At 40.1% G+C, this 69115-nt stretch overlaps 8 protein-coding genes and 1 long non-coding RNA gene across 14 annotated transcripts in view; 6 read left to right on the top strand and 3 right to left on the bottom strand.

The window, feature by feature from the left end:
- The window catches only part of adirf (adipogenesis regulatory factor), a 1575-nt gene extending 1515 nt beyond the window's left edge, over positions 1-60 (top strand). Inside the window, exon 3 of the mRNA XM_087177403.1 lies at positions 1-60. This exon is cut by the window's left edge and continues 296 nt beyond it. The gene's annotated coding sequence lies outside the window, so the exon portion shown is untranslated.
- Positions 61-1275: 1215 nt separating this feature from the next.
- Positions 1276-5014, top strand: gprin1 (G protein regulated inducer of neurite outgrowth 1). Its single transcript, XM_087177402.1, has 2 exons — positions 1276-1433; positions 1935-5014. Exon 2 carries the CDS (start codon positions 1965-1967, stop codon positions 4134-4136), a length of 2172 nt encoding a protein of 723 aa, XP_087033528.1. The 5' UTR covers positions 1276-1433; positions 1935-1964; the 3' UTR covers positions 4137-5014.
- A 91-nt stretch (positions 5015-5105) lies between these two features.
- Positions 5106-18191, bottom strand: cdhr2 (cadherin related family member 2). Of its 2 annotated transcripts, none has more exons than XM_023419317.2 (31): positions 18135-18191; positions 16868-16925; positions 16711-16770; positions 16476-16615; positions 16324-16374; positions 16146-16235; positions 15832-15921; positions 15620-15742; positions 14810-14956; positions 14381-14456; positions 14172-14281; positions 13518-13730; positions 13248-13397; positions 12959-13120; positions 12793-12854; positions 12443-12686; positions 11604-11843; positions 11437-11506; positions 10769-11353; positions 10573-10644; positions 9834-9883; positions 9591-9742; positions 9155-9251; positions 8957-9045; positions 8749-8820; positions 8331-8466; positions 7362-7483; positions 7101-7214; positions 6909-6992; positions 6491-6554; positions 5106-6394 (listed from the first exon to the last, which is right to left on the bottom strand). In XM_023419317.2, exons 2-31 carry the CDS (start codon positions 16920-16922, stop codon positions 6248-6250), a joined length of 3867 nt encoding a protein of 1288 aa, XP_023275085.1. In that variant the 5' UTR covers positions 16923-16925; positions 18135-18191; the 3' UTR covers positions 5106-6247. The 2 variants fall into 2 exon arrangements, with proteins under 2 accessions (XP_023275085.1, XP_087033527.1); XM_087177401.1 differs by having other exon boundaries at positions 5106-6391.
- A 2884-nt stretch (positions 18192-21075) lies between these two features.
- Positions 21076-33692, top strand: rnf44 (ring finger protein 44). 5 transcript variants are annotated; one of them, XR_015438015.1, is made up of 12 exons: positions 23046-23481; positions 25069-25261; positions 25736-25958; positions 26195-26362; positions 26820-26993; positions 27122-27283; positions 28455-28570; positions 28851-28938; positions 29306-29427; positions 29510-29609; positions 29732-30638; positions 30860-33692. XR_015438015.1 is itself a non-coding variant. In XM_023419320.2 (11 exons), the coding sequence occupies exons 2-11, from the start codon at positions 25155-25157 to the stop codon at positions 29792-29794; spliced, it is 1323 nt and encodes a 440-aa protein (XP_023275088.1). In that variant the 5' UTR covers positions 21076-21374; positions 25069-25154; the 3' UTR covers positions 29795-33692. The 5 variants fall into 5 exon arrangements, 3 of the variants coding, with proteins under 3 accessions (XP_023275088.1, XP_023275087.1, XP_023275089.1); XR_002761445.2 differs by having other exon boundaries at positions 29732-30642; XM_023419320.2 differs by lacking the exon at positions 23046-23481 and adding an exon at positions 21076-21374 and having other exon boundaries at positions 29732-33692.
- Positions 33693-33918: 226 nt separating this feature from the next.
- Positions 33919-39384, bottom strand: faf2 (Fas associated factor family member 2). Its single transcript, XM_023419348.2, has 11 exons — positions 39292-39384; positions 38299-38367; positions 37985-38119; positions 37551-37627; positions 37331-37469; positions 37114-37199; positions 36752-36843; positions 36291-36468; positions 35832-36003; positions 35560-35703; positions 33919-35202 (listed from the first exon to the last, which is right to left on the bottom strand). Exons 1-11 carry the CDS (start codon positions 39352-39354, stop codon positions 35020-35022), a joined length of 1338 nt encoding a protein of 445 aa, XP_023275116.1. The 5' UTR covers positions 39355-39384; the 3' UTR covers positions 33919-35019.
- A 1388-nt stretch (positions 39385-40772) lies between these two features.
- pin4 (protein (peptidylprolyl cis/trans isomerase) NIMA-interacting, 4 (parvulin)) lies at positions 40773-43139 on the bottom strand. The gene is made up of 4 exons (XM_023419305.2): positions 42982-43139; positions 42706-42773; positions 41552-41671; positions 40773-41208 (listed from the first exon to the last, which is right to left on the bottom strand). The coding sequence occupies exons 1-4, from the start codon at positions 43016-43018 to the stop codon at positions 41050-41052; spliced, it is 384 nt and encodes a 127-aa protein (XP_023275073.1). The 5' UTR covers positions 43019-43139; the 3' UTR covers positions 40773-41049.
- Positions 43140-44325: 1186 nt separating this feature from the next.
- On the top strand, positions 44326-46652 carry nek12 (NIMA-related kinase 12). Its single transcript, XM_023419294.2, has 2 exons — positions 44326-45550; positions 46337-46652. The coding sequence occupies exons 1-2, from the start codon at positions 44416-44418 to the stop codon at positions 46549-46551; spliced, it is 1350 nt and encodes a 449-aa protein (XP_023275062.1). The 5' UTR covers positions 44326-44415; the 3' UTR covers positions 46552-46652.
- Positions 46653-55122: 8470 nt separating this feature from the next.
- On the top strand, positions 55123-56293 carry LOC147818381 (uncharacterized). Its single transcript, XR_015438016.1, has 4 exons — positions 55123-55298; positions 55417-55461; positions 55598-55723; positions 55856-56293. It is a non-coding gene; the product is annotated as an uncharacterized LOC147818381 (long non-coding RNA).
- Positions 56294-58970: 2677 nt separating this feature from the next.
- drd1a (dopamine receptor D1a) lies at positions 58971-63901 on the top strand. The gene is made up of 2 exons (XM_023419311.2): positions 58971-59446; positions 59751-63901. Exon 2 carries the CDS (start codon positions 60120-60122, stop codon positions 61236-61238), a length of 1119 nt encoding a protein of 372 aa, XP_023275079.1. The 5' UTR covers positions 58971-59446; positions 59751-60119; the 3' UTR covers positions 61239-63901.
- Positions 63902-69115: the final 5214 nt, after the last annotated feature.

Here is a 69115-nt window from a genome sequence, read left to right as displayed (position 1 = left end):
TTTTCCATTTGTGTTTCTTGCTTATTATACATTTCATTATATGTGACTGTTTTGGGCAATAAAAACAGATACCAAAATGTTTCTCAGGTTCATAAAATGTGATACCCTGCCACATACAGTAGGAATAACACTGTTAGTAGGAGTGGAAGCACTGTGTCTGTGATGCATCCTGTTGTGGAGAGCGCTCATCAATGAATCACCACCGTCATTATTACCAACACATTGCTGAGAAGATGGCCTTTGGCAGGCTGATAGTTCCTGATGAGAATATGATCAGAGCTGTCTACCTTGGCCCTCAGCATCACACCTCCCTCCATCAGGCTACATGGTTGCTAGGCAACAGAACTCTGTGGCAGCCAGGGATTGGTGGAGGCCTCTGAATTAATGGTGAGAATATTTCTGTCAGTACACGGTGTTCTGGCCAAGCTGCAGCCCACCGCTACAGTAGAACCAAGACGGGGAAGATTCTGAAAAATAAAAGAAATAAACGAAACATCCTCGGTCCCACACAATTACTCGAGGCGAGCAGAATTACTGAAGCTCTAGAGAAATGCGTGAAAAATGCGTGTCGCAAAGCGGAGAGGTTGGAGGGAGGACTGAGTATGAAAGACATGATGGTTTACAAGTGTTTATTTGTGTGGGAGGTGCAGCTCTGCTTCCTCCAGGCTTCTTCAGCTCTTAACCCCTGTTGTCTTTCATGTTCTTTCACTGTTGCAGCAGTCCTAAATATTACACAAATTTCCTCCACAAGACCTGAGTTTGCATTACCTATCTGGTCCTGTAATGAGCCTGTGATGATCTGCCTCCACAAAACTAAATGTGGATTAGAGGAAGTGTTTTGTTTTTTGTTTTTTTATCTAGACAGCTTTTTACTACAGTTTGATCACTGATTTCTTTACACCAAGAGTGGTCACACAAATGTGGCCTTCATAGACACACACATTGCTGTCTTATATAAAACCATTTTTAAGAAGAGAAATCCCTCTTCAGCACACTTCACCCTCCCTTCAGAAGCCCTCACAAGTGATCACCTGTACTCACTTGAGAGCTTTTATCACCTATTAATGCATCTTCTAAAAATCTCTCCAGCAAAGCCAATTCACAGGTTTATCTCTGTACACAGTTGCCTTTATGTTGCTATGAGAACCTGGAGTTAATTACTATGATTTACTGATGATTAGAGAGCTGAACAGAGATTTTGTCATTACATTATACCACTCACTGCCAGAACCCGACCGTGGTTTCCAGGGAAACTGTGAATGTGAAGCTTTTCAACAGACACAGCCACAGCTTAAAGAGCGAGGATTGCCTAAGATAGATTCTTCTAGAGACAAACCTGTAGCCTCTGCAATCACTATCAATAAACAGAGGAGATGTGCGGACAGATGTGGGTCTCCATAAACGCTGAGATTTGCGATGTTTGACCTGCTGAGGTATGTCTTTCACTCGTGATTTCCTGCAGCTTGTTTGATCCTGTTTGTTTTCATAGTCAAAAATTGAACAACTACTCTGGATTCCTGTGCATGCTTCTGGATTTGATTTGTGGTTGATGACTAAAAAGGGATTTAAATGTGTGCTATGTGAATGTATTTTTAGGATAGAAAGATCTGAGTCATAATCAAGTAGTAAAATATTCCAAAAAATGTAAAATATAATGTGCAGTTTAATGAAGTGTTTAATAATGGTAGATATCCCAGATTACAGTGGGATAGGCTGCTAAAATACATGTGAATAATTTCCATCCAGTATTAGCAGTGATGTAACTTGTGTAACATGGCAGCATCTGGATACTTGACATCAGTATCGTATGACAGAATATTTTTATCACAAAAGCAAACCATCGTTTTACGCTCGGCTCGTGCTGCGGCTCGTCGTTGTAGTTACTGATTACAAATTGCACAAACAGTGTGTCATCGCTGTGTTATGCCCTGCAGGTACTTGTACCACTTTAATATAGAGGCAGAATGGGAAGTATTAAGGACGAGATGAGAGGTCTCAGAGAGGACCACCAGCCTCGTGAGAAGACAGATGATGGAGAGCATCCAGGCGGCTCAAATGGCAGCTCTGTGCCTGAGGGACCTCAGATAAACACGAGTCAAGAGTCAACAACTCAAGGGGACTATCAGCCAAAACTACACACGAATGCCAGCCACACTGAGGAGGGAGGCAATAATCCAGTATCCAAAGATCCAGTGCTCTCAGGAGGGGATAGAGACAACACTGACTCTATAGGTGTTAAAGACCATACGCAGACTGATGCCATCCCTCTGACACAACAACCTGAAGCTGATAGTACAACGACAGCTGTACACAACAACATGACAATCTGTAATAAGCTCCTGAATGATGGTGAAGGAGATGCTGAAATTCAGAGGGAAGAGTCTCAGGATAAAAGCGTGGGTCAGGACAGAGAGAAAGAGGCAGAGATTGAGAGTATCTTGGTGCCTGTGCCATCAACTCCAAACCCTTCCGACCCACGTTCCCCAGCTCCTTTGGGACAGCAGCACATGCGCACGCAGGTGAGCCTGGAGGTGGTCCAGTGTTGCTCTGCAGCCACCAGCCCCATGACTCCTCCCGAGGGCGGCCATTCCTACTTCTTCCCAAGCTCTTTTGGTAGATCCGAAGGTGTGGGCTCTGACACTCAAGATGCTGAGCTACAGGTGGGTCGGCAGGTGGAGTTCTGCTCTGTTGCCACCTCACCCATGACCCCAAAAACGCCTTCAACCACTGCTTTCCCAGAGCTTATCGGGAGGGAGGCGGTGCAGAAGGAGGAGAAAGTGAAAAAGAGTGAGGATCAGAGAGAGAGTGGCCAGCACGAGAGTTTCCCTGTGACAAAGAGTCTGGCAGAAGCTGAGTCAGAGATAACTGGAGCTATGAAATTCACCACTTCAAAGGAGCTGACCGAAGGCTTCAGCTCAAATGCATCTCCAGAGAGCTCTGCCAGCTGCCCAGCTGCTGGGTTAATGGAGTCACAAGTAACTCGGGAGGATAGTAATCAGCAGTGTAAGCAGCAGAGGATGGGAAGTATGGATCAGGACATTACAATCCTGGTGACCCACTATAGCAATGGTGAGGAGGAAGGGGAAGAGAAGGCTGAGTTATCTTTTTATTCCATTGAGCCAGAGATGGTCAAGATAGACGAATATGAGGAGCTCAGTGAAAACAAGAGTGATGGGAAGGAAACTGCTGCTTCTGATCAGGCACAGGACACCTCAAATACAAACCCCCCACAAACCAAAATTGAAGAATCATCTGTTCCTGCTAGCGACCAACCAAAAGCTGAGATCAAAGACACACGTGAAGAGGTAAAAGATGTTTCTGTGACAAAACCTCCTGTCCCCGAATCTCCAGCTCCCTTCGGCTGCCACAACATCCGCACACAGGTGAGCCTGGAGGTGGTGCAGTGTCAGTCTGTGGCTACCAGCCCTATGACTCCTCCTGAGGGGGACCAAGCCTTCTACTTCCCAAGCTCCTTTGGGAGATGTGGAGCTGTGGGTGCGGAGACTAAAGACGCTGAGCTGCAGGTGGGTCAACAGGTGGAGTTTCGCTCTGTCGCCACAGCGCCCATGACGCCAAGGACGCCCACCACCACAACTTTTCCTGAGATCAGGAAGGAGGCTAGTATAGAGGAGAAGATAGTGGAGGAGGAAGAAGATAAAAAGGAGGAGGACGAGGAGGAAGCACTTAAAGAGGAGGAGAGAGTAACCAAAGAGAAAAAAGTGGAGGCAGCTGAAGAGGACAAAGAGGAGGCAATACATTGTAATGAGAAAGGTGAGGAGAAATGTGAGGAGCCGGTGCAGGAGGTGAGCTGGGACGAGAAAGGAATGACGTGGGAGGTGTACGGGGCGGTGGTGGAAGTGGCCGTGCTGGGCTCAGCCATCCAGAAACACCTGGAGAAACAGGTGAAGAAGCAGAAGAGGCAGCCCTCCATGCCTCCCCCTCCTCCGCTCAACCCCTCGGCCATACCCCTCACCTCAGAGTCCGCCCAGGGGGGGTCAGGGTCGGGTAAAGGCCGGGCCGGGAAGAGAGGGGAGGAGGATGGGAAGGTGAGCCGACGCAGAAGAAACCCGTTCCGCCTGCTGATGGAGAACATGCAGCAGCCACATTGTTGCTCCAGAGCTCATACCACCGAGTGACACAAGAATAAAGCAACAGCTGGCCGCAGGTAAAAACCATCTGTCAAAGTCACACGAGATCTGATGTATGTGGCTGTGATGCTCACTGATTCACTTCAATGTGACAGTGTCTTGACAGTGAGAGAAGCAAATCACCTCCTAACACGAGACAAAAAAGCACAAAAGCATTTATTGTACGGTTTCTATGGTGGAGCGTTCGTGACTGAGAATCAGCCATATAAGATTTTTTTTTGTTTCTTTTTTCTTGGATTCCTGTTTTTCACAAATCTCCTGGGACTTCTCGCTGTACAGGCCGACAGATTAATGGACTCTCTGTTTGGAAAAATGAGGGTGATATATCAATGTCATTTTTAGCTCTTCTCCTTTAATGTTTTTCACCCAGGCCATTCAACTGTCCAATGAATCATTCTAGCTGTTGATGCTTTTTTTATTTTTTATTTTATGCACCTCAGACAAGATGAAGCCATGGCAACCAACTATCCTTCTTGTTTCAAACAAGCTTAACAATGAACAGCTTTGACCGGGAGAGATGACAGCAGAGTGACAGTTTTTGGTTATGATTTATGACCTCATGGTTTGTCAGTACAATCTGAGGGTCAATTTGTTTCGGATGTATGGAAATTTGAATTGATCTAAATGTTGCCTTGATCAGTGAGTGAGAGGAGTCCCTACCATTAGTGCAGGCTTTTTGTATGTCTTATATTCTGCTTTTAGATTTGGCACAATGACTTGTTTGTATTGTGAAAAACTATAAAAAATGTACTGATGACAAGCACAATCATGATTATTTTAGAAAAGTAATGACTCCTGTCATTGCTGTTTTTATGTATTTGTATTTTAATGCCATGATAAGTAATTCAGTTGTAAGTTATGTGATGAAACTTACTTTAAATGTTTTAATTCAGAGGTTGTTACAGTGTCGGTGATGTTGGTGTTCACACATTAACTTCATAAAAGTGGGCTAAAATCCACATTTGAAGACAATTATTTTATTCACAGATTGCACTTGTAATACATTCATTTAGATGTCAGTAAACAGTGAAATAGTTTTTTGCATCTGCTGCTTGTAGGACGTCACAACGTCACACTGCATGAGGTTTTATTTCAGCAGCAAGTATCTCAAACCCCAAGCAAACACTGACAAATGAAACATGCATTAGGTTAAACCTTCAGGCTGACATGCAGTTATAAATAATGATTTCATTCATACACCAACATTATGCAATATTCTCCTCTTTTTTGATTTTCTTTCTAGTAGCATCAGCTGCAACAAAAAATAGCATTGTGTGTTGGCATAACTTATAATACAGTTTATTTCAAAGCAAACCAAACACTTTTTAAACCATTGCTTAATATATGAACAAAATAAAGTGATTCACATGTGCAACAAACAGTTGTTTTGTTTGCTTTTCCATAGATTTCATTGTCTAGATATTTTTGTAAAGACAGTTTTAAAGGACGAGCCATTGGCATTTTGGGAAGTTTGCTCTTTGCTTCCTTGAGGGAGTTAGATGAGAGGATCAATATCACTCATCTCTGTACAGCAAAGGTGAAGCTATGATTATCTGAGCTTAGTTTAGCGCTTAGCCTAGCTTACCATAAAGACTGGAAACAGAGGGAAACAGCCAACTGGACTCTCTCCAAAGTTTAGAAAATCTGTTCTTGTGTGGATATAGCATGTTTTTATGTGTTTTTTTAGTGAGTTCTCGAGGTGCTGGAAGGCTGATTTTTGGACAGAACCAGGCTACATGTAATAGTTGTAGTGTCATATTTAATGAACTGATATGAAGTGGCATCAACGTACTTATCTAACTCTCTGCAAGCGAGCAATTAATAGAAAGAAAGAAATGTTTAGAAAAAGAAAGCAACCAAAGTAATAGTATAATGATATCATTATAAGGTTTTCATCGCTTTAGATGCGATAGGCCTCGTGCAAAACTCATAGTAGAATTTCAATAATATTTTACTATTGGTCAGAACAGAAGATTATTTGAAGACAAGGCCTTCATGCATAATTATGTTTGATTTGTGATTTGGTCAGCCTGATTACAGAGGAGCAACATATGTCCATCTGAGGCCTGAGCTCGGTCACTGTCTCTTCATTATTTCCATCACAGGTCTGTAGTGCTGAATGCAGGGTTACTAAAACCCATAAGAGGGTTTTCTTTCTTCTGTCCCCGCTGGGCCAGCGCTGCACCAAGAGGCTCAATGTACTCTGGTGGCCTGCTATCGTCCTCCTCCTCCTCCTGGATCATCTGCTAATGAGGAGCAGGCAAGTTTTGAAATTAGACCATATTCTAATAAAAAAAGTTTTTTTTTTTAGAAAGTGGATGGATTTTAAAATGGAAACTCACCATGTTAAGATTTGTGCCCTTTCCACTCATGATCATTTCATCACTGTAGTCCAGCGAGTTGAGGCTTCAGTGAAAAATAAAAAGAAGGATCAAAATAATCCTAATATGCAGAGTTTTATCATTAAAAACACAGTCTTGTTTCTTAAATCAGAGTTTAGGCTTTCGATTGAAATAAAGGTGACACGGCACCGATGGGAGCTGAAAGCCAGCTCCCTGTCACAACATGCTGTAGTGAGCACACTGTGACAAAATGTCCACCTGGACACCATCCCCGTTTATTAACCAGCACTGCTACAGAGTGGAGCATGAGGTCGCACGTCACTGTGAGCCACCGCCTCGTTAAACACGGTGACGGGGCATATAGCTGCTGTCAGCAGATGGTGGAGAGAGTCATGCTAGTCAGAGAGGTTGTCTTTACCTGACTTTGTCCACATCTGAATCCTCCTCGTCCAAGTCCAGGACCATGGCTGTGTCGATGTTGAGGTTGAGAACAGGATTAGCCCTGTCAGAGAATAATGACATACACCCAGTCAGAAAATAAGCCATATTTCCTATTGTTCATTCATTACTTTGGATTCCTTTGTTAAAGCAGATGCTGCTGTCTCCTCACCCCTCCATTGTGTACTTGTTGGTTCCAGGTACCACAGGACCACTTTTCTGGTTGTCAGAAGTCACCATGGATGCAGAGTTCATGGCTTTAGCTGCCTTCAGCTTCCTCCTGTACCTGTAGTATGAAGTGAGTTGATGAGTACAAAGACACATTACCTCTCAGACGTTTTGAGATCAATGGTACTTTTGAACCTGGGGCGTGTGTCTTTACTGGGATAGACAATATGTTTTGTCAACTTTATTCCAAATCCCCTTTTCTTACTTTCTGCGAGTGCACAACAGAGAGGTGGTGAGGACAGCCAGCACGATGATGAGGCCTCCCACCATCCCCAGCAGGATGTAATTTAGAGGATCTACATTTGGTTCGACCACAGCAGCCTTCCCCTGAAACAGAAGAAATATTTCTTTAGTGTAATGTTATCTGTAGACCTAAAAAGATTCGTTTACACATTTACACTTTTGCAAGTATCATTCATAAAGTACCCTAAAATATAAGTACAATAAAAATACTATAATTATTATTAGTTTCATCTTCACTTGTAAATGATCGACTCTTATTAATATTATTCAAAACATAAAGAGTTTTCTGACGTCTTGCACTTCTTCAATAAACTCCACCATCACTAAATTCTGATTATGTTTGTAATATTTAATGAAACAGAGTGAATTATGATAATCAATTGTTCAGTTGTAGTAATCCTATACAATGAATTATGGTTTCATGAGGCAAATAAGTGGGGAAATGATGAACAGTCCATCAACAGTTTTGTGGCTGTTGCTGAATCATAGCAGCAGTTGAGTTGTCCCTCGAGATAAACAATGTGTTAATCTGTCAAAGAAACAGATTTGAATCATTTGTGTCCCACAACAAATATTTCTACTGGGTCATTGCTTTTTTCACAGTTTTTCTAATGCGCTTGGCTCAGTGAACAAAGACAAAAACAACAGGAAACTGCTGCAGTGAACGGTACTGTACTGTTACTGATGTGCTTCTTGCTCCGATTTAGTTTGACTCATCTCTTTTTCCAGGACTCACTGTCCCAGAGAGAAAGAAATGTCTCCCAGTACGGTGGAAGATTCTGCATTAACAGCAGTGGGGGAAGACGTGATGGAAAACTACTCCAAAAATTCACATGAGGAACATAAAGTTGCTGTAATTGTAAGTTGATAATGTAAAGTAAAGGAAGTATAACATGACAGAGGATTCAGTTTTAAATCTGCTCGTACTTACAATGTACATGAGGCCAAGGTCTGCCAGCACAGGATAATGCTCAGGATCAGAGACCATCTTCTCCACGTCATTAGAGGTGAGAGCTGTCCCGTTGGAGTAGACAAAATATGCCACCATGATAGTGATGTCTGACGCCCTGAGAGAAGAATACAAAGCACTCAAACACTTAATGTAATGAAACCAAATCAACAATCTTAGCTTATAAATCTAAAATCATCTTATGTTGCTGCAATTATCAGCAACTATTATCATCAAATAAGTTATCCTCAACAGCATGATAGTTCACAGGTACGCTGCGCCACCTAGTGGACAGAAACAGTTAGTGTGGTAAGTGAAAAGCTAAAGATTATTTTGGAGTTTCTGTCAACACCAGTCAGTGTAATATATTTTGATGTAAGCTGATTTCAGAGGAGCTTACCTTGATGTTTCAGCAGTGTCAGCCTTGATAGCAACAACTTCAACAGCAGCCTTGGTGGCAGCAGTAAGTGACCTGGAAATGTCAAGATCAGAGAAAAAACACTCAATGAGACCTCAATGAGAAAAGAGCTCCGTAGAAAAACGCTTCAGTTCTCTATCGACAGATTCAGACTTTACTAAAACACAGTGTAGCCTGGAGAAATGTATACCTGATGATTGTATCACGACTCTGCTCAACGTCAGCAACGCTTTTTGTAAACTGAAGTTCAACCTTATACGTTTCATCCACTGTGAAAATCTGCAATGTACAAAGAACAGTGTTAACAAAGGCCGGAGTCTTTACTGTCCCTCTGGTGTTTACAAAGACACTTGAATGTAAATTCAGCTGCATGACTTCAGTCACTCACCTCCAGTACGGTGCTGCTGGAGAGGCCGCCGGTATCAGTTGCAGTCACTGTTACCAAATATTTCCCCTTCAGTGACATTTCAAGCCCTTCGGTAGTTCTGTGGAAAGTTGAAGAAATCATGAGAGCAGCCGTGGGCGTGTCCTGAGACAACAGGTACAGATAACCAGCGCAGGTCTTTGTGGTCATTTTGTGCCTCTTTGTGAGGGTGTGGCATGTCTTCATCGTTGTTTTCAGTCTGTTTGTAGTCACGTTTGTGATTTTTTGTCTCTTTGTGGTCATTTAGTGTCACTTCCTAGTGGTTTAGTGTCTTTTTCAGCAACAAGTTTTTTTCTGTGTCTCTTGGTTGCTTTGTTTCTCTGTAGTTGACCTGTGTCTGTTTCCGTTTAGAGCTGAAGGATGCATACTCAATGATGCTGACAGACGACTTTGTACTCACTGTATAATCCCAACATAAATGTCCTTTTGCTGTGTGGTGACGGCCTCAAACAACATCCTCATCTCATTTGTGTGATTGCTGGTGTCTTGAAATTTCACTCCGGTTACTTTAAAGTCAATCTGCCTGTTTACTCCAGAGTCAGCATCAGTAGCCTGAGAGCAGCATGAGATACAAGCACGAACGTCTGTCACATATCTTGTTAACAAGATGAAATCATGTCATTTTTTTTTCTTTCATACTCACTGTGACTCCTGCAACTGATGTCCCTTTACTTGCACCCTCTGACACCACAACTGAAGTACACAGACAGAAAATCAGTATTAAACTCACAGAATGATAAGCAATCTTTGATTAATGTCGCTTACAAAACAGATGAATTTAGCCTCAAAGTTATGTATTAACAAGTTTTATACTAAGTACTAAAGTTTATTGGTATAAATGACTGAGCTTGGAGCAGGACGATGTCCCGTTAAATCAGTGTTTCCTAAACTGGCCATCAGGGCACATGATCAAATAATAGATGTAAGGGGTCGACAGAAAAATAAAAATCTAAAGAAAATGATCTATATGTATTCATACTATGAATAATGATAATAATAATATATTGTCTCAGATGTTTCTCAAAATAAGAGACAAAATCATAACAGCTACTGAACTTCTACTGACAACAGAGCAAACTCTGTCCACTAATGAAGACTGTGATATAGTTTAAGTAGTTTAAAGTTCTGGGGAAAACAAAAACTTGTAAGTTAACCATGAGTTGAGATTTTTCTGTCACAATGATGTCATTTTTTGTTTCTTGTAAATTACTGCACATTTTTACTGACATTATTCAAATGACTTGTGAAAATAAAAAAGTGGTCTTTTTTTTTTTACTTCACACGCTTTCAAGCCGTGACAATGGATCTTGAGTAGACAGCTTTACGTTTAAGGTGTCACATGAAAAAAAAAAAAAAAAAAAGACATTCGGACATTCACTCACCAAACACAGAATCTGAGGGAATGAACTCTGGAGTGTTGTCGTTCATGTCTTCAATGTTGATCACCAATTGTGCTGAAAGAGATTGAAGAAAAACACAGTGAACCGACTTGTGTGCATTTGATGGTGCTTTTATTTGTTTATTTGATTTATTTGATTTATTTATAATTTTGTTATCTGTAAACAACCCAGTTCTGACCTGTTGTAATGCTGCTGTTCTCTCCCTTCTCTGTGTACTCGTCCACCACCCGAGCCTCCATCAGCGCCTGATCACATTGTTCGTAGTCCACCGTGTCCTCCGGGTTCACTCTGACTTCCCCTGATGGATCGAGGATAAACCAGCTGCAGGATGTCAGGGAACCGTTGCATCTGCACTTGAGGGATTCCAGCTCGTACACCAGCGAGTGGTTTCCGTCTTTGTCCACCCCGGTGAATCTCCCAATAGCCTCACTGTTGTTGGTGTTCTCCTTCACTGTCACGGGCCCTGTCGGCTTGAACTCGGGCCTCTCGTCGTTCCTGTCCACCACGTCCACCACCACTGTCACTTCAGCTTTTTTCTGCTCCAGATCTGTCGCCTCTACCCGCAGGTTGAACTGCTTGCGAGTGCTCTCGTAGTCCAACTCAATGTCAGGGTCCACAGTGATGTTTCCCCTGTAACCCTTCTTGTCTGCAAATGTGCGAATGATGAAGCTGCCGAAGCTTCCATCGATGATGCTGAAGGAGATGCGGTTAAAGTCTGTCGTTTGGTCCAAATCCTCCGCGAAAACACAACCCACATATGCACCTGATTTCGATGGAAAAATAAGATTAAAATCCAGCCACACAGTTCTGAACACTTGACAGCCATTTGCGAGGATAAACACTGACCTTTTTCTCCTTCTTTAACACTGAATTTGTAAGACGAGGCTTCAAAGTGTGGCATGTTGTCATTGATATCCTGCATCAAAAAGGAAACGTTGACAGTTATCGTCCCCACCAGGAATGGCAGCATCAGTCGCAACACAGCGCTGATGACTTTATCACTAAAGTCTTACCTCGACAGTGATAAAAACTGGAACCACAGTGGACAATGGAGTATCTCCCTTGTCAGTAGCAGTTATGTTGAGTTCGATCCTTCCATTCAGCAGCGGGTCCAGGGCCTCACGATCCAGGATCCCGTTGTTCCTCAACACACCGGTGTTTGGGTCGATGGTGAAGTTCCCGCTGTACATGCTTGGCATGATTCCATACACGATTTGGCTGTTTGCTGTATCAGGGTCATCTGCATCAGTAGCCTGTCCAAATGAGAAACAGTAAAAGAAACATAAATATTACAAGAACACTACAGTGTCATATGCATGTGGACATCCCAAAATAACTCCTATATGTGATTGGTAAACATTTAATTTCAAAACTATGGGCATTAATATGCCCGTATGCTAAAAAAGCTTTCCACAAGATTTTGGAAACTCTGAGGCTGCAGGCATTTGCTCCCATTTAGCCACAAGAGGGCAATAAGGCCTGGTCCTTGCTTCTTCCAGTTCACCCTAAAGGTGTTGGATAGGGTTGAGTTCAGGATTTTGTGCAGGACAGTTTTAATTTCACAGTAAAAATGTGCCAAAAGTTGGGTGATCATTCATGTGGAATCATAGTCAGTTCACCTGCTCAGGGGGATTGTCATGTTGAAACAGGAAATGGACCTCCTCACACTGTCGCCAAGGCGTTGCAATTAAGAATAGTACATGGAATCATTTTGATCTTTTTTTTTTATTTTTATAAACTGTCCTTCATGAGTCCAACAGTGTTACAAGAGTGCTATGCTAAATATGTAATATACCCTTAAATACAACATCAACACCTATGAGATGGAAATATTTACCGCTTTCACATTTACCTCTATCTTAACTTCAAACTGTCCACCCTCTTCCACAAACACCAGGTAAGATTCTCTGTTGATGACTGGATGCTGGTCGTTGATGTCAGTCACAGTGATCTCCAGCACTGTGGAGCCGGGTTTCTCGTCTTTGTCTTTGGCCAGCAGGGTCGCTGAATACACAGATCTGACCTCACGATCCAACAGACTTTTGTTTTTCACATAAATGATCCCCGTAGTTGGCTGCACGTCAAAATATGGTAGGCTGGAAACACAGTGGTGTTGTCTCAGTTAGCATGACAGCATAAAGCACACAGTGGCTTCAATCAAATAACCAGAATCACTGTAGTTTAGGTTGAGTGTGGACATACATGCTGTCTGGAAGAAGTCTGTAGGTGATGAAGCCTTGATCCATCGTGTCAGGATCCTCTGCCTGGGGGAAGAATAATAAAATGTGCCGGTTGGAGAGCCATTCAAGAGTTTCTGACATGTAAGCTCAAACTGTCTGATTAAGAAAAAAGATAGTCTAGGACTCACAGTAATTCTGGCCACTTCTGTCCCAACATCAGAGTGCTCAGTCACATTCAGCTTATATGTGTCCTCTGGGAACGTGGGGCTGTTGTCATTGGTGTCATTGATGTTAATAGTAACTGTAGCAGTGGATTGGAAGCTGGGGTTTTCTTCATCTATGGCGACCACCTGCACCGTGGCACAAGGACAGGAAACACCTCAGACTGGTAAGGCGCTTAGAAAAATCTACAATAACCAAGACGTCATTAATATTATTATCACTGACTAAAGGCACGTTTTTAATGTTTTTTTTTACCCGTAGAACCATTTGCTGTTTTTCTTCAAAGTCCAGTTTTTGCGGCTGCTTGACCAGAAGCTGAACGATGCTATCTGATGTGGTAAATTGAGGTTCCACAGAAAACACATCCTTGTCAGCTCCCTCCAGGCTTAGTTTAGTTTTGGAAATCTGTCAAAATACAGCAATAATGATTCATGCTTGATTATTAATGTCATTCAGAGTTTTTAACTTATACGGGAAAATCTCATCTTTTAGTTGATAAATGTCTGTTGTTTGGTTTTTTTTTACCTTATCAGGATCTTTGACCGTCATGTTGATGGGAACAGACCCCAGCGAGTGCTCCAAGACCTCTCCTGTGAAGTGAGTATTCCTCACACAGTCTCCTGACTCTCCACACTTGTAAAACTCCGGCTTGTTGTCATTGATGTCATTAATGTTGATAAGTACAGCTGCTGTGGCAGTGGCTTGCAACCCGTGGATGTTTGGTTTAGACTCGGTGGCCTTAAATAAAACAAAGTAGAATCATTTTACTGTCTCAACATTTTACTAAAATAAATGTTGCCAATTAAACAGGTTCTCAAAACTCAGGAAGACTTAGGTTCAGGAGCAAAGATCGTGCTTCCTTCAAGTGTCTATGCATTTAAACTTGTGACAGAGGCAAGCTACCTGTTTCCCCATGCTTCTGGTCTTTATGTTAAGCTATGCTAATAGTTCAACATTTTGGGATATACATTTGATTGGTTTTTTGAGTCACGTAAGAAGATCAATACCACACTCATATCAGTGAAATATATATGTGCGTGTGTGTGTAAAACTTAAACCTAAATGGACAGAAAAGGTGAGATAAAATAGTAAAGCTTTTGTCACCAGTGAACTGTATTACACTCACTGCAATACTTACAACATTGTCATTTGTTAGAAATGGGGAAAAAGCAACTTTACCTTTACAGTCAGGGTAACAGTATCACCAATAATTTCTCTGTCAATTGCTGACAACACAGATATGACGCCACCATGTCCTGAGATTCCGAACAGGCCAACTTCTGTCGAGTCTGTCGAACGATGTGGAAAAAATAGAAACAGTTCTCACTTGCTCACTGACAAACAACAAGTTGTCCAAATTTATGAGTCTTCAAGTTGTTGAGGCTGACCTTCAATGCTATAAATGATCTCATCATTGACTCCTGTGTCTTGGTCTATGGCAGTCACTTTGAACACAGAAAAGTTCTGGCAAAGAAAAAATAAAAGTTTCTGAAACCTGAAGTTGCTGAGTCTCCTCATTTACACACAAACAGTATGGAAACTCACTGCAGGCTTAGTGCCTGTAGATTTGTGCAGCAGCTTTGCCACATAAAATGGACAGAGATATACATTACAGGTCACATAGCTGTATGTAAATTAGAATAAAGTGCAGATGTCACACAAAGAAATGTGAAAATGTGTAATGTACTGTTTTAACTGGATGGTGGAATACACCGGATGAAATATTGATGGTAAAAGGTTTATTTCCTTTTTAGTCAGTCTTTGGAAATAAACTGTTAAGCACATTTTCTGATGCAATGAAATCCATCAGCACTCACCACAGCGGAATCCTCCGCAACTCTCGCTACATAAGGAACATTGATGAACTGTGGGTCCAGGTCTGGGACATCCACAACCGTAATGAAGGAAAATGCAATACTTGAGAAGAACTTATTTTCATTAAAATGACACTGGCCTCCACCATCCTGTTACGAGACACACAAAGTTGTTGAAATTCAAACCCATTAGGCAGCTTGTAATAGAAGAATTTGTTTGCCACAATAATAATTATAAACTCATTAAGTGATTATTATTGATTCATTAGAAGATCAATTAGAAGATAATGATTTTTAATGACTACACAATGTTTAAATTCTAACTTATTAAAATCTATGCATGAAAGCATGTACAAAGCACTTAACAGCAATAATAACAAAAAATAACAAAAAGTAAGATTTAAAAATCAAACATTTTCAAAATTGTTTTTACATTACATTTGCATTAATTGCATCAAATAATGTATATATATATATATATATATATATATATATATATATATATGATTATACATGATAATACATGATTAATTCACTGGTATATTTAATATATCTGGCCCTGGTGAAGTTTTCTCTCCCGCACTGGCTGTTTCCCACTGTTTCCAGTCTTTATAAATATAAATTATTATTATTATTGCTTTGAGGATTCAGTGGAGCATGAGATTATATTAAGAGGTGTTTGGATAGATGATTAGAGTATATTAAGTTTTAAGAGATGCTTTGCGACTAGTTCCACTTTTCCTTAATCATGATTTGTGTCAAATTAGGGCCAAATACATAAAACCCAAACTCAACTATAAGCATAATACTTACCGTTGCATTAATCTTAAGCCGATAGAAAGTGCTCAGTGCAGTATAATTCAGAGATCCTTTTAACTTGACTTCACCAGTTGTGCTTACGATGCTGAACAAACGGAATCCCTCATTTGGAGTAACCTAGAAAACAGAGTGAAGTTGAAGCTTTAATAATATTTATGGAACATCACAATATAATATCAATGAATGGATTTATTGAAGAAGCTTACTTCATCAATGCTGTACTGAACAACACCAGCAGTTCCAGTGTCTGCATCAGTGGCCTGCACTCTAAACAGAGATGTATCTACTCTGGTATTCTGATTAATTGGATGGGGATAAAAGAAAAAACAACCCGAAGATTAAACACAGATGTGTCTCTCAGCATTAACAAGTTGATTCTGACATCATGATGGATTGGGAAATTGATGCTTTTCTCTCACAGTCTTGGTGTACATGGTAAAACAGACATGAACAACATAACATGCTGAAGTAGGAACACTGATTAACAAAAAGGTTATTAACTGAGATATGACTGACTTACTTCTGGGATCTGAACATCATATGAAGACTCCTGAAATATGGGTTTGTTGTCGTTGGCCTCTAATAATACTAGATTTAATTGTCCTGGTGTCTGAAAGACATTGCATGATGCACTCTATGAATATGATGAACAAACTGATATGAAATGGGTGGTTAACACTAAATTACATGTTACTTACATTATTGGGCCCATCAGAGACTGCAACGTCAAGCTCCATTAAGTCACCACTCTATAATGAAAAAAGAAATAAAGACAAATAAATACATTTATTAAATACAAACACAAATAACCAAAAGGAAGTTGTTGGTCTCCTCTTCTACCCCACCATACCTCTCTATCTAGGGCCCTGTTGACTGTTACAACCCCAGTGTTCCTGCCAACGGTGAAGTAAACAGCATTTGGCCCAGTGAGCGTATAGGTTAGTGCGTCACCTTCTGCATCTCTTGCGTTTATAGTAAACGCATAGCCACCTGTGAAAACATCAGTGGAACATGCAATAAAAAGGTGTGCAGGCATAATATCACAAGTGGAATAAAAACATTTAATATTTCACACACATGCATACCTACGGGGATGTCTTCACACAAACTGTAAAGGAAAGTCTGGATTGCAGGAGCGGTATTTGCTGCCGAAACACACAGTATTTAAGTGTTAGCTGGTGAAGTAAAGACATAATGACAAAATTGTTGGCAATAAGTAAGTAAAATCAACTGAATACTCACCATTAGTTAAGCCGATGAGGCACAACAGTAGAATACTTCCTGTGATCCCCTCCATTCTCTGTAAATGAAAAGAAAGAGAAATCTTATAAGCAAGATGGTTAGATAGTAGACCCAGTGAGCTGCATTCTAAGGTGGACACCATGGCACAGCTAATATGCTGCTGTTTAGTCAGTATAATGTTTGCCATGTTCACCATGTTCACCATCTTAGTTTAGCATGTTAGCATGCCAATATTTGCTAATTAGCACTAATACATACATAAAAATATAGAGCTGGATATGAGCATAATAATAATCCCCTTTCAGAACAGCTGAGGCTGATGGGAATGTCAGTCCTTGCACACATTTGGTGAAACCAAACATATCATCCTGCTGGTGGCGTTAGATGAAAAGTCAGAGGATCACCAAAGTCACTAGGATTTATGCTAAAAAAAAACGCTGTAAAGAAATTCATCTATCCCATAGTTGTTGAGACTGACAGACCAACAACTGCCATCAACTTAGATCCATCCAACTTCTCAAATGTGAATCCGCCGGTGGTGTAAACACCTGCTACAATAAAACATTACTGAGTGGTGAGCTATAACATGTTGGGAAGTTTCATTTACAGAGAAAAGCAGAGAAGGCGTCTGCCCTGTGTGATTTCCTCTTTAATACTAATAAACTTAGAGGAACATTATGAGAGAAGCACAGCTGAAGCTAATCTTTAACAGACCAAAATCAAGTTGTAAATTTGTTTGATTTTACAGTCATCATTCAGTTAGAACATTTTAATTATGCTTTATTTAGGGAATTGTCCTTGAAGGATTGAATGGACCCCCATTATGTGAATGACTGAGGGTTTTTTCAGCTTTAAGGGTTTTGCCATTAGTTCCACTGTTTCTACTTGGACTAATATAAAGTTCAAATCTGCCTTGTAGCAGGTTTTGGATGTTATGATCGATGATAAAATCATAATCAATATGAGAATAAACAGGTTTTTAATGCTGTGATTTCTGAGGATGAATCACTGGTATAACCTTGCTCCCTGAATCGTTCCATTTTAAAATGTAACGCTCAAAAAATGAGTATAAACTGTAACTGTATCCAACAGTTACACCATTTTAACCACACTAGATCAAAGAGACACAATTTCAGCACATTAAACACATATACTGGGAATAATTTTGTTCATTTTGTAATCTTATCCGAGTTATACAGTCATTAAAAGCAACGCAGTAACATTTAAAAAGCATAAAAGTAATTTACAATGCAGAAGTTAGACTTACCAGACAACATTCACAGGCAAGCTTCTCCTTTACTGACGTCTGGATGAGACCTTTGGCTCTTGTTCGTCTAAGTGATTACCGTCACACAGTTGTAAATATGAATGATTAACTCATATATAAACGTAACACAGCACTTAACCTCCTCCTAGCTCCTCCCTTTGTGTGTTAGACGAAACACCCAAAAGCATCTTACTGACTACAAAAGGTTAAATAGATCCACTTTTCAAAATGCCCACCTGTTGTTTGCCCTCCCACATGGCTACATTATGGCTGTTTAAGCCGTGGTAGTAATGAGAGACAGGTCCCATGCAGCAATCTACTCACCCCAGCATTGGCTGGCCAGCCCTGTCATCAGGAATACATGGCATTGTGCCGTGCTGGGTCACCAGTGTCCATACCCAAACCACAGAAGCATGTGAACCACTCTTTTGTCTGAATGGGTGCTTCTGTTGTCATGGCAACAACAACAGTCTCATTGCTTCCATTGAGAAAACCTGATGTGACCAGGGGCCTTTCTAAACCGTGTCTCCTCAGAAGCAATCATTGGACCCATGCCTTTTTCAGAAAGCACAGATTTATGCACCCCCCTAATGAGCTCTTCCCAATAAAACCCCCGCCAGTCCTCCTAATTAAGGGCACAAAGGATTATCTTCTCTCGTACCCACTGGCTTCATTCATAATCAGACATTTGCCTCAAAACAAAAGCACAACACTAAACCTATTTGCTCTGACTGGTGTTTTTCATTTCTCATGTTTTAAATGGGTTTTATAGAATGAGGATACACATGAAAACACACTTGGAAACCCTAACATGTAGGCTACATTTACAGTAAATGATTCTTTCTGCTGAAAAATGTGGCTGTTGCTATTCATTGTGAAATATTTGAGAGAATTGACATTTCAATAGAGATAGGCTACAAATGTTTTGTCACAGTCACGCTAGAGGCTCTGAGAAGCTGTAGGTTGCTAAGCTAACGTGCTGATGGTGTAATGGTTACCAAGGTTACCATCTCAGTTTAGCACGTTAGCATACTAACTTTTTCTAATTAGCATTAAACACAAGGTACAGCTGAGGAATGGTATCGTTTTTTTGTTTTTTTTCAAATATGTGGCTCAGAAATGGGAATCTTGACCTGAATGTAGTGCCACAAGAAAAGTCAGGGGATCACCAAACGTATTACAGTTCATCCTGAGAGGGACATGAATGTCTGAACCAACTTTTAATTCATTCAATAGCTTTATTTCACTCAAAATAACAAATGTGAACCTCATGGTTGCCTAAAGTCAGGGGATCACCAGAGACATATGAGCTTGCTGATCGGTCTGGTTTCCAGGCTACTAAATATGATTTAAATAGAAGTCATGTCCCTTTTGTCCATAAAAACAGGATAATGATGCTGATTTGTTCAACTTACCTAAATGTGTCAAAGGTTGGAAAAATATCAAAGTTGGTCAGTTTGGTGAAAAGTAGGCTTTTTTAATCACTTCTAGAGATAATGGTTTGTGTGTGTGACTGGGAAATCATTTAGTAACATAGTTAACAAACTATGAAGAGGTAAACAGCCAAAACAAATGTGCTGAAATCTGTTCCTTAATCTTATCCAATTAGACTTTGGTTTATGACTTACAGTATTGAACATAACACTGCCACTGCTGACCGGGCAATGGAAATGGGTGGGAACATAATAAAACACTGCTTAAGCAATAAACAGAATCTAAGTTTAAAAATAATCTAACTTTAGCTTGAATCATCTCAGGGTGTTGTCTCTCCACACAGCCAAATGATAAAATAAGTCCTGATAAGTAATGATGCACACATTTCTCTTCTTTTTTCTTTATTCCTTTTCTTTGGGACTTTTTTTCCTTTCAGTACATAAAAGTATAATTCTTGTTTTCCTTGTGGAGTAACTATATTACGCTACTGATGTGTTGTTTTATTCACTTCCTTAGCACTGAGGACTTTGCTTTTTAGGGGTAAATAATTGAGTCTCTGTGTACATATTTTTTTTAACTTGTTTATTAATACCAGATGTAATAAATAACAGATCACAAAAAATTTAAATAAATTAGAGTCATTAAGATCTAACATAGGTTAAACTAACCTCTTGTGAAAACTTTTATCACTAAATTATTTCCCCGCACAATCAAAAGAACATAAAATCATAAAATACACTGTAAAATAATTTGTTTTGAGCAATAAAGGAAGTCCTAAAAGTTGAACAAAAAAGCATCGGTAGCATCCCTGGTAGTACACATAAAAAGAGTCATAAATAATGTTTATTAATTTATAGAAGACTTGGTAGTTTCCAATAGATCTTTCCAAAAAAGAACCTTTCATATTATGGTATCACGACATAATCAACAATATATTACACAAACATTACTAAGGAGCAGTGGGGGAAAGTAACTAATTACTCCCGCCTGTACAGAGGTACATACACACCTACATATTCTGCTACTTTATACTTGTACTACACTACAACAGGCTACTTAGTAGTTGCTTTGAAGATTATACTTACAAAACATACTACAAATAATAAAACTAACTTTACCTCGACCTACAACATCATAGACTGATACTGTTTCTTCTTTTTTTTTTCAAAATGTATGATTATAATAAGACAATAATATATCATGTGCAATTTTACCTTCGATACTTTAAGCAAATGTTGCTGGTAACAGGTTCTGTACTTTTCTTTAAGTAAAAATCTGAATGCATGGCTTTACTTGTAACAGAGTATTTTACACTGTGGTATATTACTATTAGCCTACTTTTAGTTCAAGCTTCTTGAGTGCTTCTTCTCAGGATATAAATGAACGCTTTTCAAAGGCGACTATGAACTTTCAAGTCAGACTGACACACTTTTTTCTGTCCATTACGGTAAAAATGGCAGCACAGCGTATGCTCTCCGCTCTGGAAATACGCAGAAATGGGGGTGTAACAGGGAACTGCAGAAACCCAAAACAACAGTGGGGCTGGATAACCATTTTCAAAACAAAAAAGCGGCGATTACGGAAGTAATATCGGGGGTTGTAAAGCCACAAACTCGCGCAATATTCAGACAGCATGTGGTGATAACACGAAAGTCTAATGTCTAGCACCTTTTTTGCAGCAGTGGTGAAATCCACGGAATGTTCCACACGGGAACAGCTGACCATAGGATGCCGCACTTAGCCTAACGAGATGTGAACATTACAAGGAAAATATCAATGATCAGATGCTTGCATATTAACAATCAGGTAACTACACTGCTCCTCTTGTTATTGCTTCGTCTCGGTTGAATTTTGGAGATAAACGGTGCGTGTTTACGGGAGATGGTTAGACGGGTTATTAGGGCTGTCATCCTGCTCAACCTCCAGCCCCTCCTTGTTTTGCTGCTACCGAGTGCGATGTTGTAATGTTTACATTTAGTCTGTGTTGCATACCCCAGCTCCTCTCCTTAGTCAGCTTTTCATTTGGTGCTTACTTTTGGATCCATTCAGAAGACTAGATGTGCTCCAGTGCTTTGCAGTGAAGCAGCCAAAACAGACGAAGACATTATTTATTAACTCTTACTGGACAAACTGGGCCTGATAGGTAGCCTACAAGGCCTAATAAAGCTTGGTAAATCTCAAGTGCAGGATCACATCTAATCTTTTGTGGCTGCATTCGCTGTCCTACAAAGCCATAAATGACGAATTTCGTATAATAGCTGATGGGGGGGTGTTTCTCACTTGATCATGCAAGTGCAATATTACATAACCGACTGGGTAGTCTACAGTAGGACACTGTGGCCTCCAGTGGGAGTCAAAACACACTGTAGGCCACTTTAGAGTTACAGAACTACAGTAAAGCAGTATATTCTACAAATAAACAGTTGGGGTATATGGGCTGAATCAAATGCATTAAAGTGCAATTTTACTTTTGGTTTCAATTGATCACTAATGATTTTGTTCTTGAAGTGTTGCCACAAGAGAGATGCTTTAGATGGCAAATTCCCACACTTTTCTGGTAGATGATGCTCAGAAGGCTAAATATTAGACCAGGTTCTTTATTTACAAACAGTTTGACCAAAGGAAACCTATTCAGATAAGATTTTATTTTTACTTTTAATAACAGTCAGTGGGGGAATAACTGTGCACATCAGTTATTAAGTAAAAAATACTAATACCTCACTATAAAGATACAACATCGAAAGTCAAAGTCCTATCTTCAAACTTTTATTCAGATAAAGGTATGGAAATGTTATCAACAAAATGCACCTGAAGTTTCAAAAGTTAAAGTACTCATTATACAGAACGTATTCTCTCAGTGTTATTTAATAATGCTGGATAATTATCACTATTAATATTACTGTTATTATTACTAATGTATATGTTTTGAGGTGGAGCTGTAATTTAATAAACTATTTGTTAATTCCATCTATAACAATGCATGGTATTTTATAAAATGATTTAGTATATTAAAAAAAATAAACTTGAAAGGTAACTAGCTGCTTAGTTAATGTAGTGGAATGAAAAGTACAGGATTCCCCTCAGACATAATGAAATAGAAGTAGGCTTAATGCAATGACTCACGTGAAGTACCTCAGAATTGCACTTTTAAAACAGTACTTGAGTAAATGTACGTAGTTACTTCCCCCCTCTGATGACTTTTATTTCTAAAAGCACTGTATGGCTGTCTATGCTGTAGGTGACAAGATACAGTAAGGACAGAATAAAAAACATCAGGTCAGAGTACTTATTGTTTCATTGGGCTTACCAATAGGGTATAGACATTTAATTAGATAATGTTTTAACTAGTTTTTGACCATGTAATCTCTTAGAGGCTCATTGTTTATAAACTACAAATAAAAAGAGGAACTGCTTGTTTAGATACATTGTAGCCAAGACCGTCTGGATGTCTGCTGTCTGTGTTTGCTGTGCGCCGATTGGTCGCTGAGGAAAGGAGGCGTGGTTTTGTCATAACAATGCATTTCAAGGAACATACACGCGCCAAGGAATGTTTTCTGTTGCTGTGTCGCTAACCTTGTCGTTTCACTCGTTTAACGGTATCTCCCTGCTCAAGTAAACGTTGCCGTTAACGGAAGGACGTTTTGTGGTTTCTGAAGAAAACGGATTCCCTATGCAGCAGTTGGAAGTGTTGTGTTAGCTGGTTAGCGTTAGCAAGCTAATAGCAGCTCCGTCGGGGACATTGTCAAAAATCTGTCGGAGGAAACAGCAGTCGATTGATAGTCAGTTAACGTCAGTTTCTACAGGGTGATGGTGGTCGGTTACATGCAAGGATAACTTCATGGGACACGACGTATCGGAGACTGAAACACCTGCCATCTCCCCTTCTCACCGAGCAAGCAAACTAGCTAAGAAAGTAAGCTGTGGGCTGTGTTGTTGGCCAACTTACATAGCTAAACGTGTCCATACAATGCTGGTCTCTGTGTGTGGTGTAACATCTTGGCTACATGGCGAGAATACACAGTGATAGCTAAAAAAATGTCTTAGCCATATTTAGCATGTTGGCTAAGTAGCCTGCTACACATTTGCAGCTGAGCCCTGTTATGTTTGGACAAAGCGTTAGCCTAGCCTGGCTAAAGTTAGCAGCTCCCCTTCAACAGGGGACGTCGAATTTCCTCTGGTAGAGAGGAACTAGCGGCTGCAACAACGATAATGTTTCTCATTTCTGCAGCCAAGTATGCAGGGCGTTGCATAATACTCGCAAGAAAGGGTGTATTGGCACAGTAACCTCCCAAACTGCATGCGTGTGGTCTGCTTGCCTACTACATCTTTTGTTGTTGCTTTGTCTTTTGAGCACATGGCTTTCCATGTTTTTGTTCAGGCAGGCTACAGCGACCCCTATTTATTCTGTCCCCGATTACGCCGTATTAATTACACTGCCACTTGAACACTTCTGAATACACTATATTTTAGCCTTTTGGTTAAGCTCAACACCCTAAAATTAAAGATGTAACTACTGAATGTTTATAGCTGAACAAAGATACGTGTGTGATGCGTTTTTCTTCATTAGACATGACATGAATTTAGCTATAAATGGCCTAGATCTTCATCCTGATTACACACCTGTAGCTGACAGCATGCCGTTATTTTTCTCAGAATTGGTCATAACATTGTTTAGGTGTATGAACCTTGTTTTTTCCATTAATAAAGCAATAATTCAGAAGACAAATATTTTAGTGAAACAATAGTCATCATGGGAGGCAATGTAGAATTATATATTATCCAGAGAAATTACCACAGGATTTGGGAGTATTTTTGAACATGTAGCTTTCACTGTCAAAAGGCATCTAGAAATGGGAGTGAACTGGTCTTGCAGACCAACTGTATGTTAATGCATGTAAAGAGTGCAATTAACTGTCACCATGCAATAGTACAGTGTTTGTTATGTAGGCAATTTTCAATAGAATATATGAAGCCTGAATAAGGTCAGTGAAACTGAAATGTAGCTGTGAAATGTATGATTCAATGAATATAATTTTCCCTGAACAAAAGCAAGTGCCCACATGCTTTATTTTTGCTTTAGTGAAATTTGAGGTCACATACATTTTCTCTTTAGAGCACAACTGATTTAATGTTGGATCGGATTCAAATTGAAGTCCCGATACCTCAATGGTCCTCAAATGAACAATAATTTAATTTTACTATTTTTTTCAACCCCTATTTCATCAGCATGTATATTCCCACTGGGGTGTGTGGTATAACATCTGAAAATCAGGATTTTTGTTACAGGGCCCCAAAATCTGATTGGCACTGTAAACATTGTGTTTGTTATCTCCCAAATTACTATTGGAAAACCATGATTTTTATTTATTTTTTACTTACTATTATGAAATGACTAGATTGTGTGCTCAGTGGATAGCTAAAGGAAATGGTAAGCTCTTAAGCATAAGAAGCAAAATTGTTAATTTGTCAATTTGTTGTGTTTTTTTTTTTTTTTTTACAGGGTTAAGACAATCAGAGGCAATATACAAGTGCCTCCACTGTACCGTTTCCTTTCCCAGAGTGTGACTCGTCTGCACGACGTCACCAATGCGACCATGGGAAATAGCAGTAAATAGGCTGCCACCAACAGCCCCCTTAAACCCGAGGAGGTTCCTTGGAGAGCCCTGCAACGCGCCAGTGCATCTCAGGAGAAGGTAAAATCTCTGCCCTGTCTTTCCTTTAGTCATTGTTTCTTTTAAAGATAGTTTTATTTAATTTGTTGTATCCAACAATTGAGATTTAGATACTTTCAAAACATACCTTTGTGTGGGGCTCTGTACCTTACCCAGAACTCCAAAATATGACGTGTTTATCCACAAAATACATAAAATTTCGAAGCAAAAATATTACTACATTGTGTATCAATAGTATGCTATTAATCAGTGGCACATTGATACAATTTCATTCATTTTTAGATGGAAAAACATATCAATGTTGTGACTGATTAATTTGCAGTGTTAAATGATGTTAAATGACATTTAAATGATTAATGTAGAAAAGCAGAGGTGCACAGAGATTAAGGCAACGAGGAAACAAAATGCTGTCCATTTACCTCAGAAGTTTAGAGGATTTATAGGGATGATGTGTTGAAGTGTGGCAATCAATTTATTTTCTATATGATCTTACAGCCCACCAGTCAGACGCCAGTGGGGGAGACGAGACAGACCTGTACTGCACACTTCCCTGGTCCAGGATGAGAACTTCCATCATCTGCTTTTCTCCCAGCATCACCAACAGGTTCCTTTAGATGAGTCCAGACAATACAGCCACACCAGCACACCACCACGCATGCTTCACCCTGCTGCTCACCTGCCCCAGCAGAGCCCCATCATGGTGGATCTACATGACCAGGTAAAAGAACCAGAACAGAAGTTAGAAAAGAAGAAGAAAAGAAGTTATAATATTTATTGAGTATGATTTGCTGTCTTGCCCAACCAGATGTAGTAGTAATATGCAGATTTAATATGAAACATACAGGGTGTGGTGTAGTTGTATATAATGAGTTCTTTCTGGCAGACAGGTTTGTGTTTTAGGCAGATTGTGGAGTCACCATATCTCCCCTCCCTCCCCACTTCTTTTCTTAAAAGATGCACCAGGGATCAGTTCCAATATCATACACTGTTACGACGGTGACGACCCACGGATTTCCCATCCACACCGGGCAGCCCCTTCCAGGGTGCAACACTCAGCAGCTCCCAGCATGCTCGGTAATGTTCAGCGGACAGCTCTCTCTGCTCTGCTGCCTTCCTCCTCCTGTGAGTTTAAAAAGGAAGAGCCCAAATGTCAGTGGCATCCATGTAGCACATCATACCAGCCATGCAATCTGTCACTGTTCATGACTAACAAATAAGCTGCTGCTGTTACTATGTAGGCTTTGTAATGTAGTCTTGATGTTGGCACAACTATGCCACAAAAACATGATTCTGTTGTACATTTAGTTTGTTATTTGCGAAAAACAAAACAGACTTCAGAAAAATAACTAGTGTGGTGTTGTGGCAATACTGTCAGTGCTCTGGTTTTATGTAATGCATCGCCTCTGTTCACTACACGCTTACAACATGCTTTCATTGTAACTGCCTTACTGTGAATATGAGGAGCTCATTTACTTTGGTTAGGTGGAGGCTGCTTCAAAGTGTTGATATAAACATAAATCCATAAAGAAAATGGACTTACGTAAATGTATGTCCCTTGTGTTTTCTTCTCTCTCTTCAGCTCATACAGGCATGTACCATGCAGCATATGCCAGTGTCTTATCAAGCCTTTCCACCCCTGATCTCCAGCGAACATTTTGTATTGCACCCAACCCCATCTGTACCCCCCCACCAGCCGCCGCACCTTACTCCTTTGAGCCAATTTGTCCCTTTACAGCCTCAGCACCCACGCATGGTGAGTAGTTAACATTGTACACATTTATCAGTGAAAAGACAGTACAGTGCATGTAGAATGGAACCACTAGTTTGTTCATTTGCATACATATTTTGAGTCTAATAGCAGCATTTCCTCTATCCTCTCAGCCTCTACAGAGGGTAGAGAATGAAGTTGACCTAAGAGGGGACCAGCACCCATTAGGGACCTTCTCCTACCCTCCCTCTCATCACCCACCAGCGCTGCCTCCTTCTCTGCCCCTGCAGTATCTTCCTCAAGAGCCTCTGCATCAGGAGCTTCCCTTCGGAGTGGTAAGACCACCTCTCAGGCATCTTTGGCCCATTATTTCTCACAGAAATTGACAGTGCACTTAAAACTCTATTTAGCATGGCCTGCCCCAAACCTGTTCATATCAAAACATTCACAGATGGAGGCTGTCCAGTACACATGGTATCTGCAGGCCTCGACAAGTCTTAAAAAGAATTGAATTCAGAGTATTTTACTTTAATATATTAAAAACTTTTAAAGTAGTGATACAAAAATCTTATACAGTTTGTCTTACCAGCCATAGGCAGTAATGTTAGTTGTTAGATGTATCTGACTGTGGGCTGTTGGGAGAAGTTACACACTTAACACACACATAACACACTAAACTAAAAGTGGGATTGCTTTAACAGTGCACAGGAGCCTGCTAAATCCTTTTTTTGTTCAATCAGCACCATTAAATCAATAGCAAACAATGTCAAAACTGCTAGCCACAATAGCTAGGATGATCATCATCCCATAATGGGCAACTGTTTATTTCTAATAAAAACTTCAGTGAATTTAAATGAATGTATAATTTTTAATTGGTTATTCCATCCATCCCGTTTTTATCTTGCTTATCCACGTTACATGCGCTATTGTATTTCTTTCAGTAGAAATTATAACTTGTCAAACACAGATGTAACTAATAACATTAGTTGCTGCATTGCATTGCAGTAGTTGCTTGAATAGATTATTCCTCTTGTGCAGGGGAATGTGTAAATACACTAAAATAAGTGTTAGGATGAATTAATAAAGCTAAAATGTGGCAAGACCTGCTAATTAAAAAGGTTACAATCTTACTTTGCTTAAAAGTAGCATTAAGTAGTCACATTACTCATTACATTACCTGCTGTTGCTCAGCACAGCTCTGTCAAACATGCAGCAACTCCAGAGCTACCACATGTTTCGTCTACTTTTAACAGTCATAGTTTATACTTGGACCTTTAATATACTTACTGAAATTTGAAATTGTAATCCCATACACAACTTGCTACCAAAACAAATGTCACAAAGTGTAACATTACTGTATTGCTGCGCTTGTTGTTAAGGTTTTTTTTTTTTTACTAACTTTGCAGTCAGACTATGGAAACTGAAGATACTACATAGATAGAGGGCGTTCACTTTAATCACAGACTTGTAATTTTCATAATTTCATTGATCTGTGTTTCTCCACAGCCATATCCCCACATGTTGCCCCGGCGAGTGAGCGGACAGAGATACCGCTTGCAGCAACCTCTCCCCCCTCCTCCACCTCCCCCATCTTATTACCCAGGCTTCCTCCCTTACTTCCTGTGAGTACCTGTGGTTATTTACTTGAATGTAAAATGCCAAATAATACTAAGTTACTGGCCGTAGTGATCACCAGGTCTACTATTTGTGTCAGAATACTGAAGCTGAGTTGGTGTGCTGCCATTAGGTTTTTCATCTCAGCTATTCAGAAATTAATGACAAAGTGACAGAAACAGTGATTAACTGTAGTTACCATTTTTTGCTGGTATTTGAAGAACTGGTGCTGCTTATGATCACAGTGAAAGTTTGCTCAGCAGGTTATGTCTCTCTTCCTCTGCTCAGGTCAATGCTTCCTGTGCCTCCAACAGCAGTGGGCCCAGCCATCAGTCTAGACCTGGATGTGGATGATGTGGAGATGGAGAACTATGAGGTTAGTGTGGTGGTGAGAGGAAAACTTACTATACACCAAAGGGTTGGAGTGCTTTTCACTGAGAATGACTAAGTGTCCATTAGTTTAGCCATAACATAAACTAGGTTTTAAGTTTTTAAAACAGTTAAGGGCACCTGATGTACTATTTGCTAATTGAATATGACCTCTGATTTTGCAGAATTCATGTAAAAGTGTAACGATTCATATAAAGTTCTCATTTTTATATCTAGTCAGAAATGGTAAACGCTAGAAATAACACCAGACATCTTATCTGAAGGAAGGTTACCTCTTTCCTTTTTTCATAATTTTAAATCTCAAAGGTTAAAGGTGTGATATTATCTCACTCTCTCTCTCTCTCTATCTGTAGGCATTACTGAATCTGGCAGAGAGGCTGGGTGAAGCGAAACCGCGAGGACTCACAAAAGCAGATATAGAGCAACTTCCGTCCTACAGATTCAACTCAGAGAATCATCTATCTGAGCAAACGCTGTAAGCCTTTCCCTCAACCACTTATATTCAGTCCATATAAATGCATCTTCATCCAGCTCATTTTTCCCCTTCTTTCTCTCAGGTGTGTTGTGTGCTTTAGTGACTTTGAGTGTAGGCAGCTACTTCGGGTATTACCTTGTAACCACGAATTCCATGCCAAGTGTGTGGATAAATGGTTAAAGGTAAGTTGATGTTAGTTTTAAGACTTAGACTTTTAAAATTTTTTCTCATGGTTTTGTGTGAGTACTGTAATATATAGTGGTTGATGTTCTTATACATCATGTTGCTTGCACTTTACTTCCAGACCAATCGCACTTGTCCTATCTGCCGAGCCGATGCCTCGGACGTACACCGGGAGGTGGAGTGAGAACTGTCTCTGAGTGCTGAACTGGAAAGCTGTACACACCAGAGTCTGTCCCAAAGCTGGGGACACCTGCCACCTAACCTGCGTCCTCCAGTAAATATAGCTTACCAACCCACTACTTCTGCCCCCTTCCTAAATAATAAGCAATCCAGGATTGTTTCTGGAGCCTGTTGTACCTCTGCTGTGCTTCATGGTCTGAGTCTCATGAAACCCACTGCCTATTGCAGCCTATAGCCAGAGTTCTGGGATCGCCAGCCAGTTCTTTCTCTGCCCCCTCGTTGCAGATTCCAAAGATTTTCCCTACAATGCATTATTTGCTGCTTTTGTTTACAGGGTTTCATTTTTCTTTAATGGATTTGGTTGTGGTGTTCATGAATAATGCGCGTCCTGCATTGGAAGAGGTGAGTTGGGAGCCTGGAGGATCATAGGCTGGACACCTTGTGCAATTAGCAGAAAAATAATAGGAATACTTCAACATGGGTATCTGTGTTTGGAGGCGACGCCTGACCATCATAGATGCATGTTTGTGTAGGTGTTGGGCAAAGTGACTTGTTAATAATGTATGTTCTGCAATAATGTATTGATAATTTCAACAGTTTTACCCCTTATTTGTTTTAGATTTTGCCGATGCTATTGTGAAAGTGTGACTTGCTGTGGTTAAATGCAGATTCTGTTAAGCCTGAGGTTATGGGACATGCAACTGTGGGGTATCTTCTACCCCAGATAATCCACTCTGGAACACAGATCTGTACAAAAGCAGTCATGGATTAATGGACTGCATCTTTTCGAGGTCATCTGGCATAACTGCACAAGTGCTACATCCACCCTCCACGTCATTGTTCCTCTGGCAAGTGTGTACGCGTGTGTGCATATTGTGTGTGTATGTTTGTCCTGTTCACAGACCCAATGCATTGTGTAACCACTGGATACAGGGCAGCATGCTAGGATTTGCATGAACTGTTGATTCAGACTAGCAATATTTTAATCAAGCATTGCCACCAAAATTATCAAATTTTAAGAAAAAGAAGAGACAAAGAAGCATACTAAAAGAACTGCTTGCTTATTCAGAAAGCGCCATGAGGGAAGACTAGCATGTGGTTCCACCCAGACTGCGTTTAAGGATGGGAGTCCTCGTCTGAAAGCTATGCTGATGCCATAGACCTCTGGAGGCCTGTGCAGAAAGCAATATGTGCAGTGAGTGGCGAGTTTTAAATGAACATTTTCTTGCCCTTTTAGTAAGACTGGGCTTTTTATTTCTTTGTTTGTGAGCCAAATCCAATATACAGATATAGCCTACTGTTCAAGATTTCAGATCTGCCTTCTTATGACCTTGACAAGCACAAACCTATTACTAATCCTGAAAATACTTTGTCATTTCCACTTGTTTTAAAAGTATGCCGTTTTTAAAAAAAAAAGAAAAAAAAAAGGTTTATTTATTGGTTTTATCTTCTAGAGAAAATACATTGAAGGAAACAGTTGGAGCACTAACAATGTTTGTGTGTGGTATGTGTTATATTCTGGTAACTTGGTCAGGTCATTGTCTTAGGCCATGGTAATGGTGTTGTAAAAGAGCAACTGTATGTATAGCTTCAGTGTGAATGCTTTTAGATAAACGTTTGAAGACAGAAGAATGTTGAAAAACCCTTGTAGAAGTCACTGGTGACACTCCATGTTATGCCAGCTGTCTGTATCCCACAGTGATCAAGACGGCCTTCAAATGACACAGAGCTGGAGTGTTCAGTAGTGTAGAAACACTGTTAGACTTCTAGTTCCCTGCTTGTGTTCACACTTAAAAAAACAGGATATATTTGGGGTGGGAGGGAGAAGAGCAACAAATGAACTTTTGCTTTGGATTCACTCTTGTCTCTTAACTGCCCCAGTAAGCACTAACAGGCAGTTGTAACCTTTGCTTTTATGTGTAAAGGGATCTTGCCTTTTTCTTTACTTTTGTTTCTTAAGTGAATGTGAGTCTTTGACGTGTGTGCCACCTTCAAGAGAAAAAAAAGAAGCCATTTAATGAGTTAAACCCACAGCTCTGAGAATTAACCTATGTGTACATATCTATTCGCTGGCATATATTGTAAGTTAAAAAAAATCACTCAGGGCCTCTCGGTATATAAAAAATAAAGGAGAACAGTCCATTTCAAATGGAAAGGATGCCATGAAAAGGGTATATCTGAATTTAGTTTGGTCGTTTTCCTCAGACCATAAATAATTTAATGTAATCAATTATAATATTCTGTTTTGTCTGAAATAGTAGATATTACATCATTTAAAGACAGGCATGCAAGAAAAAAAGATCAGTAAATATGTTATTAATATTCACTGAAAAGAGGCAATGTACACTGCAACTCATTACAAGTGTATTATTCAAACCTGTTTGGTTTTTGTTCTTGTACTCAAACCATATGTTGAGACATGGCGGTTGTGATCCCATTTCTAAATGTGCGGCAGTGCACACTATCCTACCTAATTCACTCCCAAATCTACTTCAGAGGTGTTTTGCATGACTTTTTAAAAAAAAAAAAGTTAAAACAAGTGTGTTATAGTGGAGGATATCTCAAAATCTGGTGGGGACCTATTTAATGGTGCACAATATGCATGCTTGTCAACCAGATCCCAACTGATTTTTAGCTCTAGTTGGCTTTGGGTTCTGGGGGTTTGGATCTTAACGCTCAGCTGATAACTGCCATGCATTGTACTGCACACATTTGTAATAGAACTGAATGACTACAAGATTTTATTGCGCTAACTTCATTTTATAGAAAAAAAAAAAACTGGTCTTGAATCCAGAAATTCTTACATACATTGTGTTACTGTTATTGCCCTGACGACTGAAAATAACATGCTCTGAAACTACTGTAGTTTATCAAAAGCCATAGTGAAAAGGTGCTAGATGTTCTGCTTTTAGGTATGAAAACTCACTTGCGTGAATGCAATAGTTTGTCATGGATCCCATGTATTCTTAAAGCATGTTATACTAATACCCCTAAAACAATGTCAGTGAAAATCAATATAGTTTAAGGGATTATAAAAAAAGAATAAAGTGTTGTCATACTTATTTCAGTGTAGTACTGTACCTGCCTATCAGGCTCTTCCTCTCAGTGTATCAATATCTTAAAATGTATTGTTCACATATAGATACCTTAATTCATGTTGATGTTAGCACTATTATTTTTTGAGTAAATATTTAATTGACAATATCCAGCTACCCTGTTAAATAAAAAGAGAAACTCCCATTAAGGCCTAGGTAATGAGGTAATTTTTAATGACAACTGAGAATAGAGTCTTGTAGTCTTTCTGTTAAGAGTTATTGAATAATCTCACAGCTTGTGTGGTGCAAAAATGTGTTCCAATAAGCAGCTAAAATTTATTTAGGATTTGTGATTGATTGCTCCGTAGATGCCATTTATTGTTTACCAATGATTTTTGCTGTGGTGGGATAGTGGTTTACTGTTCTTACTCTCCCTGGCCTCTAGGGGTCCTTGCCTGAACACCAGACTACCCACCCGCCAACAGAGCCAGGGGCATGTGTTCTGTGTTAGGCAGATATTTTGCTTTGGTACTTGCACATTTACAGTTACCTCATTTTTTCCATGTTTGTATTGGGGGGTGGGTGGGGGAGAAAACGACTAATATATATTATATATAGGAAATGGTTCTTATTAATGTTATAATTTTTCATTCCATTGGAATCATATTGTTTGTAGCATTTAACATAACTAGTTAGTGTATTATATATACATCTGTATACTGTTTGAAATTTTTAAGATTTGTACTTTTTTTAAATGAAAGTTGCTAGTTATGCTTTACCAAGTAGTGCAATCATATTTTTTTTTTTTTATTGTTGTGGCTGATCTGAGAGGGTTGTTCACTAATAAATGTATGATGTATACCAATATCACACTTGTTGCATTTGACTTCAAGCTGTTGAAAGGTTAAACACTGCAGTACTTTAAATAATTTTGATACCACTTCTCTAATTTAAATGTCAGTGAAAACAGTTGTCTCAAAACGACCTAAAATATTTTTTAGTTTCCCATTCAAATCATAGCACAGACAAAAAAAAACTTTTTATCTGATGCATTTCGTCACAACAAGCAAGTCGAACATTCTCGATAAACCCGCGTTTTTAAAATGTTTTTAATTTATAGTTGGAAAATTACATCTTTACATGAGCCCATTTAGATGTTACAGGCAAAACAGGCATCTATGAGTAACCACAGGCACACTATGGGCAGACTTGTACTATACTAGATAAAGCCACAGGTAAAAGCTGTGGCCTCTGTTAAATATTGTCTTTTTAAACTTCATGAGCTTGAGGCAGTCTGCTTTACATAGTAACCAACCTGCATTTGGTCATTTTATGACACAGATGAGTCAAAAAACAAAACAAAAAAAGTCAGGTAAATTTGAAGGTTTTAAATATCTAACTTATGTACAGGGCATGGCTCATTTATAACAGGGTTCCCATATTTCCTTTTTGTCCAAATCCATCAACCTGCTCCCTGAAGTAGTACATTTGCTCTCCACACCACATGGATGAACAATAACAGCAGCACCAAACCAAACTTTGACCACTTCTGTGCTTGTCCCTCACTGTGGAGGAAGCATGTGTAAACTTAAGGCAAAAAGGGTGTTGAATTAGGACAAACGGAGCAAACATCAAGTCTGACAAAAAAAGAAATAGGCAAGGCATTCACACCATCATAGAAATCCATACGTCTCCATGCTGCTTTCTGTTTGTATCAGTAGTTATTAATACAACCTGCCTTCCTCGGTTGCCCAGTTATCATGAACTAATTTGGGATATGGTTCTGGTTTTGCACAAAGCTATGCTACTGTTTCAGTATATATTTCAGTAGATGATTAATCCTTTGCTGCAACAATTACTGGTGAGGAAGGACAAGAATTAACTGGTAACTAGTACAGACAATGGAAAACAAACTTCTTTCTCCACACTGATACAAAGATGAGTTCAAGGATGGACTTCAAGAAATATTTATTTGATAAAATTCAAGACTTTCCAGGCTACTGGGAACCCTGTAAACACAACTGAACAAGGACTGGATGCAAGGTGGTTTTAATTTTTCCAGGTCAGGATTTTATCTCAATGATCCCCTTGTGCATAATGGCCATTTAACAAAAGAAGAAAAGGGACAAAAAAAAAGGGAGTGGGGGGGGGTCAAGGGAAAATGTGTTTCCATGTAGAGGAGGTATGTCATCTATTAATCGTCCGTAAGGTCCTGAACAAAAAGGACCTCGGAGCGGCTGAGTCCTGCCTCTTTCAGTGTGGGTGGGTTGGGCTGCTCTTCAGTCGGGAGGCAGGGCAAGACTCGGCGAGGGAAGTTTGTGACTATCTGAAACTTCTCTGGGGTTTCTTTCAAAGAGAAAAGGAAGTCGTATATTACCTGTGGAAGAAAAAACAGGCAAGTGAAAGGGCTATTAATTAATTATTAAAGCAATAGGAGCATTCAGTGAAGAGAATGATGGGATCTGAAAAAAATAATTTAATTCACATGTAGATCGAGTCTGTATTAGATTAACATACCTCAAATTATGCATGCTCTGACTGACTAACATTATCATGGGTGGTGGGGTTTGGCTGGAATAAAAATCTCTTGTTGCTTTGCTGTACATGGTTTGACACCCAGTGATTAAAATTTATTCTGGCTTTGACAAAATCGAATTACATTGTCTAACCTACTGAAAATCTCTGTAAAAGATTAATCAACCAGGTAAACAGTCTTGATAATTGTAGTACTCACCGTCAGAGACTGCCCAAAGAGGAATCGTCTCTCTACTCGTGTATCATTGGGCAGCTTAAACACTATTTTGACACTCTCTGGATCATCTGCAGGTGGCTCTGGAGGAAGACATTCTGACTTCCTCTCCTTCTCCTCCTCGAGTGTCTGGAGTCACACAACAAACAGTGACAACATGAATCAGAAAAGAATGACTTCTATGTATTAGAAAAATATTAGTTATGGTCTCTATGTGTAAATTGGCATCTACAACATAAATGGAAAATGAGACTCACTCTTCGTCTCCGCTCCTCAGCAAGAGCACTCTGTCGGACCTTCTCCTCCTCTTGCCTGCGCTGCTCCTGTTCCTCCCGTTTCTTTCTGTCCTTCTCCTGGTCGGCACGGAGGGAGGCCAGATAGGCCTCATCTTGTTGCTGCCTTAGCACTTGGGTCTGGTTCCTCTCCTCCCTGACACAAAAATATTATTCTTTACATTTACCGCAATCTGCTAGTGTACCAGAATAGGTATAGGTAGAATCTATTCTGGTACGCTAGCAGATTGTGGCATTTAACACAGGACTGTTTTTCAACTGTAACTTTGAGACTGAGAAGGAAATGATTGGTCAACACAGTCATACTTTTGAACTTAAAAAAAAAAACCATGATAACATATGACTTCCAGTTTTTCTTATGTGAAGTGAAATAAAATGTCTAAAAGGAAAGCAATCTATTATGAATTTATTGATTTCTCATACCGTTCAAGGCGCTCTGACATCAGATATGTTTGGTTGGCATCCATGATGAAGGTGAGCTGATTGATGAGGTCCTCTGGCTGAATCAGGCCCTCGAGCCTTCCCACCACAGTCATCTTGCGGTCCTTCAGCATTATCATGGCCAGGAATGGATAGGTGTTCTCCCGCAATGCCTGAGACACTGAAACACACCCAAATATTATACAGTAAAATCTCACTGCTTACACAGTGCTGCAACCACACATTTTATTACTTAAGAGGAAGAGTTCACCTAAGCACACACACACCTAAACACACACACAAAACAAACCATATCTCAGTTAGCCCTGTGGTAGCTAGCATGCAAAAATTTCTGTTTATGTCCAATTGCTGCTTAACATATTTTTCATGATCACAGTCACCCATGTTACACTAACAACTGATTCACAACAAATCATGAGTTAATCAATAATAAATTTGCATACCTCTGTAGCCCTCAGGTTTGCTGGTTGAGCATGCCCAAAAAAGCATTCGTGTGTTGAGGAAAGTTATGACCTCTTCTGTACATAACGTGGCGCTATAAGGTAACAGATCAGTAGCACAAAACAAACAATTTAAAAGACAACATCTTTTTCATGTGCACATGGTTAGAAAATGCCATGGTTATATAAAACTATAAGTATACTATAGTGTATGTGTTTTCATAAAAATGTAGCAAAAACCAAGCAGACTTCACTTTGAGTGGGAACAAATTCTAGCAACTGTATTCAACAGAAAACAGACAGTATGTAACATATTCTGATGGCTGGCACTCAGGTGGCAAAGGTATAAAAATCAAGTATGATACCGGCAAAACTCGTCAGTGTCTTGATGATCATCCCCATGAAGGTACACTAATAGGTAGCGGAGCTCCCGTTTGGCATCATTCAGCGCCTACACGTGTCATAGTAAACAAAAGCAATAAAGGATGCAGATTATCTTTGTTGAATGACTGAACCTTCTTCAGAGAAGAAAATAATGTGTGTTTCTAATTGGACATTTGCACTCAATGCCTCTGAATTTACCTGGCTGTATGTTCCCTGGTAAAATACAGGGTGTGCCTGACCATACTTCTCCTCAAAACTATGAATGAAGGACACAACATCTCCGACAGGGTCTGTCACACGACCACGAGGATCTGGCCTGATGAACCGCAGGGCAAACCTTGAAGAAGAAGACATTGTAGCTATCAATTACATTCTTCTATACAGCAGCTACAATTTTAAATCAATGTACTTGAATTACCTGAATATGTCCAGGAGTGTGTAATATGTAAATCTGAATGGTAGCATTATCAAGTAGTAACTCCATCCTAGTAATCCCTGAAAGGAAGAACCAATGCAGTTTATAATATGATATATATTATTTTCAGTGTTTTGTGCAATAAAGCAATTAGAAATTAATAAAATCACATAGAAGAAAAATTCCTTCAGGGACAAGCTTAAAATTAACACAGTCATCTAACTTGTTATGTAATAACAATATCTGAGTGATACCATACCAACATAAACATAGAATAAGAAAGCACAGGTAGAATGTGGCTGTGTCAAGCATGAACAATAGTTACAAAACATTAGGACTTAACAGGAATCATGTATATTATTTGATGTGGTGAAAATATTCTACATCTATGCAGAGATATCATCCTAAAGTACAGAAATGAAAGCCTGCAGACCTACCCTGGGTTGTGGCCTTGACACGATGTAGCTATATACTCTATGGTCTGCTGTATTGACCTGTAATGGTCTGGATGGTGGAGGGTTAAACACACTGGGCACTCCTTCCTGCTCATTAAGTCTGTCTTGTACTGCAGCCTGAAACGCACAGAGTTAAGCCCATCATACTTGAGTCAAGTCCTTCAATAAATTCAAGGAATGGCAACTCAATCAGAGAAAGCCAGTGCATTTCATAGAATCTGTATAGGAATTAAAAAATATAAAAAGAGTCATGAAAATTCTATTGTAAATCCTCGAGACGCCAAAAACGACTTTACCTCTATGTTCCAATTATGCTGCTCTAATGTTCGACGACATTGGTCCATAGACTCCAACCCAGTTAGGTCCTGTTGAAGAAATAAAGTCAGACTGAAGGCCCTAAGTTGATCAGAAAGGCAGAAAAGTACGTTTATACGTCTATTGTCAGGGCTTCCTCCTGTAGCTCTTATGCTACTGCTCAGCTGTGTCAAGTTACTCATGAAAAAAGTTAACAAGAATCATACTAAAAGAAACCGCCTCGGTTGTCAATAGAGTAAGAATTACATTATCATTATAGTTGATTAACTACAGTTTAGTTACACAGCTACCTAACGTCAACATAAACAGAGAAAAGATGGTTTACCCCCAAGCAGGCTGACGTTAAGGGATAGCTAGCTTTCCAAAATATCAAGATAACATTTAAGCGGCTAGCTTTTCAGTTGTAGACTAAGACTATAAATTAAAGGGTGAGGAAAGCTGCATCAGTCTTACTGTCATAAAACTAAGTGATACGACTTGATTTCGCATAGCTACAAACAGTTTTGTCGCTGAGAAACTTCAGTGACAGCTCGATCATGACTGCTGTGCTAATGTTAACTCGCAAGTGTTTAAGGGAGCGTCAGTAGAAACCAACGTTAGCCAAGTTGACGTGAAGTCAAAAATTACATCGAAAACGCAGCATGAGTGATGTTGATTAACAAGGTTGGACTGGGTATATGCCTGTGAGAGAAATATAACAATCATTATGCTATGTAAGTCCACCCATGGCCCTTAAAGTGAGCTAACTTGTTAGCTTAGCTAATGTTAGCTAGCTTTGCTAACGTTAGCTATGACTCCAGTTTACGGGTATCATTAGGGGGCTGGGGGTAACGTTACCGAAGTTGACTGTGCAAAAAGCGCTTCAACACGCACGGTTTCTCATTTTTACAATGAGTCAGTATCAACGACAACGTAAAAGAATATGAGGTTTCAAATGGACACATGTTAATGTTGTATTAAGGCGGTCCCCTGACCTGAAACTGGAGGAGTTTTTCGGTCTGCGCCTGGGATAATTCTGGCTCCTCTGGCGCCGCCATCTTACCTCGCCAATCATCTAGCAAGGCGTAACAACGTCCACTGCCTTTTCCCGTTGCGGGCCGTGCTGCCACAAATCTTCGGGCTACCGCCGCCTAGCTGTCTGGATGTCACCACGCCAGTGCCTCAAAATACTGCACATCTGTTTCTTAGACCAAATGAAAGAGATACTGAGAAAATTATCATCAGATTAGCTGATAATGCAGAGAATAATTGGTTGCAAACCTGCTCAGTGACACTACCTTATTTGTTACATCTTTCATTGTTAAATGTTTAGGGTCATCGTCCTGTTGAGCTCCAGCAGGTGGACAGCCACCCTTACATTATCCTGTAAGATACCTTGTTGGAATTCATTTTCCTCTTTATGATGGTGTGCTTTCCAAGCTCAGGGGTGGCAAAGCAGCCCCAAATCATGATGCTCCCTCCACCAAACTTCACCTCTGGGATGATGTTTTCATGTTGGTGTGCAGTGACCATCATATCTAGTGCTGCATGTTCTTCCCAAACTGTTCAACCTTAGTTTTATCAGTCCACAAAACAGTTTCCCAGTAGTGTGGAGTCAAGGTGCTCTTTGGTAAACTTTAGGGGTGCAGTGATGATGCTTTTGGAGAGCAGCAGCTTCCACCTGCTCTATGTAACCATGCACCATGACTGTGTATTGTAGACTAATGAACAGATATGTTATCAAGCTCCAATGCTTCATTCAAGCCTTCAGCTGTTAATATGATGTTCTTTGTTTTATTACTGATCATTCTACATTGTGCTTTCTGAGTAATCTCAGCTGAGCCATCACTTCTAGAGAAACTGTCTACAGAACTAAATCATCCCCATTTATGGACAGTTTGTCTAACTGTGGACTGATGAAAGTCTCAACTCTGTGATGACTTTGTAACCCTTTCAGCTTCAAGCAAATCAACAATTCTTAACTGTAGTCTTCTGAGATGTTTTTTGTGAGGCATAGTTCACAATAGCAAATGTTTCTAGTGAACAGCAAACTCAAAATGTTTAAGTGTTTTTTAAAAGTCAAAGTTGCATTAACCCACACCTTCAATCTGGTGCCATTGATCCAACTCCAGGTTTGATAAGTTTTTCCAGCCTACACTGTGAATCTCATCAATATGGACAAGAACAATACAATGATTTGTGTGTTCTTCGTTAAAACAGACTGTGTTTCTTCATAATTAGAACTTGAATGAAGATCTGGCCATATTTTAAGACAAATTTATTCATAAATGGAGGTAATTCCAAAAGGGTTCAATTACTTTGTCTTGCCACTGAATAATGAGATATCACTGTAATGGTAACATATCCTTTTCTAAAAGACTTTAAAGCAGAAGTTAGTCAGAGTGAGGCCAACACTTCCTCCACCAACTCTTACTCTGTCACTCTTTAGTACACAGACAAATAAACCTTACACATCTTGTGCTACATGAGTGAAAATGAATTTATTTGGCCATTTGTGGTTTGACTTACACAAAATGTATCAAACTGAAAAGGAAAAACCAGGTGATTATGTGAATGTAAAAATTAAGCTGGTTGAATTGTCACTGTGGTAGTGTATGTATAACAAAGACAAACCAGAGAGTATTTCACACAAGAATAATTTCCTTTTTGTGTTCTTAACCTCTTAGCCTTACAAAAAGAAGTGAAATTAGGAAATCAGTTTCACAATATAGCAAATGCTGAGCCATCCAATGTCACTTTTTTCCTTCCACCATAATGATGTGGTACCCAAACTTGGTCTTGACAGGAGGGTCTGTGTATACAGGTTTATCCATGGAACTGATAGGTAGGGCAAATGCTGCATCCTGGAAAGGTCCAACCATCGATCCCCGAGTCATCCACCCCAGATCACCCTGTGATCAACATAACAGTCATGAAGAAAACCTCACAATATGCACCAAGTCAAAGTGACTCAACATGAGCAACATTGGCTCAACTGTACAGAAATTACCCATAAATGCCATTAATGTTTTCCACTGGCTGAGAATACATAAGTCGTGTCATGAGATGCAGGTGTGAATAAGCAGGAACAATAACACATTTCTGTCAGTAATTATTCAGTCTGGAATTCATCACCTTGAGGACTCATTGCGAGGTTTAGGCCTGCGTATCCCCATTACTTCCCATATCTATGTATGTATATGTAGACTACATATCAAATCTACCTCCAATATCTATATGAGAACATGTTCTTACTCCTTGTCTAGCTTTGTCTTCACTGTATTGTGATGCTACTTCACTGAAACGGACTCCAGCCTTCAGTTTCTCCATTGCCTCCATGCATTTGCCATGTTTTTCACAGAGGATGTGCCGAACCTGGGAAACACAGACCATGAAAGCACAGTTAGACTTCCAGGAATAAACAATGGATAATATCACTGTAGATTAGTTTAGCAATTATACACTCATTATACACTTATTAGGAACCTGCTTATTCATGAAATCATCCAATCACGCAATCATGTGCCAGCAGAGCAATGCATAAAATCATGCAGATCCAGGAGCTTCAATTAATGTTCACATCAAGCATCAGAATGGGAAAAAAATGTGAGCTCAGTGACTTTGACTATGTCATGATTGTTGGTGCCAGACGGGCTGGTTTGAGTATAACTACTGATCTCTGGGGTTTACACACAAAACAGTCTCTAGAGTTTACACAGAATGGTGTGAAAAACAAAAAACATTCAGTAAGCAGCAGTTCTGCGGATGGAAATGACTTGTTGATAAAACTGGTTGGAGCTGACAGACAGGCTTACAGTAACTCACATAACCACTCTTTACAACTGTGGTGAGCAGAAAAACATCTCAGAATGCACATTATGTTGAACCTTGAGATGGATGGGTTAAAACAACAGAAGACCACGTCGGCCTGTCAGCCAAGAACAGAAATCTGAGGCTGCAGTGGGCACAGGCTCGCCTAAACGGGACAGATGAAGACTGGAAAAACTTAGCCTGGTCTGATGAATCTGGATTTCTGCTGAGGCACAAATGGACCCAGTCTGCCTTGTGTCAACAGTCCAGGCTAGTGGTGGTGTAACAATGTGGGAAATGTTTTCTTGGCACACTTTAGGCCCCTTCAATCAATCATGCTTTGAATGTCACAGCATATCAGAGTGTTGTTGCTTTTAATGGCCTTCCCAGTCACTAGATCTGAATCCAGAAGAACACCTTTGTGATGTGGTAGAGTGAGAGATTGGCAGCATGAATGTGCAGCTGACAAACCTGCTGAAACGATGTGATGTAAGAGGAGAGGGCGGGTGCACTCATCGTTTAGTCAAATGTCTACTGTTGTATGACACTTGACCGCTGCAATGCGACTGTGGATACAAATGTAAATATAAATATATTACCTTCACAGCGGTGCCTCCTTTAGGTGCTTTTTCTTTCTTATCGGCGTCTGCACTTCCTGAAGCAGCTCCTACACAGCAACCAGATTTAGCACCATGACAACACAACAACAGCAGCATACAATAATGTTAAAACAAACCGCACTGCACGACTTAGCATCTATCACTGGATACATCATACCATAGAAACATGTAAGCTACTGCAGCCAAGTAAATATGGATGACTTTAAGCTATTAATACAACACATGACAAACAGTACTTAGCTAATGGCCACTGACCTTTACCACCCTTGCCACCTTTACCTTTTGGTGGCATTTTAGAATAAAGTATACTGAAATTCGGAGAATAATGAAAGGAAAACTACTAGCATGCGCTCATGCTCTGTTGTGATCAACATGCGCAGTAACCTGCCCCGAGACGTCGAAGGACTCTTCTTCCTTAGCCAGTTATTGGTAGACTGCAGCTAGAGAATATCTATACCGCCACCTAGTGTAATGTATCAGAAATTGCATCTTATATTTACCCAAGGAGGTTATGTTTTCACTCGTGTTTGTTTGTTTGTTTGTTTTTTCTCTGAAGTCTGGTGTGTGTTGTTTGACATTTATAAACATTGCTGTTAATAAAAGGGCATTTTCCAACCCTTTATTCCACTATGTTTTGTTGTTTTATGTTTCTTTAAAAAATAAAGCATCAAAAAGGGCATTTTTTCATTTGTCTTCCCTGTAGTAGTCACTTTAACCCTTAAAAAGAACTGTTTCTGAAATAGAAGATAATTATCCAGGTCTGTTGTAGTGGGGAAAAAAAGTGAAACTAAGTTACCTGGGCCCCAACAAGGGAAGGGCCCAAACAAAGCCTGAAATTAAAACACTGTTTTTATTTGTAATTTAAAAACAATCTTTACATAATTTGCACAATAAGTAGCCTATTTGCCTACTTTTGGTTGAATAAATAGTCTGACGGACTATTTCTTGTATCTAAATAATATAACTTCTTTTAAAAAGTAAAAACAAGCTATCAATACAAGACATAAGACTCATGAGGAAAGCAGCTGATACAAAATTTCTTGTGGACACAGCTTGGTAGCAGCATTTCAAAATGGTTTAATATTGGTATGCAGAGTAATATTAAAATATTTAGCTTGCTGATAAACCTTCTTCAGTCTGAGAAACACCTACAGAAAGTGAGTCAGCTGCAGGCTAGTCATCACCATCTTATCATGTCACAAAGATGAGCCCTGAAAGGTGTTGAATCATTTTAAATAGTCATTTCCAGCAATTTACACAAGGAGACTTGTAATAATAACACCAAGTAGTAAGTTAAAGTGCAAATCAGTCACAACAGGTTTTAGCGTAATCCTGCTGAAAAATAAATCGACACGCACGCACACACACACACACACACACACACACACACACACACACACACACACACACACACACAGTGTTTTTATTAACCAAAAAAACAACAAACTTTGAAACCGATTGAACAACTGAAAAATAAGTGTTTAGTAACACAAGTAAAGTACAGTCTGAACTCTGGTAGTCCTCCTAATTTCACGGCGTCAGTGCAAGGTGGTTACCATGGCGACGACATTGCACACAAACGGAGCGTGTGGCGTTTATAGACAGCTGTATTGTGTTGTTTAGCGACCCCAGTCTTACCTCGACACTGCGCTGTCTAGTTGTTGAAAACGTTGTTGGTCGGAAAAGTACATGGAAAAGTACGACAAGGTGCTGTGTTTGGGTCGGGGAGGAGCAGCAGACGTGTTCCTGATGAGGCATGTGGAGCGGAAGAGCCTGCACGCTGTGAAGCGGGTGAAAGTGGAGGACACACGGGCAGCAAAAACACACAGAGCTGTTCTCCAAGAGGCTGACATCATCAGGAGGCTGGAGCACCCTCACATAGTGACATGTAGCGATGCCTTTGTGAACCCTGATGACGGATTTATTTACATTGTGATGAACTATTGTGATGGTGGGACGTTGGATGACAAAGTGAAACAGAGGGAACCAGGGGAGTTTTTCACAGAGGATACTGTGATGGGATGGTTTGTGCAGGTGACTGTGGCTGTGAATTATATACACACGGCTAAAATACTACACAGGGACATCAAAACTTCAAATGTACTGCTAACAAAGCAAGGTGTGGTAAAGTTAGGGGACTTTGGGATATCCAAAGTAATGACTGACACAGCTGATATGGCCTCCACATGTGTTGGGACACCCAGCTACCTCAGTCCTGAGCTTTGCCAGGATGTCCCATACAGCTCCAAGTCTGACATCTGGGCTCTTGGCTGTCTGCTTTATGAGATCTGTGCTCTCAGACCTCCGTTTGCCGCCACAAACCTCCTGAGTCTGTTGTACAAGATCACCAAAGGGGAGTACGATCCCGTGCCTAACACATACTCGGACAACATCTCGTCTTCGATAAAGAGGATGCTCTGCCTCAACCCAGAAGACAGGCCAAGTGCTGCCTGTATACTGAGCAGTGCCTATATGCAGGATCACCTCGAGAATGTCACACACACACAGAGTGACTGTGGTCCTGTGACTGAATCTAAAGGGGAGAGCTGTGATATTAATATAGAAGCAAACAATACAGACATTGACACCACACTGGAGCCACATGATCTCAGTCAATCCAACTTAAGGGAAGAGAAACACTCTGTGGAGGGCAGTCTCAGTGATGAGGAGGAGGATGATTGTGATGCTCTGTGTGTTGGAGGACAAATCCACTGTGACTGTCACTATCCTGAGGACTTTGATGAGGATGAAAGTTTGTCCCCTCTAGAGGAACACAGTGAACACTCTGGGTCTCCGATGAGGAGTGATTCTGCGGCGCACACTGGTAATGTAGAGCCTGGAAAATAAAATGAAACATCTTAAAAGTGGTTTAAGAGGCACTTAGATCTTTACTTAAGTGAAAATACCAGTGCCATTAACTAAAAGTCAAAATTCTACTAAAAGTATCAAAAGTAAAAGTACTCACTCTGCAGAAAAATGGCCCCTGTGACTGTTATTTTAATATATATTACATTATTATATTATTATTTCTAACACATCAATATGTAAGTATCACTTTGCTGTTGTAGCTTGTCAAAGTGGTGCTAGTTAAAACTACTTTACACACAGTTAGGTAGTTTTCTAGTTTAGTGGTTCCCAAGCCTGGGTCGGACCCCTCCAAAGGGTCACATGATAAACCTGGGAGGTCGTGAGATGATACACAAAGTTCTTATATGCAAAACTGTTTTTCATTTTAAGGACTTTTTCCCTAATCTTAGCTTGTTTGTGAAATATTGGATAATTTCATCTCTTTGAGCCTTGAAATGAATCTGGGACTGTTGGTCAGACAAAACAAGCAATTTGAAGCTCTGATTCTGATGCATTGGGACACCAGTCCTCTGGTCTAATAAGGTTTTATTAAAAATATACTTATTTTATCCTCTTAGTCGGATTTTGATTCATAGTTTCTACGAAACCAAAAAATTAAACACATATTAATCAATGCAAAAATATAAAATCTTCTAAATATAGAAGTTGTTTTATGATCAAAACAAATGCCTTTAATCCTGGTATAAACTTTTCTTAGGTACGACTGTGGCAAATCACTCAGCAGCTTATTTCTCTCTTACAGTATTTCCAGAAGTTCTTGACATTTCAGAACAAGTTGACTATCCAGATGACTTTGAGGAAGATGAGGAGAGGGAAGACGATGAGGATAAAGCAGACTTAGTCCACTCTCCTGCTCTTCAGCAGCCACATGATGATGAGGGCCTGGAGGAGGAGTTTCAGCTCTGTGATGCTGGAGGATTGACCATTACGCTGAAAGCATTGAAGGAAAAGGGCTAAAAATACTTTTACAGCCTCAAAAACTGTACATCGCATGTGACCTCTGGAGTTGGAACTGTAAAATACCTGTCAAGTGCCTGTTTGTTAAGTGTTCATGTGCATTTGATGTTACAAAGGACTATGTTTGAGCCTACTGCCTCAGTTGGAGAAAAAACTGGAAGCAGACCATTTGGGAGCTTCCTGTCTTACTGTTCATTTACTACACACCATGAGACATTGTAAAATTATTATAATAAAAATAGCACCCGTAAAGATTGGATATCACATCATGACTTTCAAAAATGATATAAAAGCTCCACTAGAGGGTTCAGCTGTTAAATTGGATTCACAGCTTTCTTCATATCGGTTATATATGCTTTATACCGTATGTATTCTCTCAGTTTCCTGAGTTTCAGGCTGAGCTGTCACTCAACATTGCTGCTATACATTTACAGTTTTATCTCTGGCTCAGAATGAGATAAAGGCTCAATATGCACGCAGTTATGTCTTCAAAGGAAGTATGTGGTATATCCAGCCGTCCACAAAGATATTAGATAACACACCATAAATTAAAATATAATAAAATAAAAATGAAGATAAAAACCTATAATAAGAAGCATGTTGAGAAACTGAAATAATAATGGAAATCAGACTTTAAACTATAAGTAATTTACCTGCAGTAAAACAGGTGTGTCTAAAAGCAACAAAATAAAATAAATCTGACACTTTTGTTTGTTTTGGCCTGAGATGCTGCATTTTTGTGTCTATCTTGTGGATTGTGGGTATTGTGTTGTTCATGTATTTTATTGATGCAAGAAACCATCACTGCGCCAAAACCCAAAGAATCTGGAGATATTATTTTTAGGTTCTTGCAAGAATCTGGATCCCTAACCCATATGTGAAGATTTTTCGATATGACATCTTACAATGCATCGATTGGAGCATGTCCAGTCCAGATTCCATCATACATGGAGTCATAGTTTGAAATATCTGGGCAACTACATCTCTGGAATGTCACAACCAGGCTTATACACAGGACGCAGATGCAGGGTATCAGAGTCTTTATTAGTAATTCAGGTTTAATTCCAAGGCAGAGAAAAAAAGCAGGCTATGAAATATTATCTATGACGTGCTTCTTCACGAAGAAGCAGGGTTAATCAATAACAAAAATAAAAATCACTCCAATAAGGGAGGAAAAAGACTACATGGGACATAAACAGAAAATCACTCTAGCTTCCGAGGAAAAAGTAACAAAAAAAAGAAATAGAAACGACAAAAAAACTCTCCTAAAACTGGAGGTACTATGATATAAAAAGGTAAGTAAATAAAAATCACTCCACATGGAGGAAACAAAAGGCTATGCAAACATTAACTAGGAAATTCAACTAAGATATAAAACTTACAACAAAAAATCTCTCACTTGGAGGAAACCGACAAGAACTGTGGCAATGACTGTGATCCAAAACTGTGACGACGGCTGGGGTGAACGCACATGAACCAAGACGAACACACTGGCACAAGACAAGGGGAGACGCAGACTATTTGAACACATGAGGGTAATGAGGAGCAGGTGAACACAATCGGGAATCAGGGAAGACAATCAGACCGGTGACACATGAGGAAGGGCAAGTGACCTGAAACGAGAGGAGAGTTACTTCTTTCAAAATAAAACAGGAAATGACAAGACAAAAAAGACCCAAGACAAGACAACCCCACCACGGTGTGACACGGAAGACTTAAAGAAAAATGTATCATTATTGCAGATCTGCGTAGCCCTGTTATATCTCTCTGTATGTTATGTTCAAACAGATTATTAGAGATGTGATGATGAGTAAGTGACATTTCGATGGCTGGAAAAACTCAATTCAGCAAAGTGGGAAAATTTAAAAGATTTTCATGTTTAAATTTTGCCCTAATCACAATCACACAATTACAGCGCAGTACAGTTACAGTTAACAGCCTTGCTCGAGGGCACCTCAGTTGTACTTACGTTCTCCCTCCAGATTCCGCCTGCTGGTCTGGACCGGGAACCTTACAATCCTAAGCCGAATGCTCTCGTTTCTCCCTGTATTTGAGCGGATACCACAGTCCAGTCATGTGGAACAAACGACAAAATTAACATCACTAACACAAAAGGGTTTCACTCATTTGCTTTTTTTCTGAAAACATGATAATTTTTGCCCATGTTCAAAGGGAAATAGTGATCTATCACTGTGGCTGCTGGAAAACTCCTCCACTGTGCTAACTAGCTATGGGATAAACTGAACAAACAAACCAACAAGCTTTAAATAACGGTTAACAACTTGAACATATCTTCTGCGTCTGTCATGGAGCAATGTTATCAGCACAATGATACACTCTAAAGTGTCCTCCCAACAAACTTAGCACAATGTAGCTTCTGCCTCCCTTTGCCCATAAAAGAAACAGTATTGTGTGTTAATTTTTTGTTTTAGTTCTCTTGTGCTCCCTTTCTTTATTAGTACAGAATCCTTCATTTGAAGCTCTTATCCTTAAAACCTATCCTTTAACCTTGTAACAACATTATGGTGAATAGAAACTGTTTGCCTTTGCAGCACAAACGCACTCAGACTATTGATATGTCATGACAGGTAAGGTGTGAAAAAGACTTAACAGGAATACATGCTTTGACATTAACATATTTACGGTTGCGCAGCTTCTAGGTACATAGCTTTAAAATACAGTAATGATGTGGAGAAGTTAAGCTTTGAATGTGCCAAGCTCAAGGTTCAATGTTTTCTCAACGGAAATGTAAGATTCATGTTTTATCAACACACGATCTTTCATGAGTTGACCAAAGTTTTTCCGCACTCAGCAGTCAGCAGTCAGCAGTCTCAGGTTCACCCACATTTCATTTACATTTACTCTGAGATATCAGACACGCAGAGGCAAACAAATTTCCATGAGCCAATACTGATACATCATTGCAAAGGCCTGTTCCTTTGTCAATGGGTGTAAGGTGACTCATTCCCCATATGAGCAGAAAGTCCAACCGCATGAATCATAATCAATCAGGTTGGGATGGTGATGTCAGTGGTCAGTGTTAACAAGCACCATTGATGTATTTGTGTTTTATCCACAGGCATCGCCATGGATGCATTGTTGAACGGACCCAAGAGGTCGCGGGGCCCCTAGAGCCGCGCCTCTGCATGGTGGAGAGTTGAAAGGTTTAGTCAAAACTCATTTTGCAAAACGTCTTCACTTTGAAGACGTCACAACAACGAAACCATTGTGACCCCTTCATAAATTGTGTCTGTCTGGGGGGGTAGACTATTTAGGATAGGGGGTCTTGGAGGCATCAGTGCCCAGGTGCCCATCACCGCATAGACTGCTCACACCCCTCAATAATTAATCAAACGCTGATATACCTGAGCAGCCGGCTGCAAGCGTCGTCAGGTCTCTGATCAACACTGGTAATGTTAACATAGCTAAAGAAAACAGCATCTCTGAGTGAAGCTTTGGATCTTGGTCTTGGAATTGTGACAGCTGACCAAAAGATTTTTTCTGCCATTCTGCGACTTTCCCTCTGTGCAAAGATTCCCCTGCTGTGCACTCAACAATTTTCCTCTCAAGCATCCACAAATTCACACATGCACACTCATCTGATTCTTTATCCACTGATGGTGTTACAGACAAAAGCACCCCAGTAACTTCCATGATGACAAATTGCAACCACATACACACCAGACAGTGTGAGTCATGAAGTAACAGCTCCTAAAAGAACTAAAGAGGTACTCTTTAGAAGAAATGTACTTGGTAGATTTCTTTAAATATATTTTTAGAAATTGTGTGATATTCAAATTACACTGTGGTCCCTGTTTGTGATCATATCTTTTAGTATCTCTCTGCTCATGACAGCAGCACCAACCTGAACTCATTTTCAGTACAATGTGAGGTTATTCACAGAATAAAGCTTTTTTTAATAAGAGAAAAGACAAAAATTTGGTCAATTAACAGCACTTTGTAAGTTTGGAAATGAATCTCAATGACAGTGTGCTTTCTGTATGACTCACTGTGACTCCCAAAATTGCACAAAGAAGACTCTTTCATCATTGGTGTTTTCACTGAGATGAGTATTTTTGAGTTTCATTTGTCCTCATCTGTTTTGCTCTACTTCCAGGGAGTGAATAAAAACATGTTTAAACAATTAGCTATTCTTCAGGGTAAATCGTGGAATTTTTCCTGAGGGTCTGGACATAAATATGGGACAACATTGTGATTTAATAAATGCACATAAAAGAATTTGCTAAAATTGGGTTTCTCTCATCAGTGAAATTATTTTGGTGACTAAATTTAATTGGTCTGTAACACCCTGCCGACATCTGGGAAGAACTTGTTTAGCTTGGTTCCCAAATATGTGCAGTAATTGGGATCTTACTGCAACACTGTGATACCTGTGTGAAAGCAGTGAGATGGTGCCGAGAACAGATAGTAGCAGAGAGAAGAAAAAAGAAATTAGTTGCTCATAAATATGGGAAAGTCAAACAAGTTCAACATTGACAAAAAGTAAAAAATAAATTACCTGGTACTTAAAGTAAGTTTAGTACTTCGTGGGTTTGGTACTTGGTGTTGGGTTTTTCGTCTAAAACCCCCTCCCACCATGCTTTTCCGCTGTCAAATTTGAGGGGGCTGCAACGATTTCTGTACCTTTCTGAAGCCGACAACTCGACAAGAATTCCCACTTCAGGCAGCGTTTGGCCAGCTGCATGGTCTGGAGGTGAGAAAAGCGGACATAACTTTAAGTTCTCTCTCAAGCTCTCTTTTTCTTTTTCAGTCTTCACACAATTACTTACGGCTAACCCAAATAACATGAAGCATCACAGTAGCACGTTCACAATATCAGATTTTCACTACACGATCACTACACTGAATGGATAGCGAAACAGCAACCAGATGAACTGATGAACAAACGATCGACAAGGCCTAACATCTGTCATCTGTCGTTTCCCCATTTGGAGCAAATGCAGGGTTCCTGACTTAGCACCTAAATTCACCTTTCAGACCCCTTTAGTGAATCTTTTTCAAAACAGTGACTAGCCTTAGCTACCTCCCACAGAGTACTCAGTACTGCCCTGTGAGCACCTCCCTATGCTGAATGAACAGCTGCGGAACGTGTTGATTTTCCTTTTTCGCGCACATGTTAACGAGTTAGAGTGGACACACTGGCTGTGTGACATGTGCGTCTCATGTGTCTCGGCTGTGTGGCTTGATCTAGAGACACTTGCATAATTTTCACACGTGTCCCAGCAAAAATAAACAGAGAAAAGACTTGCTGATATCATATTCACACCATAGCAGCAACATTACATACAACTGACACCTTGTCTCTGTCTAGGCTGAATCTGAATGTGACACAAACATGAAAAAAATGTAAATGTATTTTTTTTAACCATTTTAGCATCAGCACGTGGAGACAGTGGCAGTTTAGCGACGTTTTCTGTCAAAAAAATACATAAGAAATCAATTTTTAATGAAGAGAAATCCAACACTCCAGTAACCTGTAAACTCTATGTAAAAAGACAGAGCTGGCAGCAGCAGCAATGCCACAGAGACGCAGCCAGTGTAAACACACATGTGTGATTCTCCGCTTGGTGGGGCTAGCTAGTTAGCATGCTAACTTCAGCAGAAGAAATATGTGATAGATACGAGATAATATTGCTTTCCACTGCAGGAGACAGCTCTTAGCGAGTGAAGCTTGATACTGAATTCTAGTTTTTGTAGACTGATAAGTAAACAGATGTTAATGTTAACCGTGGCTATGTAGCAATAGCAAAATGTACAAATTGCTACTTTAACTTATGAGGTGATTTTGACAGACAAAGTCACAGTTATAATATTTGAATTTTAGCAGTGCAGAGTGGCGGCTTTGAAATGGCTTGGAAGTGACTGCTGATTTTCAAGCAAAACAAAATATTTTATATTACCCATTCCCCAGTTTCAAAGTACTTCATTAGTGAAACTGTGCCAACATCAACTGTACCTACCATACATACCTTCAGTGGCTTCGGTCAGTGCGGGGACTCTCCCCGCATGCCCCCCAAACTTTTTACCACCACTGTTGCTCAGAAAACATTACAACTGGCACATCATTTTGCCTGTGAAACAACAAAACAGAAACTATTAATGTTGCCCAAAATTGATAATTACATAGCAATCTGATAAACCCCATAACATGAGTCATGGAGCTGTTTTCAGACGAAGGGACAAGAGAAAAAAGCAGAAGAGTTGAGAGCCTATCTCAAGACTTCCTTCTACCATACATACATCATCGTGTTTAGCTCTCGATGGTGCTTCCCCTGGTACACGGGCACACCAGTTTACCCTGGTATACTCGTAATAGTTGTAGTAGAAGGTATCTTTTGCATTCAGTTTATTATTTACTGTGTAAATCGTACATGTATAATAATTAAACGATAATTGGTGTGAAACCTGACATTATTGACCTAATTTGATGACCCCCAGCACTAAGTTGTAAATAAGAGGAAATTTGAAAATCTCATACGGTCAATGACCATTTCTTGATATAATGTCAGCAGAGAGAGCACACACTTTCTTACCACAACCTATGTTTAAAAACACAGCAAACTGATCTACTTGCTAAGTTTTAACAGTCAACAGCCCTGTTGACTGGACACTGTTGCTGAGTATTTACAGATAAACAGCATCAAATTTAGAACAAATGCAAAATGGGGTGCTGTGATGATGATAATATTGATGAGTTGTAAGTTGTTCTTTCTTTTTATTTTCTTTTGTCTTGTAGAGAGTACTTAAGATTAGAAACTACTTATATATTAGGGATGAAGAATTAATGGAAACATCATAGACATCACAAAATTACAATGTACAAAGTCCAAGTTGCACAAGTTGCAATTTTTTGATAGGGATTGAATGATAATGACAGGTCACATCATTTTCTGAATAGAATGCAGAATTACCATTCCCACAAAAATCATGATTCATCGTAATTACAATATCTGCAATATGATTTTTTTTTTTGCATATGGTCTGCCCTGTTACATATAGCACCCTGCTGTCCGATCAAGGTTTTCTCATTACAGAACCCAGTGAAACTAGATTGTTAGCAGTCACACATAATGGTAAATGGTATTTCAGGAAGCCCTACAATTACTTCTGTTTTCTTTTGTATTTACAATGCACAGTCATGAATGCATTTGAGGAATAATTGTACAACTGTGCACTGTTATTCAGATCTGAGCAATTATCATGTCTCTCTATGACAGCAGGATTTCCACCTCGACTTTGAGTGTGGCTATAACACTTTAGCCTTCAGATGTTGTAAAAACTAGTTCAGCAATTTTCTCTTGCAGTGGATGTGTGTTGTGTAAGTCGGAGCTGTCCTCTCTCCAGCTTGGAGAGGATGGTTAACAAAGATCAGTGGCATACTCTTCCAAGAGTTCATGTAGGGCAGCCTTATGTCACTGAAGTCAAATACATGTCAGCCGAGACTGATGTGGAAGTCGATGGTCTATCCAGGGCTAAGGTAATTCCACGTTAAGGTCAATGGAGGTGAGATTGTGGTTCTGGTTGCTTGAAAGCCCTTTTACACTGTGCGCACTTCGATTTTGTCTGATATAGTCTGATACCTGTTAGTTGATGGCCTAAGGCTATGGTCCATTTGCGCACTTGCAATACCTTTCCAGCTCACTGGTGGGCCCCAGCCTACAGGTTGGGAACCAGCCGTAATGTTTTTAAATGTTTCATAACATGAAATGATAAAATGATTTTTAAAAACTCCTTTCATTGTTTTTTTAGTGATAGGAACTTTTATGTTATCACCTTTTTGGTTGAGAACAACTCAACACAATACATGTTGTCACTGGCCTGACTTAAGGGGATTAAACAGAAACTATGACGTCACCCCCCCCCCCCCCCCCCCGCCAGTTACTTTGTAATGTGATTCGTAATTATGAACAGTTTTTCCCTGACCGCAGATGCTGAGTCATTAAGACAAAAATAACATAGATTTACTACAATAATACAAAGAAGGCAATGTGTTATATTGTGTTATTGAATTAAAATTCAATAACACAAAACACAAAATGGCAATAACACAAAACACAAAATGGCTTAATTATATTGTGTTATTGAATTAAAATTTTAATTTTAATTCAATGTTATTGAATTAAAATTCAATAACACAATGTAACACACTTGCCTCCATTGTGATATTGAATTAAGATTCAATAACACAATGGAGGCAAGTGTGTTACATTGTGTGTTTGTGAATGTTGTATACAGAGTTTTAAAGGCCTCCTGTATTTGTATTTCTGTACACATTTGCTGAATATTATGCTTTCTTTTGTCTTGTGGACAAACTACTTATCTATCTCAAGATTTACTTGTTACAGAATGCCGTCAAACAAGTTTGTTAGTAAAAGAGGTGATGAAAAGACGTAACACTAGATATAAAAAAAAATCTTTTAAAATGGCTTAATTTGTCTGCATAAAAAAGATGTGTGATAGGTGTAGGTGTAATGCTGACTAACTTCCTTTTTTGGCCTATATAAAGATAGTGATCACATCAGTAGTCACACTTAAGACGTCGAACAAGAAGCTGTTGAGGAAGAGCAAAACAAGGCTGCAGCATGATGAAGTGCGTATTTTCCCTTGCTGTCCTGTTGCATCTCTGCTACAGTATCAAGCCAAACATGACCTTGAACAATGAGATTATAGACAGCCTGATGGAGCTGAACACACTCTACAAACTCAACAAAGTCAATATCACAAATGTGAGTATAATTTGTTGATATCATCACACGTTTTTTTGACACTCTCATGTGTCCGCTTCACTCTCAATGATAGCTAATTTCATAATATGACATTAAAATGAATATTCTGTTCCCACAGACACACGCAGTGCAAGCGCCAACAAAATTTATGCGCAGAAATTCAGTAAGTATCATATTAACACCATCTGCCCTGATATTGACTTAGCTTTGTTTCTTTTCTATATGTTGAGCTGCATTCGTGATGATATGTATGTTGTTTGATGTGATTGCCTGACAATTTTGTCATTTTTGCACTGCAGTCTTCCTGTGTAGCTGTATTTACCAAGGAGCTGAAGGACCTGCTCAAGATGGTGGACATGCACGGCAATCGGGATTTACTCAAAGCACTTAAGGCAAACTTGAATGTTCTGGAACAACACCACCAGGTAAGCCAACAAAATTACGACGGTGTGATTTCTCAAAAGGCACTGAGCTCTGACTGTCTACTTTATGACTGTTGCATCAGTAGTAGGTATCCAGATAGGACATAATACCAATCCCTCTCTGTACTTTTCCAGGTTAACGACAAATGCAAAATGAGACACAACAATGACAGTTCAGATGTTTTCGAACCGTACTTGCAATTCCTCAGGAACCTAAACAACTCAAGCAAAAGATGAAGATTCAACTCTCACCTGCTTTCTATTTTCTGCAGTGCAGCTTCAGCTTCAGCTGATAACAGTTGGAGCTCTTTTCAGTAGCTTTCACATAATGAAATGACAAATTAATGTATTCGATACATATTTAACATAATAATAACACAAGTTTTTCAAAAATGACATCTATGTATTTATTAGTATTATTTATGTATATTTATTTCATTATTTATTTATTTATTTTTCAATTGTTGACTTCCTCAGGCATTTTATATGATGTATTCAGCTAACTGGATGGGAAAAAGTAATATTCACAATGTGAAAAACATTTTACTTCAAATAAATTCACTATTTCAATAATTTGTTCTCTCTGAGTGTTTGTAAATCCTTTTGAATTCGAAATCCTATTGAACAGCTACTATAGATACTTTATTTGGATGCAAAAAGGCCCAGCAAGTAAGAATTAATTCACTCTATATGATGTAGAAATCTACAAATGGTGTGCTGACCTAACCCTGTTAAAAAAGGCACTAAAGCACTAAAGCAACATTTTCTTTATACGTGAACTAAATTCAGTATGTCTACAGACACTTACAGATACTGTAATGCCATGGTGGGTGAAGAGGTGGAGGAGGAAGTGTTGGAGGTGAAGAGGACACAGTTAGCAGAGTCTCAAAGTTCCCCACCTCCTGTTTGACCCAAAAGTGTGAGGCGTACTGTGAAAGTATGAGAGAAGTGGCTTTACAAGCAAGAGAGAAAAAAAAGAAACAGGCAGACGTAGTGAGCTAAATCAGCGTCACTGAGAATCAGTGTCCTTTTTATCTATTCTACCCATCTGGAGAGGAGTGAGAGTTGACAAGTTTGCATACCAGCACACAAATACACACATGGACTCATATGAACCCGAAAGGATATGCACTCTATGCACAGATATGCATTTAGCCTCATAAAACACTCAGTCTTGCTTTCACTGTCTTAATCTTAGCAGTGTGAGTGGTTGCATGTTGCTGGATACCTATCATCCCACGTCAGACAGAAAACAGTGAGGGGTTTTGTCACGACTTGAATTTCTAGAGAAAGACAGAGAGAGAGCAGGTGGTGACTGATGGATTATATGAAAAAAATGTATGAAGTTGAGGTTTGCTTTATCTGTTTGTCACATCTCACTGTCTGTGTCGAACAAGTGATTCAGTGACACATTATATTGTTAGAAAAGAAAGAGTCAGAGGATCTGCCAATCAGCCTGTTTGGGAAACCTGAACTCACAGCCTCTGTCTGGCATGAGAGCCTTTGAACTGCACAGGACGTGAGAGGAGCAGCAGCTGCATCTTTGAACAGAAAACTAGCAGAGCTAGAGGCAGGTGTAGAGAGACGCTCTGAAGTACATCCACAATGCACTGCAGTTCTCCTCTCTATCCCTGGTCTCACCTCTGACCTTTAAACTCTGAACCCTGACTGGCTGCCAAGTCTTTGATGTCCTCGAAGCAAGGCAGCAGTCAGAGTTTGAGTCACAGAAAAACACAGGGGAAAAGGGAAGAACATACTGTCTTTCTGTGAAAACATGGAATGACAGCAATAAAAACACAATCATAATAAGAGAGGAGAGGGCGCTGATATATAACTAACTTGCATGTTTTTGGGCCAATTTTAGATGATTTTTGACGGGAAGTGGTAAGTAGCGCACTGACACTGGTTAGCTGACATGTTAAACATTTGATTATGTGAAAGATGAAGAGGAATGGTTTGACATTTGGATAATACGCTCAGTGGGAGCTAGGATGAGATATGAGATATTACATGCTAATCTGTGATCTTTAAAGGTGGTGGTAAACAAACTGAACTAGCTGTGAAAGTGGGAAACTCTCAGCAAGTCTTTCCCAAAATGTGGACATATTCTTTTAAAGGTATCGTGTTTAATCACTAACCTCTCTCAGCAGACAGTAACATCCCCGAGTTTACTGCTGAAAACAAAAGTCTTGTATCTTGGTACTCAAAACATCTAGTAAAGACAGTATTAAATAGTATTGCCATTCGCTTTCCTGAATATACAGTAGACATTTGCATGTTTTTGTGTACTGCTGCTTAATGTGACATTTGCAATAAATGATTCAGCAAAAAAAAAAGTTTTTTATGGCTGCAAATAATACTTATCTTTATGTTAATTTTCAGATTATTTTCTTTTAATAAATTGACTGTTTTTTTTTAAAAATAAAACTCATAAAATAATGGAAAATTAGGATTTTTTTTAATGGATTGACAAATTGATGAATCAACAACTTGTTTCAGCTCTAATGTCCTCTATTTCTTTGTTGCAGAAATACTTAATTTAAAGCAAATTATTCCGTTTAATAACATAATAATAATAATAATAATAATAATAATGATAACATGGCTTAAACCCATCCATTACATGTCTAATAGAGTGGATGTTTGTGAAGGAAAAGGGTGAAAGCTGTTTCTTTTCTTCCTGTCAGAAGTACTTACATCACTGTAAGGTGACAGCTGGCATGTCACGATTGTTTCTGCATCCCATGATGCTCTGCATGCAAGATACCAGCTTCAACTGAACTAAAACAAGCAGAGCTATATGCTGACAGATATTGCCAGGGTTTTTACAAGCAGTGCACAATTTATCAGTCAGAAATGATGAAGGTGACATTGGTCTGCCCGTGAAAACTGCCACGAATGGATGAAGTATGTGAGTTTCTGGTCTAATCTCCTGTCTGGGCATAAACCTGTCATTTCATACATTAAACTCCTGAACAGACAGAGGTGAACCCCTTCATGCCACCCCCAAGCTTTATTTCCCTCCTCTGATGCAACCGTTTTCTTTCTCCATTAGGTGGCCTCAGTAACACATTGCTCTGCGTGTTTGGCCCTTGCCCTGATTCAGTTTTATAACCTGCATCTTGATTTCATTAAAGTACACCACAGTGCAGATTTAACTAGGTCAAATTAAGACAAAGCACTGCTAATGGCAGGCGGGTTTAATCGGCACTATGATCTTTTTTTTTTAACCTCTAATCTCTAGAGAAGAGACCACTCGTGCCAAGTTAAGAGTTACCTCCTGTGTCACGCTGTACATTAGGGAAGTATAGGAGAACCGGTCGCCAAAGGGTCACATTCACATGCTTTCATCCCTTCTTCTTTTTCTCTTGAATGGGACAACGTCAGAGCGCCCGTGTGGAGCTGAGCCACCGGAGCGTACGGTCACCGGCCGCAGACGCTCACTGGGAGGCTGCAGGAGTCAGAGCTCAGCAAGAGCGGTGATGGCTGAGTGACATTTGAATCCTGCTGTGTGTATTATTTATTGATGCACAACAGTCAGCGATGTAGAGTCCATCGGGGATATAGTCGGACTGTTCTTTGGCTGTTTGTCGGACATGGAGACTGGAATGCCCTTTGAATGGAGTTTGCGCTGTGAAGTTGTTATTGACGCGATGGGACATTTATTTTGAAATAAAATTAAAAAAAATCGGGCTTCAGCTGACCGCGTTTCTGTGAGGCAAAGAGGTGAGTGTGATGATACAGATTGAAAAAGAAAAAGGGAATGTAATGTATGTAAAGAGGTGTGACTCTTGATTAGAGGCATGTCTTAATAATTACAACGCGCTCACGGGAAAATCATGCTCTGACAGCTACAGCCAATACGATATTTTAAATCGGATCATGGTCAATACACAATATGGTATACATATAATCAGAGAGAAACCAAAATAAAATTGAAATATTTTTAACGGTTTTGCGTTTTTATGACAGCTATGAATACAGCTAAGCCTATATCCAATGTTATATAACTCATTTCTTTAATCCACAGGGCTGCTGGTGACTTTAGTAAACAGACAGAGCATTCCTAAAATTACAGCTGTTACAGCGGACCTACAAACCGGGCAGACAGAAGAGCTCCATTCATTACACTGAGGAATTAAGTTACCACTAACTCTTCAGCACTGCAGCTTAAATGATGTCAAATCTAATTTACAAAGTCAGGGGCCAAATGTCGAGCCCAGAGAGGGATTGCCTCAAACGTCTAATCCTTCATCTTTCATCAGAAGACACAATGATGGAGATTTTTTTGGCTGGCTGCAGCACAGGAGCCTCCTAGATTTTAATCCAGTGGATATGATGTAGCTCGACTCTTCAGTATGACTTAAACGAACGCTCTCCAACCCACACATGTTCAGGGATGGATCTCAAGAACCTGACAACTGTCATAGACAGTGGGTTTTTGGACGAGGCACCATCGAGCCGCGTCCTAACTGGCTGTTTCCTCTCGCTGCTCATCCTCACCACCTTGCTGGGAAACACTCTAGTTTGTGCGGCTGTCACGAAATTTCGACATCTTCGCTCTAAAGTGACCAACTTTTTTGTTATCTCCCTGGCCGTGTCAGACCTCTTGGTCGCCATCTTGGTGATGCCGTGGAAGGCGGTGACGGAGATCACTGGGTTCTGGCCATTTGGCTCCTTTTGTGACACCTGGGTGGCGTTTGACATTATGTGCTCCACAGCGTCCATTTTGAACCTTTGTGTGATAAGCCTGGACAGGTACTGGGCCATCTCTAGCCCCTTTCGCTATGAGAGGAAGATGACACCCAGAGTGGCCTATGTGATGATCAGCGTAGCCTGGACACTGTCTGTCCTCATTTCCTTCATCCCGGTGCAGCTCAACTGGCACAAGGCCCAAACTAAATCTTACACCCCTCTCAAAGGGTCGTCTGGCTCTTCAGGTCTAAACGCTACATCTTACCAGAGCCCAGAAAACTGTGACTCAAGCCTGAACAGAACCTACGCCATCTCAACATCTCTGATAAGCTTTTACATTCCCGTGGCCATCATGGTGGCCACCTACACCCAGATCTACCGAATTGCCCACAGACAAATCAGGAGGATCTCTGCCCTGGAGCGAGCGGCCGAAAGTGCCAAAAACAGACACGACAGCATGAGCGGAGGGTCCAGCATTGCGGAGTCCGAGAGCTCTTTCAAAATGACTTTCAAGAGGGAGACCAAGGTGCTGAAGACGCTGTCGGTCATCATGGGGGTGTTTGTGTGCTGCTGGCTCCCGTTCTTCATCCTCAACTGCATGGTGCCCTTCTGCGAGCAGCCGAGCGGAGGGGAGGCGTTCCCCTGCATCAGTCCCACCACGTTTGACGTGTTCGTGTGGTTCGGCTGGGCTAATTCCTCCCTCAACCCCATCATCTATGCCTTCAATGCAGATTTCCGCAAGGCCTTCTCCATCCTGCTGGGCTGCCACAGACTGTATCCAGGAGGCCACAACATAGAGACGGTCAGTCTAAACAAGAAATGACTCATGACTCTCTCACAGCACTGACTCATCCTTAATGCTAAGAGTACAAGCATTCCTGTTGAGGCCGGTCTGATCGACTTCAAACAAGGACGCTGCTCTCTGTGCTAACTCTCAGTGTGACTGAAGGATACCGTGACCCTATATGTACCCGTGTTTGCATTAGGCGAGCGGCCCGCCTGTGTTCAGACTATCAGAGCGAGCTTGTCGTGTTCGCCATGGTCACTACACTGTCGCTGTCTTCAGCTGGAAGAAGCTCCTGTAAGAGGAGAGGGGATATTGGGGATTGAGATTAAGACTCTCCGCTGTTGTGCCAGGGAGCTGGGAGTGCAGCAGTGCTGACACGCCTCTGGGATAGATAATCCCATGACTGGGCAGCACAGTCCCTAATGCTGTCAGACACTGCTCTCTTCAATACCATCACACACACGTACACAAACACAAACACTGTCAAAACATGCCCCTCTAAATACAGTGTAGTTGCAGCACTCAGCATGCACACTACAACAAATTACACGACAGCACACAGAAATACCGTTACTCATTACGTTAACATCCTGGGCTCTGCGAGGATTCCTGCGGTAATACGTCAAACCAAATCATGTTTCTACATAGATGAACATGTAGATAAAGTCCATCCACAAGCAACGTAACATTAAAGCTAGATTGGGAACAGATTTGATCTGACTTGATGTTTTAAAAGAAAGCTCTGAGAAGCGGACACCAATGAAAATAGGTCTGAATTTCTTTTGGAAGTAAAGGTACACAGACATGGAAAAAACAGCTTGTCAGTCTGCAGGTTGAAATGTCAACCCATTACAACTTTAAACCAAATTTACTCAACAGATGCCTCATAAATTATTTGTTTGACTGCTTGAAAGTGTTTTATGGATGAGTGTCTCATATTACTTTGTGTATCCTGTATTTTTCATAAACAACAGCTGATGACCTCTTTTATGGAAAAGGCAAAGACCTTAACAAAGGTTTTGATTGACTTGTGGTGTTTTTGAATGTTCTGTTTGTTTTGGGGCTGAAACAGAATTGTAATTGATTGAATCATGTTTGAGTAAATCTGTTTTAATTTGCTCTTTAAAGTTAATTATTAAAGGTGAATGTGGGTTTATTACAACTTGGATTTTATTTTGATAGGTTTAGCTATGATTTCTATTTATTATAATTACATTGTTCTCCCCAAAAGTAATTGCTGAGGAAATCTGGGAAACACTGACATCACCACAATGAAATCCGACAAGGCAAGAAACACGAGCAGGCAAATGATCAGGCAAGAAGTAAACCAGCCCAGTTTGGGCAGATTACTGAAGCCACTTTATTTGGAGGCAAACCCGCAATGTCACTAATAACCCTTGATAGCACAAGAGAAAAAGAGAGAAATGGAACCCTTGCTGTAAAGCCGCTGTAGTTTACAAAGCCATAAGAAAGCCTTACCTTTATCTGTGATTTTTCGAATCCAAAATGCTTCCTCACGTTTGGAAAAGCTTTCTACATTTAGCGTTAGAAAAAGAACAAAAATAGCTCAGTTTACCGAGGGCAACAGGACATGCTTACACACTGTGAATTTTTACTTCAATTAAATTAAAACTAGAAGTAAAAATAATTTCGCTTTGGATGGTAGTTTGAGTTTCAAATAAAATGTGACAGCCCTAGTGCACACAACTAAAGTATGCGTGTCAAAGTGGAACGAGGTTCATGTTTGTTTTGTTTGTTTAAAACCTGTGATCTGATTATCGGACTGCACTTCTTTGTCTCGTCAGATGCGTTTGTAGAGATGTCTCTGTGTTTCCAGATCTCAGAAGATAAAGAAAAACCTGTTAGCTATCTTCCTGGCAAACTCACAAACCAGTTGAGATATAATGCGTTCATTAGTGAGCCATAGAGGTGCTGGTACACTTTTTTCTAAAGATCTTTGGACAGAACCAAGCTAGCTGTTTCCTCTGCTTCCAATCTTATCTTAATGCTAAGCTAAGCTTATATAAAACCCAGGAATGATCCTATAAAGAGAGGCATGGCATGGTGGAGTATTAAGAACAGGATGCACTTCCTTCATCTTCAGCGGTTAATTTGGTGTAATGTATTTATTTTGAAGTGCTAACTTACTTTATCAGGTAGCTGCAGTGAGCATTCATGACACAAACAAAAGTTGTAGGTGTGTGTACTTGGCTATAAACAGTCTCTCTCTAGAACATGCAGTTGTTATGAAGGTGTGACCCCTTGCATACATGTTGTTATGTCAAATTCATAACAGTATAACCCATCAGAAGAAACAGCGCAGGGTCTGTTTTAGCCATCTCAGTGCTCAGCTTAATAAAAGTGTATTTGTGCATTTTGATGAAATCCACTGTGAACGTGTGATTGACTGCGCAGCTTTGACCTCCATACAACAAACTTCCTGAAGCGCATTTCACACCAGAAAGGGTAAAACCTGATGGGACCAGCTGTGTCTCACAACCAAAATTTCGCTCACACATAACTCTAGTGTTCATGCGTGTGTTCAGTCCGGTGACGTCATTAGCAAAGTGAAAGGCCCAATCTGGAGTCGTGAATAGCCTGGTATAATAAGGTAGAGCAACCACTGTGACACCTCTTCATCCCTACTGTCGGTTTTGTTTCTGTTATTCGTTGCATTAAAGTTGTTTTTAACCCTCAAATGATTGACTGGGCTCTTGAAACAATACCTGACAACAAAACATGATTTTTGGGGCATAACTGAAACAGGGAGACACGGGTGACTGTAAATTTCCATTTGCAGTGGTTGGAAAACATCTGTCACAGGAACTTACACGCCCTGATCTATTCAGATACTTGAAAGGGGGGGGGAGAGGGGGAGAGGGAGAGCAGAGCAGCGACAAGAATATGTGATGGATTATATTTTGTTAAGACCCAGTTAAACATTCCCCCACAGATCTGCCTGCTGATTCTTAAATGATAAATGAAAATCTATGTTGAATTGGCACCAATTTGATTTTTGTTTATCCAAGCAAATGAATATATCTGTCGATGTGTCTGATATTCCACAACCATACAAATGTGAATTTGATGAATTTTGGTGCAAGTAGTTGCTTTGTCTTGTCAGATGAGCATTTTAAAATGATTACAGAGTCATAAATGACTCACATTAAACAGCAGGATTTAGAGGACGGATCTTTTAATCAAATTAACATCATGCTCATTACAAATATGAAAAAGTTTAAATACCCTGATGATAAGTCTTTCTCTCTCGCACAAAGACACACACACACACACACACACAGTTGTCCTTTAAAGCCCGCTTTCTCTGGGCCCCACACTGTCCTTGCCTCTGTGAAACCTCCTCAAGCGTGCCACGGGAAGGGAACAGCAATTAATTTGACTGACATCATTCAGAGTGATGGCTGAGGTGGCGACAAGACAGGGTGTGTGTGCATGTGTGGGTGGATGTGTGTGTGGTGCAGCGCAACTATCACCTGCTCCGGCGCCCGACCCGGAGTCCCTGCAATGTCAACTGCACTCTGTAAACAGAGAATTTGTTTCCTTTTTCTTTTCTTTTTTTTTTCCAGTGGAGCTTGTGAGATTCTCAAAGCGATACTGTCTTTTTAGATTGGCACATCGAAGAAGTGATATTCGACATGGCAACTTCAGATGATGCTAATGACTGGCCCTGGGGAAATGATTTGCTGAGACAGAGAGAGAGAATGGGGCAAGGAGAGAGACAGAGTCTTATGTAAGTATCAAGCAATGGCAACTTAAAAAAGAGACTCCAAGGATGCTCTCTAAATATCAAATAGTCCACGAGTATCACCAAAGTCAGACTGCTGTCACATCTATAATGAAGCATCCTCTGTGGCCACACGCCGTTTGCTTATAGACAGGCACACCTGTTCATGTGAAAGTGGATTTTTAATGTAGTTAATGTTTTCCTTATCTCCCTCTCTCTTCAGGAGGGATCTTGGGGAATTAAAATCCAATCACGAAAACAGTTTGCAATAATCTGTATTACTCTCCATTAAATATGTATTATTCACAAGTGGCAGAGCTATCATAATTGCACCAGAGCCTAATGCATTTTTAATACCTCACATGACACAAGCATAACTGAGAGTGAGTGTGTTTGTGACTCCAAAGTGCGTCAATACAGTCACATTCTGACAGACATGGATGCATTTTGCAAGTTGAAAAATGCTGTCGCTCCGTTTGCCCGTGTCTGGTCTTCATGGTGAGGTAAAAAGAGAGGGAGAGATCAACAAGACAAGCGCGCACCTGGGCACACACTTATTCATCCAGGGGAAATTTGTTCATGCGAGGGGCCAAAGAAGAATATCTTTTGTAAGCCGCAGAAGAAATTCAAAAAGTATGTAAACACATATCTGATTTTACAGTATAACAAGCTATTTCATCCTGAGCTTCAAAAATATATACATAAGCCTGTGCTGGAGACCACCCTGCATATCTTTTGACCTTTAGTGTTCGCCCTTTGCGGCAAGCCCCTCCATTCCTCCTCCTCACACCCCTCTGCTCTCTTCCTCCGCCCTCGCTCTATTTACTGTATGTGCTGCGGGCCGCTGGCTGTGCTGTGTTGCCATTTGTCTCTCCAACTGGCTCCAACGAATGGAGCTCCTTTAATTTGTCAGTTCCTTTAATTTGTCAGCTATCTGTGATTGGCAGGAAGTGAGAGTAAGTGAGCAAGAGAGGATACTGTTGCACATAAAGGTAGAGCAGAAGCAACAGGCTTCATGATGAGAATGACACAGAAACTGCCAAGTAAACATCCTCATTAATCCACTTAGCTAACTACCACTTTCACATCTCACTGCACTCTCTCTCTTTTATATTCAAAAGCCAATGGCCCCTTCATCTGTTTTTCTCTTTTTTTTATATGTGTGGCTTCTTGTTTTCCTCAGAGTGCCTATATTGTTGCGTAAATCACCTCAAATAAATCTGAGAGAATGTACTTAGTTGCAGTGTCATGGAGTGACCTCTACTGGAGATGGGCCGAAAATATAAATGATTTGACCTGGGTATTTGCTAAATTCGGCACGATCAAATCCTCTAGAAATAATGACAGATTTGATGTATTGGCCGCATAATTGCTCATATCACCCTTGTCTCTGGCCAATAACAGACTGTCAGTGAGGCACAGTCGAAAACATCAGTGAAGCATGTAAAATGAGAATGAAGCCAAGTCAGTGAATGCAGATCAAATTATACAATGAATAATGAGCTGGGTGCAGATGAGGCTGATGAATGGTGTTTTCAACAGGGGTGATGTCCACTCGAGCCACGCTCCGCAGCTTAGCTGGAGAGAGGTGCTGTCTGGCGGAGACGGCTCTGAGTGGCGATCATGCTGTTAATGATGCCAATGTTAATGCTCATGCTGGTAGGATGCCCCGTGGGTGAATTGCGAAGATGCTAATGCTAATCAGCTAGCTTGTGGTGGGGGGGTTGATGTGTCTTATCACAACATCAGCAGCAGGAACTGACAGAGACAGAGAGAGCAGAGTGATTGCTGAAGCTGTGCAGGGAAACTTTGAAATAGTTGTCCCTTCCACCTGGGCTGAAGAAAGGTGATGCCTGCTGTCTGTCTGTCCTGAGTGTGTTGGTAAACAGAGCTGACGATGAGAGGAAAGGAGCTGATGCCCATGTCTGCCAACTCATGTTAAAGCAAAACTCATATTCTTCAATTTTTAACACATATTAAAGACGTCAATCATTTGCTGATATTGGCAAAGACCAAAGGCTGTGCATCATCACTCTTGCAAAGTTTCAGTTCTCAGTAGAGCAACTGCGTGGGAAAGTGATTCATGCAATTTCATAAAAAATTGCATGAATCCCCCCCCCCCGAATGCCTGGAGATAATCTCATCAGAAAACAACACATTTATGAGTCAGCTGAGTTGAAAACATCTGGTTATCAAACACGATCTTACTTACAAAGCAGTGGTGGTTTGAAGTTATAATGACAGCCCACTTTATCTAACTATCATTTACATTTCTCCAGACCAGACCTGTTGCGCAATTACAAACTGATACTAACACTACACAGGTGTTGTCGTTTTTTTAGTAGGCATTAAATCAAAGGGGGAAGAGTTTCCCATCATGAGAAGTACTACACAACCTGTGAAAAAAATGTATGTCTTTCTAAGACTCAGTAGGAGTCTGAAAATATAACCCTGATGATCTCAATGAAATACACTATTGAACTGCATGATGGGAAATGAAAGAGGGATATCTCACCCTCTGCTTCAGTTTTCACCACTGATTATTTAATCTGTCTCTTGTGAGCTCCCCAACTTTATGGCATTGCAGTAATTAATAACTGGAATACCCTTTAAATAAACTCAAACAGGCCAGTGTGCTCTATGATATGTGCTGGAAATTATGAGATTAACATTATGTCAATGATTTCAAACCTCAATTTTTGCATGGTTCATAATTTTTTTAATACATGATTAATAAAAAAGATTAAATGTTTCAATTGCGGTCAATATAAAATAAAGTAAACCACTCATTAAAATGCATCTGGCAGGAATAGAAGAACAGAAAGGGCAGGGAGAGAAACACCAACCACAATCATTGGTGACAATTCCCAGGAGAATATAAGAGCCTGGCATATTTTTTTTGGTTCTGCTCTGTGCATCCGAAAAGGGGATTAACAGAGCGGGAGGATAGTATAGAAGGCCACTCAGCAACAGACATCCCACTCGAGTGATGGCACGGTGACAAGCTGAACAAACATCTCCAACAGTGAGACAGAAAGAGCAGGAAGGAGGAGAGGGGAGGAGAGGGGAGGGAGATAAGGAAAGTGGGGTGGAAAGACTGCTGGAGAGATTAGGAAGAAACTGGGAGAAGACTGTGAAGAGGTGTACGATGAGAAAATAGCTTTAAAGCAGTAGTGGTCCACTCTAACCCTGAAGGAAAAAACGCTGAATCTTAGAAAGACACAGAAACCTTTTTTCTTTGATTATCAGTGTTAATTTGGGTGATTTAAATTACATATTTAGAGGCCATGTTTAGAGGGAGGCCATGATCTTTTATAACACTCGGATGTCCTCCAAGTACGGCAGAAGCACGAGAGACAGCTGGAGGGGAGAGAGTGTGTTTAAATTCTCGAGGATCAGTCAGACTTAAAGCTGAAATCCGCATAAAAATGAATAACAACAATTACATTACAGTCATTTTTAACCACTCGATTGGAGTTTGAAAAATACATTTTCTTTTGGCAAAAATGTAGAGTAGTGAAATGAACAGAAGGTGAAAAAATAATACTTAAATTTAAAAAAATAAATTGGTTTAGTAGATAAACTGTGAGCTTCTGGAAGTTTTATTGTAACACAGCAGTTTAACAGAGTTGAGCGTTGAAGGTGAGACCAAATCTCCAGGTTGCTATCCTTGTCTGTCATGCGTGAGCTTGTGAAATGCATTATTACTTTTCAGTGTGCTGACCAACACCTTCATATTCTTTTATTAGAATGAAAGTAGGTGCAGAGTATTAACTTCCCTTTAGAGGAGAACAAAGTCAGTGATGACGAGTGTAGAAAGCTGTATTTATACTGTATATTAAAGGAGAGTCAGGACAGCACCGCTTCACTCAGACACTCCAGGAATAGAAACACCTCAAACATTGGTTACGGCTGCAGGATGGTGCTGTGGCTGTGCATTTGTGAGATGGTTTTTCAATTCCATAGGAGGGGAAGCAGACAGCAGACACAATTTGGTCTATTTTAAGAAGGGGCTTGTCAAACAGGAGCACAGCAGGAGCCTCTTTTACCCTCTGGAAAGTTCAGATGGGACCACACGAGCACGAGCAGACGCAAACACGAACACACTCACACAAGACCCAGCTGCGAGACTATGGGAACAAGAATTTTGGATCCTTCATTTGGTCTC

Source organism: Seriola lalandi, unplaced genomic scaffold (genome assembly GCF_002814215.2).
Source record: "Seriola lalandi dorsalis isolate HSWRI2012SDOR001 ecotype SW California unplaced genomic scaffold, Sedor1 jcf7180002054598, whole genome shotgun sequence".
In the NCBI taxonomy this organism is placed as follows: domain Eukaryota; kingdom Metazoa; phylum Chordata; class Actinopteri; order Carangiformes; family Carangidae; genus Seriola; species Seriola lalandi.
The sequence above is the reverse complement of the archived record's forward strand: the minus strand, read 5'-3'. Positions and strand labels throughout refer to the sequence as shown.

Excerpts from the sequence above, each read along its gene's own strand:
- gprin1 (XM_087177402.1), top strand. The coding sequence starts at position 1,965 with ATGGGAAGTATTAAGGACGAGATGAGAGGTCTCAGAGAGGACCACCAG.
- cdhr2 (XM_023419317.2), bottom strand. The coding sequence starts at position 16,922 with ATGGAGGGGATCACAGGAAGTATTCTACTGTTGTGCCTCATCGGCTTA. Across the intron at positions 16,236-16,323 it reads TCTCTGATGGGCCCAATAAT|ACACCAGGACAATTAAATCT; the intron begins GTAAGTAACATG and ends AATGTCTTTCAG. Across the intron at positions 13,398-13,517 it reads CGGTCAAAGATCCTGATAAG|ATTTCCAAAACTAAACTAAG; the intron begins GTAAAAAAAAAC and ends GTATTTTGACAG.
- rnf44 (XM_023419320.2), top strand. The coding sequence starts at position 25,155 with ATGCGACCATGGGAAATAGCAGTAAATAGGCTGCCACCAACAGCCCCC. Across the intron at positions 27,284-28,454 it reads AGGAGCTTCCCTTCGGAGTG|CCATATCCCCACATGTTGCC; the intron begins GTAAGACCACCT and ends GTTTCTCCACAG. Across the intron at positions 29,610-29,731 it reads GTGTGGATAAATGGTTAAAG|ACCAATCGCACTTGTCCTAT; the intron begins GTAAGTTGATGT and ends CTTTACTTCCAG.
- faf2 (XM_023419348.2), bottom strand. The coding sequence starts at position 39,354 with ATGGCGGCGCCAGAGGAGCCAGAATTATCCCAGGCGCAGACCGAAAAA. Across the intron at positions 36,844-37,113 it reads GACACTGACGAGTTTTGCCG|CGCCACGTTATGTACAGAAG; the intron begins GTATCATACTTG and ends GTTACCTTATAG. Across the intron at positions 35,704-35,831 it reads CTGAGGAGCGGAGACGAAGA|ACACTCGAGGAGGAGAAGGA; the intron begins GTGAGTCTCATT and ends GTGTGACTCCAG.
- pin4 (XM_023419305.2), bottom strand. The coding sequence starts at position 43,018 with ATGCCACCAAAAGGTAAAGGTGGCAAGGGTGGTAAAG. Across the intron at positions 41,672-42,705 it reads AAGGAGGCACCGCTGTGAAG|GTTCGGCACATCCTCTGTGA; the intron begins GTAATATATTTA and ends TGTGTTTCCCAG. Across the intron at positions 41,209-41,551 it reads AAGACAAAGCTAGACAAGGA|GGTGATCTGGGGTGGATGAC; the intron begins GTAAGAACATGT and ends TGTTGATCACAG.
- nek12 (XM_023419294.2), top strand. The coding sequence starts at position 44,416 with ATGGAAAAGTACGACAAGGTGCTGTGTTTGGGTCGGGGAGGAGCAGCA. Across the intron at positions 45,551-46,336 it reads TGATTCTGCGGCGCACACTG|TATTTCCAGAAGTTCTTGAC; the intron begins GTAATGTAGAGC and ends TCTCTCTTACAG.
- drd1a (XM_023419311.2), top strand. The coding sequence starts at position 60,120 with ATGGATCTCAAGAACCTGACAACTGTCATAGACAGTGGGTTTTTGGAC.